At 38.2% G+C, this 72089-nt stretch overlaps 1 long non-coding RNA gene and 1 other non-coding gene across 2 annotated transcripts; one reads left to right on the forward strand and one right to left on the reverse strand.

Moving 5' to 3' along the window:
• Nucleotides 1-3547: 3547 nt before the first annotated feature.
• LOC122015848 lies at nucleotides 3548-5466 on the forward strand. The gene is made up of 3 exons (XR_006120980.1): nucleotides 3548-4273; nucleotides 4353-4647; nucleotides 5401-5466. It is a non-coding gene; the product is annotated as an uncharacterized LOC122015848 (long non-coding RNA).
• A 20629-nt stretch (nucleotides 5467-26095) lies between these two features.
• Nucleotides 26096-26201, reverse strand: LOC122018293. Its single transcript, XR_006121712.1, has one exon. It is a non-coding gene; the product is annotated as a small nucleolar RNA R71 (small nucleolar RNA).
• Between the last annotated feature and the right edge of the window lie 45888 nt (nucleotides 26202-72089).

Here is a 72089-nt window from a genome sequence, read left to right on the forward strand (position 1 = left end):
ACCACCCCCTAGGACCTAGGGTTACCACCCCTAGGGTTTTCCACCTACCTAACCATAGTTAGGACTTTTACCTAAGTACAATTAGGACTTTCCTACAAACTCATTCAAACACGTTAGACCGTAAAAGTACTTAACTTTGGACCCTTTGACATAATCAAAACTCAAGTTCGATCGTCTGGTGCTCTATGCACTAGTGATTTCCCCTTTTTGATTAGCAACCTGGTTCAAAGTTAAGTAAAACATAACTGAAATAAAAGTAGTTTAAGCAAAAGCATAAGTAAAACAAATTTTATAACATTTCATATGACAAAAACTCCCCCTTATACTTTCTTAACTTAACTTTAACTATCTCTCCCTTTGACATAAATCAAAAAAAAAAAATAAGTAGAGAGAACTATGAAAAAAAAACTAGCTTTTAATCTGTTTAACTTGAAACTCCCCCTGAAGGGTAGCACGCCTTTTAAAAAGGACAGTTAAGTACTTTAGCTTTTAAAAAGAAAAAAACATAGTTAAATACTCATCTTTTAAAAAAATTTTGATAAAATTTTGTTAAGTCCTTACCTTTAAAAGGATGTTGATAAAAGCATAGTTTTGGTAAAGGGCTTACCTTTGTAAAGGTTTTAATAAAAAGCTTAGTTAAAAATACTTAGTTTAACTTTTTTTTTATAAAAGCTTAGTTTAAAAACTTAGTTAAGTACTTAGCTTTTCAAAAGATTTTGATAAAACACTTAACTTTAAAAAGATTTTCTTCTAAACATACTTAGCTAAGAAAATGATTTCTTTGAAAATATTTTAAAAAATACTATTTCAAGTACTTAGTTTTTGAAAAGATTTTTAAGAAAAACTTAGTTAAGTATATTGAAACTTAGTGAAAAATACTTTTTCAAAAACTTATTTTTCTTGATACAAAAATATTTAAACTTGATGAAATATTTAATGTTTATTTCAAAACAAAATTGAATTCCCTTTTTTAAAAAAACTTTAACTTTTAAAAAAATTTAATTTTAAAATTTTTGAAAAATAATTAATGCTTTAACTTTCTTTCATACCACTTTAATTAATGCAAAAAATATTTTAGGGTGTCCTAGAGTCCAGGCATGAAAATTCAAAGTAAAAATACAAGTTTAAAATAGAAGTAATTATTTATTATCCTAATTTTTCATCTCACCCTTTCTAAGTTATCAAACATGTTCAGCTTATGAGTTTGTGTGAGATGAACTTAAGTTAATTTTCAACTTAATTTTAAGTTTATATATATTTAAAGATATTAAAAATATTTATGTTTGAACTTAAATTTAGAGAATTTTGAATTTTAATTTGACTTTAAATTTGGATTTCAAAAATATTAAATTGAGATTTAAAAACTTAAGTTTAACTTTTGAATGAGTTTAAATTTCAAATTTTAAAATATAAGTGTAAATTTAAAATTTAAGGATTAATTAACATTTGGAAATAATTAAGATTTTGAAGGTTAATTTTACTTTGAAAATCAATTAACATTAACACTTTGAAAATTAATTAAATTTGAAAGTTAATTGATATTTGAAACTTAATTAAATATGAAAGTTAATTACTTAAAGTTTTGAAATTAATTAAAGTTTTGAAATTAATTAAGCTTAGAAATTAATTATAATTAATATTTGAAAATAATTAGATTTTGAAAATCATTTGAGAAGATTTTGAAAATTAATTATGATTTTGAAATTAATTAAGCTTTTGAAATTAATTAAGAATTTTGAAATTAATTAAGAATGTTAAAATTAATTAAGAATTTAGAAATTAATTAAGAATTTTGAAATTAATTAAGAATGTTAAAATTAATTAAGAATTTAGAAATTAATTAAGAATTTTAAAATTACGTTAAGTTTATTAAGTTGAGTTAAATTTATTAAGTTGAATTAGTTTTAAGTAAGTTAAATTTATTAAGTTGACTAAATTTATCCTAAGTCCACCTCATCTTTTTCTAAATTATCAATCAGGGAACCTTATGTGTTATTGTGAGATGGTTAATTTTCTCTTAAATTTAGATTGTAATCTAAGGATTGGTTTACATTTCAGTTAGACTCTGGTTTTATAGTTAGTTAATTAAATATTTATTTCGATGATTGGCTTCCAGACTGTGGCGAGACATTAGACCTTCTTGGGTATGAGATTATCCACCACTTCTAGACAAATTCTTTCAAAGAAATTGAATATTTAATTTCCTTACAGTAACTTCTAGGTTTAACTAGTTAAGTGTAGATCAAGCCTAGGTCCTTATCTAGCCTAGTCTAAGCATGTATAGTAAAAGTAGTAAAAGAAATCATCAAACAAATCTATTTATCAATAAAAATAGTCTTTCTAGTTTCTATTGGCTCCCCCTGGATCATAGCCTTGATAAGATCTATCAAGGTAATGAATTTGATCCTTGGAGATCCAATATTGGCTAAGTCCAACTTGATTAATCAAGTTAGACTTGGAGATCTATGCTTGGACTACTTTTCTATTTGATCAATTTACTAATGATAAATATGATCTAAATCTTTGTTTGGCCTTGAATCCAAGTCCAGTTCGGTTGTATACGACCCTTTGTTTTCCAAGAATTAGGTCAAGATTCTTGGAGCTCAAAGTGAACCATTCTAATGAGTCCTTGAGTTCTTTGACTTGAGTTTTAAAATTAGAATTCTCTTGCTCAGTTAAAGAACTCGAGTTAGTCACTTCCTTAAGGGTTGTTACCTCTTTTTGGAGTGACTTAACCCGGACATTGGATTTGACCAACTCTTTTAATAAGTATGAAACTAGATTTTGTAATTCATCTATGTTAGTATCAGAAATTAGAGAGCTTACAATGTTATTTGGACCTTCTAAAATGAATATGGATCTGTGGCTTCTCTTAGACTCGGTTTCCGATTCGCTCTCGTTATCGAACTTGGACTCGGTTTCGGCAATGTACGCTTGTACTGGTAGAGCAACAAAGCTTGTCTGCTTGTGTTCTTCTTCGTTAGACTCTTCAGAGGACTCGGACCATATTTCTTTTAAGGACTTCCTTCTTCATTACTTCTGGTTCGGACAGTCCGGCTTGTAGTGTCCCTTCCGATTACAACCGTAGCAGGTAACTCCAGATTTGGCCTTTGGACTGCTTGCATTGTCTTGGACTGAATAGCCTTCTTCATGAATCCTTTCTTTTTTTTATAGAGTTTGCATACTAGGTTGATGATCTCGGCTGTGATTTCGTCGTCGTCATCTTCTGAGTCCGATTCATCTTCGGACTCGGGTTCGATTCTGCGCTTTGCTTTTGGTTCCCGGGTTCTACTCGTACCTACAATCAAAGTAATATTGTAAAATACAGTGCCCAAATAATAATTAAATAATAAGGTTATTGGAAAAATAATCTTATTGGATTTTTCAGGAATTTTTAGGAATTTTCTGGGATTTAATCAGAGCTCGTATGACGTATTTTAAGAGGATCAATTATTGGGTTTAGAGAAAGCCTGTTTAGAATACCTAATAAGTGGGAATTGATTGAGGAATGTACTTAGTATTTGATTAAGCAAACCTAAGTATATTAAATCCATTATTACCCATGCCCTAAACCTCTCCACGCCGAAGCCTCCTTCATCCCCGATCCTTCTCTTCCCCCGCCGAACCCTTCCTCCCTTCCCTCTCTCGCCGACTCCCAATTCTCCCTCTCTTTTGCTTGATCGACGCCGACGACCTTCTCATCACCGGCACCGACCACTTGAGTTCTGACCCGGCCATTGCCCTCTCCCCTCCTCCCCAAGCCGATGTTTATTTTGCTTGAGAATGGATCGGCAACGCAGTTGATTGTGGAGGAGTCGTAAGTTTTGCGGTCCTCTGATCTCCCATTGTCGTTGAGTTCTCCTCTCTCTCAGCATCGTCTCTGTCGACGCTCGACATTGCGCCACTTGCCACCCATCGCCGATGCCAGCTCTTGATCTATCGACGCTGACCATTGATTCATCATCTCCGTGACCTAGAATTGCTACCGCCGTTCACTTGATCGCTACCCGACGCCACCTTATTGTCGGGTGCCACTGCCACCGAAGGGAGGGTCGACACAAAGGAAGACGGGTTTGTTCTCTCCTTAGCTTGAGGATCGGGCAGAGTAAAGGAGGTTGCCACTGGAGGGATCCCTGCTGCGGAGCCATAGAACTCTTCCCCTATCACACGGATCCCTTCACTGGAGTGGTACCACAACCCCTGTCCCAGCAAGCTCGCCATCTTTGCACTTCCTTCCGATCACACACCTTGCCATCACGGATGAGTTGCTAAGGTTGGTTGTGTCTGGGATGTTCTTGTCAACATTTCTGTTGTGTTGATGTATTGCTTAATTAGCCATATTGGTTGTGCAGATCCTATGTATGATGAAATGCTTAGTTCCTTTTGTGGTCTCGGTTCGTGTCGTCAATGCCGTCATCGGTTACCATCTTCCATGGGTAGTTCTTGGATCAGTGGTAATTGTGAGAAACCAAGCTCAGTAGGCTCTCCTCTGCTACCAAGTCGTCGGCCCAAGGTCGCACGGATCATGGTTATGCCACCCTTTCACACGATGGTGCCTATACTGATCATGCCATTGTGATAGTCTCCACCAGCCATTGGTTGCATTTGGCTCCTTCACCGAGAAGCTGTTGCAGATCTGGAATTGAGGTAACAAAACTAAATCTGAACAGATAATGAATTGTGCTTAATTGTTAAGTTTGGATTTGATTAGGGTGATGACTAGTTGTTCAACTAATGAGGATTAGTGTTGATGAATTGGAAGGGAATAATTAAGTTTTAAATGACGACTTGTGGTTGATTGAGGATTATTGAATCAATTGACTGATATGATCAATTAAGCTTGCATTTGGATTATGGTTTGAGGTTGTTGATCTACACTTAGTTAGTTGAGATTGATCTTGGGTCAGATCTGAAATTGTTGGAGGAAGCTAAGGTATGTTATCTTTAGGTAATGAAATGTGTTGATCCTGTGTTAGAAATTGGAATTTAGGAATTTATTCATGAGTTATATTAGTTGCCAGATTTCTAGTTAGCAATTGATCTCATGGATAAACTATGTATGTTGGATTCATAATGGTTATTTGGTGAATGAGTTATATAGGTGGATACAAGATTATTATTAGCATATTATAGAATTGGTTGTTTATTGATGATTGATGCCAGGATTGGATTGTAAATGAATTAATGGATTCATGTTAAGTTGAGAAACTCAAGGATTAAATGATTGGATTAATTGGTGATTTAGGTGTAAACCTAACTTAATTAGGTTGTAGTATAATAAAGGTTGATTGGGGGATTACTCAAGGATCATGTTTGATTAGCGTTACCCTAATTAGAATAGGGATTTTGTTTGGTTATTTACTTCCTATGTAATTAGCTAAATAGACTATGTGATCGCAGGACTTTGTTTCGGGACGAGCATCTTGATATCGGATTTCGGGATACGATTGACAGATAAAGGCGGGTACTTCTTGCTTTATCTTTCTAGCACATTGATCTTAGTGCATGAGCTATATGTTTAGATGACTACTATGTTTATCTTGACTCCACTCTTATTTTTCCTGCGTTTGATACCTCCACTCAATCTTTGAGCTACTCATTTTCTGTATCTATACAGTCTCTCGTTGCTATCGATGATATTTAGCAGATACTATATTACTAAGTATCAGATACCAGATACCAGATACCAGATGCCAGACATTAGATATTAGGTATTGGATATATAGACACCTGATACCATGCTTTGGTTGTTTTTTATTTACACACCTTATCGAGCACGCCGTTTCACGTAGCATACCGCTTCGTGTTTATTTACACACCCATCGAGTACGCCGGCTTCACGTAGCATACATGTTTCGCTTATATATATATGATATTGCATTGTTCGTGATCACGTCATCGACGATTCCGTCGATCCTGTCTCCTCGTGGTTGAGGCGGTCGTTGGCCTGGGCGCACTCGACCACTCGTGGGTAGTGGTAGCTTGCGGCCGCACGTCCTGTCGTGCCCCCACTCGCACACTCATGGGTAGTGATTCGGAGTCGAATAGGACCCACGCCGCAGACGTGGCTATTCAAACTACTACGCACTGCCCATCCGGCCACCGAGAGTAGGCCTTTGGGTAATGTTATTGATCCGACCTCTCACCATACAGGTCGTGTGCGAGAGAGCGGGCGACCATCCGTATACTGTTGTTATTATATCTACCGGTTGCTTACTTATCTTTGTTGCTTATTATCTACGCCGTTATTAGCTTATGCTGTTGTTGTTTATTTATGCTGATATGCTTACATAGGTTAAGATATATACTTGTGGTATGTGACCAGACACTAGCTTACTTACTATTGACATGTATTACCTCACATGATACCCTGTAATTATGAGCAGTACTGTAGCAGGATTTTACTACACCTACCTTCCATTACTAGCCTAGGATATGGTTTCAGGTGTGGACACTTATTATGATATCACTGTAGTATCTGCTATTTCTTTACGAGACTGTATACCTTTGTATCTCTAGTTCTTTACTATACTCATGCACTATCTGTCTATTACCCGCTGAGTCTTTATACTCACCACCCCGTATATTGGTAATTTCCCCAGGTAGCAGGTAAAGGATTTATGGAGTCGCCTGGAGAGCCTGTCCGCCAGTCCCACGTCACATGCGAGGACGACCTTACGATTTTAGTATTTCTTACGCTATTTGTATTTTGGGTTTTGTACTTGTTTATGTATTTGTGTTCTCTTGTATTTGGATTGATATTATTGTGTCAAGCCGAGCCAGCTCGCAGTTAGTTGTTTTATGTTTTGTGATCATTATTTGTGATTTCCGCTGTGTTGATTTTAGTACAGCCGAGTGGACTGATTATATAACTGCGTGGTTGTGTATATATATTCCAGCCGTATGTGGCTGATGTATTTTGTATGTATGTATGCCTCAGATTGTCACCCGTACAGGGGAGATGCTGCCGAAATTTTTCGGTACGGTCTCCTCTGGGGGCGTGACAAATACCTTTCTCGGCTGGACGTGCATTAGTCTGTTCGTGCAATTCAAATTATGAAAATAACTCATCTAACTTAATTGATGAAAGATCCTTGGATACTTTATAAGCATCTACCATGGATGCCCACAAAGTATTCCTTGGAAAGGCGTTAAGTGCATACCTTATTATGTCTCGATTCTCAATCTCTTGTCTGATCTTGTGAAGTCCATTCAGTAGATCTTGTTTCTGCGCGTGAAGTTGGCTAGCCGTCCACCTTCCTGCATTTTTATGTTATATAACTTATTTAAAATTAGATCGCGCTTACTTACTTTCATATCGGAGGTGCCTTCGTGCAGCTTGATCAGCTTCTCCCATAGTTCTTTCGCGCTTGAGAATGGACTAACTCGGTTCAGCTCTTCCTTTGTTAGACCACATTGAAGAGTACACGTTGCTTTGGCATTGGCCTTGCCCTTCTTTATTATACTTGCGTCTTAGTTCTCGCATGATACTGGTTTTTTCGTGCCGTCGAGTGGGAGTGAGCTGTCGGTTTTGATGATCATCCACATCTCAAACTGGGTTTAGAGGTAGGACTCCATTCGACCCTTCCAATAGATGAAGTCCTCGCTGGAGAATAGAGGCGGGCGGGCTGTGTTGTAGCCTTCTTGATGGGCCATTTAAGAAATAAAATCTCGCACAAACAAAAACAGAAAACTTTGTTCCAAGACTTGGTCTTGGATTAGTAGTACGAGATTAAAAATAAATGCGTGAACTCGAGTGGTGTTGCACCAGCTTTGAGTGAAAATTTTGATTGCGATAAAAACAGATCGGAAGGTGGTAATTTTACTGATTTTGATCGACTTCGAAAAATTAAAAATTACCACAAAAAAAATGCTTGAATGGTGGTTTCACCAATTCGAAACAACCCTGCTCTCATACCAATTATAGGATCGAAAGTGCTAGAGGAAGGAGGGGGTGAATAGCGCTCGTGGCTTTCACTTATGTTTCAGAAATATGCAGTGAAATAGAAGTAAACGAAAAAAAAATTGCTAACACCAGGAGTTTTACTTGATTCAGAGCCTATGACGACTCCTACTCCAAGGCCCGCACATAAGAGTGCTTTCGACGGGCAATCACTAATCAATCCGGAATAAGTACAAGTACAGTGATTGATTACAAGTAATTAAAAACTTTAAAGAATACCAACAACTTAGAAATATGGATCTTCAGTGCGATGGTTGTCAGAGTAGCTTTTGAGCGTCGAGGAGGCATTTTTTGAGTAGCTCGATGAAGCGAAAGTCGTTCGTTGTGTTGTTTTAAAGCTTCTAGTCAAGGCTACTTTTATAGGTTGTTCTGGGCGCCCGGAATCCCTCCGAGCACCTGAACCATGTGGCTCGGCCACTCCACGCGTGGCACATTAGCTTGCCGATAACATTTGGGTTTCAGGCACCTGGACCGAGTCCGGGCTCCCGGACTAGCTCGGGGCGCCCGGAAAATAGGGTTAGTCTAGGTAAAAATAATATACATATAATATGAAATTATGACAGCCTTTGACTGCCTGATTTTGACTTTGAGTTTCATTGAAACTCTAGGTCGAACCAACGCTTACTGTTCCCTCGCAGGGGAACGTGTCCTCACCTACTCCTCTCAGGAGAGTTTATTTGTTGCTAGCTCGGTAGTTCAGACCGACTGGACATTTTGCTCAGCGCTTGAGGCTCCAGGACTTTCTTCTTGATGTTCGCTCCATGACCCATTCAGTCTTTTCACCTGGTCCACGACCACCAGAACTTTCCACCTAGAGTCCCTAACCCTAGGGTTTTTGCCCGAAGCCTTCAACCCGCCAAGACTTTTCCACCTAGGGTTACCACCCGCTAGGACCTAGGGTTTCCACCCCCTAGGGTTTTCCACCTGCCTAGCTACAGTTAGGACTTTTGCCTAAGTACACTTAGGGCTTTCCTGTAAATTCATTCAAACACGTTCGACCACAAAATAACTTAACTTTAAACCCTTTGACATAATCAAAACACAGGTTCTATTGACTGGTGCTCCCTGCACCAACAATATCTATGGACTCATTGATTAGTAGGATACAAGAATGCATTGTTGGATCGTGAAATGTCGATAGAGGGGGGGTGAATATCGATTCGAAAAGACAGCGTTAAAAAGAGTTAAGCGCAGCGGAATAAAAAAAACTTTAGACAAATGGACACGATGTTTTTTACTTCGTTCGGAGCCTGTGACGACTCCTACTCGAAGGCCCGTACTCCGTGAGTACTTTCGTTGGGCAATCACTAGCAGTTCGAAAACTATTACAATTTAAAGTACAGGAATGCTAATGAAAATAAAGCAAATACCGACAAGAATTAAAGAAAAGGAAAGGAGTGTATTGTCGGATCTTTGTTAGCGTCGCAGGAGCGCAAAGCAGTAGAGCAAGCAGTGGAAGACTTTCTTTTCGTTGTATTTTTGAAGCTCCCCTTTGACCCTCCTTTTATATGAGGCTCGGGGCGCCCCGGATCCCTTCCGGGAGCCCTAGTGGGACGTGGCAGGTCCAACCAGCAAGCTCCACGTGGCGACGCGCGAGTTTGGATAAAACTTACCTCCGGGCACCCATATCCCTTCCGGGCGCCTAGACCTCCGGGCGCCCGGATCCCTTCCGGGCGCCCGGACCTCCTATTTCCAGGAACTCCTTCTCTTGCAAAATAGAGTTAGTCCGAGACAAATATATATCCTGTAAAACAAATTGTTAGCACAATTAAAGTTCAACAAAGTAATAGAAAAGAGTATGACTTAGATTCCGTCTTTCCGAGACTGGAATCTAGTCACGATCTCGACTTAGATATCCAAAATGGATCTAAGTCGGATCGACGCCTAATGTTCCCTTCCTGGGAACGCGTCCTCGCAGTCACTCCCCTCTAGTGACTTACCTCACTTACCTACCAAACGTCCGGTCAGCCCGTCGACCCGTCTGGACTTCGTGCCAGCTATCCGGTCAGCCCGTCGACCTAGCTGGACTTCGTGCCTAAGCGTCCGGTCAGCCCGTCGACCCACTTGGACTTCGTGCCAACTATCCGGTCAGCCCGTCGACCTAGCTGGGCTTCGTGCCAGACATCCGGTCAGCCCGTCGACCTATCTGGACTTCTCCTGCACACTTGATCAAAGTGTCATACAACAACAAACTAACTTAATCTGATTTGTCATTCATCAAAACCTAGGTTAAATCGTTAGTGCTAACTGCACCAACAATCTCCCCTTTTTGATGGAATGACAACCTGGTTAAGTTAGTGAAAAACCTATGCAGGAAACAACATGCATTTATGTGGTTTTTAAGTTAGTTTGTATTTTCAGTTTTGGTTTAGCTAACTTAACTACCTAACCCTCCCCCTTTGTCATTCATCAAAAGAGCTAATGTTAAGTAATCATAGATACAGATAAAAAAATTGTCAAGATAACCTAGGGGAGTTTAAAAGATAGTTTTCCCTTTACTTCTTAAGAAAAACTAAGTCTTGAAAAATAGCTGATTTATAACTTAGTAACTTTGAAAAATAGCTAATTTTTCAAGTATAGTTTTAAAATTAAGGAAAATGATTTTTAGAAGCTTAGTTTGTAAACTTAAAAAAAATCTAATTTCCATAATTTTCAGTAACAAAACAATTTTTAAAACTAATTTTTGTAAAATTTTAATTTTCAAATCAAATTTGCAAATATAAGTGATTTTTTTTTTAAAAAAAATTTAATTTTCAAAAACTAAGTTAGATCTAATTTTCAAAATCAATTTTTAACAAAAAGTAAAACCCAAAACAACTTAGTTTTATAAGAGTTAGTTTTCAAAAATAGGTTTAAAATTTTTTTTTTTAAGAAAACATTTTTCAAACACAATTTTTTTTTAAAAAAGGAAAATTTTAATTAATACCTCCCCCTGAACATAAAATGTTGAAAGTATTTACTAAAAATATTCAAAGTAGAATAATTTTCAAAACAAAGGAGTTTTCAAAATAATTTTGTAAAATTCTTTTTCAGAATCAAATTTTCAAACTTCAAAAAAAAAATTTGCACACTTTTAACCAAATTTAGTTTAAACTTTGATTTTAAAGAATAAGTTTAAAACTCAATTTGAAAAACTGAAGTAGTTTTATTTCTCCCCCTGAATCTGACATTAAAACAAATGTCTAACTAGTTTGTTACTGACTGACTTATCAGAAGATAGCAGCTGTCACTTGATTAGTCAAATTAAGTTCAACCTTAACTTGATTAATGTATATTTTGTATTTAACGCCCAGACTTATATCGATGCACTGAAATAAGCATCTTAAGTCTTAGGCAAGTGGCCTATACATCTCACCCCTTTCTATGTTTGTTAAACACAAGCAAGGTAAGCCTAGGGTTTTGGTGAGATGCTCAAAACTAGTCCTATGAGTACATGCTTTCTAAGGATTTTGAACTAGTCTAAGGCTAAAAATATATTTAAAAATCTACAAATAGGAAAGTTTTGAAAATGAAATATGTTTTAACCTATAATTTGAGAATAACCATTTTTGAAATTTGAAACTCCTAGTCTATTAAGATCGAACATAATCAATCCATATCAGAAAAAACACTAGATAGATCAAAAGTATTCTTCAGGTGATGTAGATAACTGAAGTGTCATAACTAGAGCTACTGAGATGAGGAAGGGGGTGGTCCAGATCCCAAGGAGCGGAGTAGTGTCATCAGCTCAGTGTGTCGGGTCTGCCCGTCAGCTCGTAACTCGGAGACCTCTCGCCGCATGTCACGCTGAAAGTCAGAGTTCTCCTGCTGGAGACTCGCCATGGCTCTCTCTAGTTCGGTCATGCGGTCGGCTAGAGTGCGTGGTGCGTGACGTGGTGCTCGAGCTGGTGGTGGAGGTGGAGCGGCCTCCTCCGGAAAAAGTGCAAGCATGAACTCATCCTGCTCGGCCTCCCCCTGTGCGTCTGGATCGTGCTGGTGCTGTGCCCCCCTCCGCCAAGACATGGTACCGTCACCCTCATCTATGTGGATACTAGCTAGAGAGAAGTTCCTAGTTGCTATAACGTCAAACTCAGTCATATAGCGAATGTCTCCTCTAGTGACATTAATGTTCAACGAGGACATATATGCTATCAGAATGTGACAAAAAGGCATGTGGAATCGTCTATCAGTCACGTATCCAGCAGAGTAGATAATGGTGGAGAAGATATGTAGGCTGATGTCAATATCTAACCTATGACTCAGGGCATAGAGTAAAAATGAGTGGAATGGGCGCATCACGGCGATGTCCCGTGTGGTCAGTGGTAAAATGCAGAAGACTAAGACCCTATAAAGAGCGTAGTCCTGGACTCGAAGTTCTACCGACCTAAACTGGGTCACAGTGGGTACTCGCTCTCCCCCCAAAAAATATGAATAAATCGTATCAAGAGTGATATGTGAGTAGGGATCTCCGAATGGTAGATCCCCGGGAGGATAGCACAAAAAGGAACAAGTGGATGGACGTAATCCTAAAAACTCCCGGATCATCGTAGGGGATAGCGTGATATCAGTACCCGCTGCCCTAGTGGTATAGGTAAGGTCGTCTACTTTCACTAAGTTGTTGTAAAATTCAGCACACAAACTTATGTTTACCGAACTAGTACATTCAACAAGGTTTCGTAAGTTATAGTGGTTTATAACCTCCATAACGGGAGCACACGAAACTAGGAAGAACATTCTATCTATACATTTAGTCCTAATGGCCATATAAATAGTTGACTCAAACGTGATTCTAAGTTCATCTGTGGGAAACCTAGGGTCAGTACTAGCATTAGAGGGCCCAGCACCAGTATTCTTTCGTTTTCTACTGTATATAAACGAGATATTCTAAATGGAAATATCAAGACAAATTTAAAGAATTATAAGACAAAAAGAATTTACCGAGGAGCCATCGTAAAATATAGAACTGATGACCTCGGTTGAGTCGCAGCAGCGTCTTCACCGCAAGAAAATTTAATTTTAGAGCACTCTCACACTGAGGTTCGGATAGAACTTTGGTAAGAGTGAAAGATTGTGGGGCAATTGTTGGGGGCGCCTGCTGCCCCCTATTTATAGGGAGCTCCGGGCGCCCGGGGTTGATTTTGGGCGGGGCGCCCGGATCCCTTTCCGGGCACCCCGGAAGGGAGTATCAGGGGCGCTCGCCCCTAGTTTTTTTTTTTTAAAGTTAATTTAAAATAATTTTTAACGTTAATTTAATTTTATTTTTTTTTAAATTTAAAATAATTTTTAACGTTAATTTAATTTTACTTTTTTTTTTAAATTTTTTTTAAAGTTAATTTAATAGTTTTTAAAGTTAATTTAATTTTAAAATAATAATTTAAAATAGTTTTTAGAGTTAATTTAATTTTAAAATAATTTTTAAAGTTAATTTAATAATTTTTAAAATAGTTTTTAGAGTTAATTTAATTTTAAAATAAATTTTAAAGTTAATTTAATAATTTTTAAAATAGTTTTTAAAGTTAATTTAATTTTAAAATATTTAATTTTTTTAAAAATTAATTTAAAATAGTTTTTAGAGTTAATTTAAAGTTAATTTTTTTAAGGTTAATGAAATTTAATTAAATTAATTTAATTCAAAATTTAATTTAATTAATTTAATTTGAAATTTAATTTTGATCCTTAGTCATCTCACCCGATCTAAGTTTTCAATCAGGGAATCCTATAATTTTGTGAGATGAGTTGGATTTTAATTATGGAGTTTGGTTTAACTTGTGTTAGATTCAGGTTTAGCTTTGGTCTCTACAAATAGGCATTCTTCGGATAAACTTCTAAGCTTGGTGAGTCACTTGGACGTCATTAGAAGTAACCAACCTTTCGAGGTTTTCCGAATAGTCCTATCCACGGAGCTTAGTACTAAATCTTGGTCTAACTAGTTAGGATCCATTTAAGGGTAGCTTCGGTCAGTTCCACTTGGCCAAATGCACCAGATCGAAACCATATCTTTCTAGACATGCGATGCCCAAGCTTCCCTAACGTACTATCATCCAAAAACTTCACCAGTACCATGATTCAAGTTGAACTTGGTCTCTTTTTAACTAAGCCTAATTACCCTGCTGGGTTAGTTTGTTTAGGTTACCCTGTCGGGTTAGTTTGTTTAGGTTACCCTGTCGGGTAAGTTAGTTTTTGGAGGTGCCAGCTATTCTGGAGCCTCCCCCTGAATTATTGGCCTTTAATTTAAATTTTCGTTTTAGGTTTGTGTCGATTTCTTTTATAGTTAAAATTAACTTGGTGATAATTTATATTTTGTTGAGTTTTAATATGTTTAAATTTTGATTTCTTTGATTTGTATTTTGGTTTTTGATTTGGTTTATTCGAGTTTATATAATATATTTTTTCTTTAGGTATGTAATATTGATTAATTCCTACTTGCGTGGTCAAATACGCTTTCGGAACCCAAGCTTGATTAGTTGATTTGTATTGGGTTATTAATGATTTAAAGGTTTTATTTGAGTTCGACTTGTATCCAAGTTCGGTTTTATTATAACATGCTTTTTGATTGTTCAGGATTAAGTCTAGATTTTTTGATCTTGTAGTGAATTTTTCTAGTATTTCTTTTAAGTTATTAATTTCTGATTTTAATGATGAATTCTCTTCAAGTATTAGATCTTGAGTTAGATTTGAATTTTTTATTTGTTCCTTGAGGTCTTGATTTTCCTCAAGGAGTGATTTGTCTTCATTTTCTATTTTAATTAACTTACTATTTAAGTAGGAAATAATTTTAAAATTTTTTTTGTTTAAATTAAAATATACCTCATCCGGGCCTTCGGAAACGAGTACGGACTCGTGTCTTGATTCGGGTTCGGACCCGTCTTCATCTCCCGACTAGTCTTCCGTTTCAGCTTCGCGGGCCATCAGCGCGAGGTGGCTCTGGTGCTTCTGTTCTTCTACCTCCGATTTGTCCTAGGAGGAGTCGTCCCACGTTGCTTTGAGGGCCTTCTTTTTGGTTGGCTTCGGTTTGTCGAATTTCAGTCTTGGGCATTCATTCTTGTAGTGCCCCTTTTTGTTGCATCCGTAGCAAGTCACATTCTTTTGTTCCGCGGGAGGACTGATCTTTTGAAGGTCCTTTTTGCTGAAGCTCCTTTTTCTCCTGGTGAATATTTTTCTTACCAAGTTCACCAGGTATTCTTCGTTTTCTGAATCTTGACCGGAATCCTCTTCGGATTCAGACTTGCTCTTCTTTTCTTTGGATGAGCCTGCAAATAAAGCAATACCTTTCTCGGCTCCAACATTAGTTTGTTCATATAATTCTAACTCACAGAAAAGCTCGTCTAATTTTAACTTAGATAGATTTTTCAAAATTTTGTAGGCATCTACGATCGATGCCCACAAGCTATTACGAGGAAAGGCATTTAGTGCGTACCTTATTAAATCTCTATTTTCCATCTGGTGGCCTATCGCGTGGAGTCCGTTGAGGACGTCCTTGATTCTCGCATGCAGTTGACTTGCCGTTTCCCCTTCCTGCATTTTTATATTAAATATTTTATTTAAAAGTAGGTCTCTTTTTGTTACCTTTGCATCGCTCGTTCCTTCGTGTAGCTCGATCAGTTTGTCCCACAATTCTTTAGCGTTCTGATGCGGTCCGACCCGATTCAGCTCTTCTCGTGTTAGGCCGCAGTGTAGCGTGTTGATTGCCTTGTTTTCTGTTGATGCCTTTTTCCTCATGTCCGGAGTCCACTGTTCCGGGTCTAGTGGATTTCCGGAGTTGTCGACTGGAGTTCGGTACGCCTTTATGACGTTGAACCATTGATCGTAGTCTGTCTTTAGGTACACCTCCATTCTTTTCTTCCAGTACGAGAAGTCATCCCCGTTGAATAGGGGAGGACGTACTGTGCTAAAGCCTTCTAGTTGAGACATTCTGCACACAAGTAAACAACGAAAAAAGAATATCCCAAGACTTGGTCTTGGATTAGCAGTGCGGAAAAAAAATAATAGGAGTATCTAAATTAGTGTTGCACCAATATAGATTTAATTGCAACGAAGAAAAAAAATTCCTAAATTAATAATAATATCAGATTTGAATTCAGCGTAAAACAAAAATATTTTCACCCCCTGTCTGATTGGTGGTTGCACCAAATCAGAGCGGTACCGGCTCTGATACCACTTGTTGGATCGTGAAACGTCGATAGAGGGGGGGTGAATATCGATTCGAAAAGACAGCGTTAAAAAGAGTTAAGCGCAGCGGAATAAAAAAACTTTAGACAAATGGACATGATGTTTTTTACTTCGTTCGGAGCCTGTGATGACTCCTACTCGAAGGCCCGTACTCCGTGAGTACTTTCGTTGGGCAATCACTAGCAGTTCGAAAACTATTACAATTTAAAGTACAGGAATGCTAATGAAAATAAAGCAAATACCGACAAGAATTAAAGAAAAGGAAAGGAGCGTATTGTCAGACCTTTGTTAGCGTCGCAGGAGCGCAGAGCAGTAGAGCAAGCAGTGGAAGACTTTCTTTTCGTTGTGTTTTTGAAGCTCCCCTTTGACCCTCCTTTTATATGAGGCTCGGGGCGCCCCGGATCCCTTCTGGGCGCCCTGGTGGGACGTGGCAGGTCCAACCAGCAAGCTCCACGTGGCGACACGCGAGTTTGGATAAAACTTACCTCCGGGCGCCCGGATCCCTTCCGGGCGCTTGGACCTCCGGGCGCCCCGATCCCTTCCGGGCGCCTGGACCTCCGGGGGCCCGGATCCCTTCCGGGCGCCCGGACCTCCTATTTCCAGGAACTCCTTCTCCTGCAAAATAGAGTTAGTCCGAGGAAAATATATATCCTGTAAAATAAATTGTTAGCACAATTAAAGTTCAACAAAGTAATAGAAAAGTGTATGACTTAGATTTCGTCTTTCCGAGACTGGAATCTAGTCACGATCTCGACTTAGATATCCGAAATGGATCTAAGCCAGATCGACGCCTAATGTTCCCTTCCCAGGAACGCGTCCTCACAGTCACTCCCCTCCAGTGACTTACCTCACTTACCTACCAGACGTCCGGTCAGCCCGTCGACCCGTCTGGACTTCGTGCCAGCTATCCGGTCAACCCGTCGACCTAGCTGGACTTCGTGCCTAAGCGTCCGGTCAGCCCGTCGACCCGCTTGGACTTCGTGCCAGCTATCCGGTCAGCCCGTCGACCTAGCTGGGCTTCGTGCCATACATCCGGTCAGCCCGTCGACTTGTCTGGACTTCTCCTGCACACTTGATCAAAGTGTCAGACAACAACAAAATAACTTAACCTGATTTGTCATTCATCAAAACCTAGGTTAAATCGTTAGTGCTAACTGCAACAACATGCATGACCATGCTTAAATGAGTCAATATGTAATATTGAGCCTATTTAATTGAATGCATCTACTTAGAGATCAAGAAACACAAAGATTGATAAGAGAATGACACAGTCTATTCCTCATTGATCAATTTAGATATCAAGGATAGAAATATTTAGTTATGCAAGATGCTAGACATGATCTCAACATTCTCGTCACTTGGGTAATAATGATGTCTTGCTAGATGCCACTCATTGTTTATATATCTAAAATAGTTTTAGATACATTGCCAACGTTACGAGAACCTATTGGGCCACACACAAATAATAAGTTGATTTGGAGATAGGTTCATATAATGAATTATTGGATTAAGTCTAATTCAAATTCGACTCATTGAGCTAGACCCAATTAGATCCAACTATTGAATTGAGTCCAATTTGAATTAAACTCATTGAGTCAATTTGGATTGATGATTATGTAGGATTGAAAGAGTACGATAGAGGGGGGGTGAATATCGCGCTTTTAAAAACTTTTCTTTTACTCGTTTAAATCAAAGTCGTGCAGTAGAAATTAAATAACACACTTCAATTACATAGTTCGGAGCCTAGGTCGACTCCTACTCCAAGGTCCATGATCCTTAATCGTACCGTTGGACAATCTACTAATACTCTTTTCTCCAAAAATCTCGGAGAGAAGCAGATCCTACAATGAAATGAGTAAGATAGTAACAGTATGCTATCTTACTTTAGATTAAGTACAAAATAAGCTAAATAAATATATTGATTACTTAGATAGAAGATGCAGCTTGATCGGTACTTCTTGGATGGTACAACAACTTACTTGATGGATGCGTAGAAGAGTAGTAGCACGAACAGCAGCTTGCGCAGAGATGAACTTTGAACAGATTAGTTTTCGTTACTCAGCATCGGACCTCGAGCTCACTTTTATAAGAGTCATCGATGTTCGATCGACTGATCCTTGGGTTCGGTCGATCGAACCAGGTCCCTTCCATCTTTGCTAAGATCTAATGTTGATTCAATCTTCATCATTTAATGACATTAAAATGTTCGGTCGACTAATCCCATTTTTTGGTTGCCGAACAGAGAATTTCCCTATTCTCCGAGATTCGTACTTAATGTTGCATTGATGAGGTGTTCGTTTGGTCAACCGATATCCTGGTTCGATCGATCGATCAACTTAGTTTCCTTCTCTTCTTCTAACCGAACTGATATGTGCCACATCATTAGGGTTTGGTCGATCGATAAAAGTTTGATTGAATTTTCTTTGCTTTGGTCTGAACTTATGTTTGCTCTGAGTTATCCTTATTCGGTCGACCGATCCTCCTGTTCGGTCGACCGATCAGGCCGAACCTGTAAAATAGAGTAAAACAGTATATTCCTGCAAAACATTTATTAGCATAATAATATATATAAAATGTATGAGTAGTATTAGACAGTAGAACTGTCTTGATCTCAACTTGGGAACCTTTCTGGTTTCTTCAGTTGGAGCAACGACCTTATGTTGTTCCCTTCAGGAACACGACCTCACTATTTCTTCTCCAGTTGTTTACCCCAACCTACCTGCCAAACATTGCTCCTCCAGATCTGTTTGGACTTTTCACTTAGCCTTGATCAGCTCGCCAGGACTCTCTCAATCTTCGGTTCTCCAGACCTCTCGATCTCACCGTCAAGTGTCAGGTCCTCTCGAACCACTTAGTCTTTCCACTTGGATTTTACTATCTACTAAGACTTTTCCTTCCTAGTCTCCAACTAGGTCTTTCCCGATTGAGTAAACAGCCTGCACACTTAGTCAACTTGTTAGATCACAACAAGACTTAACTTGAACCTTTAACAATATCAAAACTTAGGTTTGATTCTGGTGCAACCTGCACCAACAATCTTCTCCTTTTTGATGGTTGACAATAAAGGTTCAAAGTTAAGTTAAAATATACAAAAATAAATAAGCAAGCATTTTTAATTTTAACTCTCCCCTTGAGTTAAACATCTCCCCCTGAATTCACTATCTTTTCCCTTTTGACACACATCAAAAATATGGGAAACAACCACACTTAAGTGAAGTTTAATTTTGAAAATTTATAAAGGAAAAAAGATCTGAGAATTTTATAAAGGCAAAATTTTCAAATTTGCGTAAAGTAATAATAAGAGAAAATTTTGAAAATTTAGGGAAGTAGAAAACATTTGAAAAGTTTTGTAAAGTTGAAAAAATTTCGTAAAGTAAAATTTTCAAAAAAAAATTTGAGAGTATTTGAAAAGATAAAATTTTGAAAATTTTCTAAAGGAAAGAATTGAGAATATTTGAACAGTTTTAGTAAAGTGTAAATTTTGAAAATTTTAGCAAAGTTAAAATTTTGAAAAATTTTCTAAATTTGTAAAGAAAATAATTTTGAAAATATTTGAAAATATAAGTAAAGGTAAAATTTGAAATATTATTAAGGAAAAAGTTTTAAAAATATTTGAAGGCGTTTGAAAATTATAGATAAAATTTTAAAAAAAATTCAAAAGAAAAAAATTCAAAAGTAAATAATTTTCAAAATATTTGGTTAAAGGTTTCAAAAAAATATAAAGGAAAGGATTTTAAAAATTTGTAAAAAAAAATTAGTTTGAAGCCCGCCCTAAAATTTATAATTTTCTAAAAGTTCAAGCATGGTTTAAAAAAAATGTCCTTATGATGAAATGTCCAACCTTTGTGCAAAGCTAACTACCACAAGATAATAGCTATTGACTTGACTTGGTCAATTTGAGTGTTTAAGTCTAACTAGTTTGTTACTAGCTAGTTAACTCAAATTGATCAATGTATGTTGTTTAAAGTCCAGATTTATAGCGATACACTGACATAAGCATCTGAAATTTTAGGCTAAGTCCTAAGCATCTCACACCAGTCTAAGTTTCATAATATACAAACAAGGAATTCTACTGTGCTTGTGAGATGCTGACTACTAAATCTATAGGATCATGCAAATCTACGATAAGATCTAGGAAACTCCAAAAAGAAAAAAGATTTGAAATAGTTTTTGAAAACAAAATTTTGAAGGGGGAATTTTTTACAAACATAAATTTTAAAAAACTAATAGTTATTATTTTTCAAAAATATGTGGAGAAATAAAGAAGACTATTCTATAAAACACATTCCTAATTGTTTTCTTAAGCTACTAAATTCAGCTTCAGGTAAAGGTTTAGTAAATATATCAGCTAGGTTAGATTTTGATTCTGTTGGACCCCATGGTTGTTTTGATGTAATCAACCAAGTTAGGTTGAGTCCTATTTTGTTTTAATCCTTGTGTTTAAGTGTGCAGGAGCTTAGGTACACAAGAAGTCGAGCGAAAGACGCAGCTGGCGAGAAGGACGACACGAGAAGGGAGTCGATGGGTTCGGTGCGTCCGAGGGATGAAAGAGCTGCGGAAGAGTACACCGGTAGACGAGAAGAATGTACACGATGTTCGAGGGATGAGAAACCAGAGCAGAAGCCTGCTCAAGGAGAAGGTCGAAAATTGGGTTCGGGTGAACCCTATTTCGATTAGTCGCAATCACCCAAATGATCGGAGCTTCAGAAGAAGAAAAGGAGTGAAAAGAAGTTGGAGTTATTCATACGCTGCAGCATTGAGGGCACCCTCCATGGCGTTGAGGGTGCCCTCAACCTAGTCAAGTGACCGTTTCGCATTTGGATAAAACTTTATCCAAATGCCACTCTGGAGACACCCTCTATGCTTATGGGAGGTGCCCTCAAGCTAAAGATAGAGTTTTCAGGCCCTATAAAAAGGGTTCTGGAGTTAGAAATTAATCATCAACTCTTGTATTCAATTCCTAGCAACTATTAAGCTTTCATTGTGTGTAAAAGGCTTCTCCACCTTCAGAGAAGGAGATTCTTTTTGAGCTTTGCAACCGCCTTGGATTAACAACCACCTGGGTTGTAACCAAGTCAATCCTTGAGTCTCTTCTTTAATTCTGCTCTTTTTTTTTAATTTATTGTTGCACTTTAAGAGTTGAAAGAACAAGGAGGGTATTTTTTTGTTTCAGGCAATTCACCCCTCCCCTCTTGCTGGCCGCTGCGCCAACAAGTGGTATCAGAGCCTAACAGTCTCAGAAGGACTAACCTCCATCTGAAGCAACAAAGATCAAGACGATGGCTGGTGCAAGTATTCACCCCCTAAAATTCGACGGAGACTTCGCTACATGGAAACGCCGAATGGAGGTATTTTTTAAAACATATTTCGATATTCTATTAACAATGAAATACAGTTTTGTAGCATCTACAGATTAGAAAGGAGCCGAGAAAGAAGAATATCAATGGACGAAGAAAGAGCAAGCCGATTTAGTGGTGAACGGGAAAGCAAAATTCCATCTACTCAGCGTCCTTCCGCCCCAAGAGGTCAACCGAATCGTTAGCTACGTCTCCGCCAAAGATCTTTGGGAGAAGTTCCTGGAGCTCCACGAAAGTACTTCAAAAGCGAAGTTAGCAAGGCGGGGCATCCTCCAAACTCATCTAACAAATCTCCGGATGAACAATGGAGAAAAGGTAGCGCAACTCCAAGCATGAATTAAGGAGCTAATAACTCAGCTAAACAATCTTAGAGAATCGGTAATAAACTGAGATTCGATCTGGTATGCGCTCAACACCTTCCCAAGAACTTCAGAATGAGCGTCCTTAGTAGATGCATACTACATCTCTAAGGACTTTGAGGTAAGTACGCTAGAAAATCTATTTTCTACCTTTGAACTCCACGAATCTCAAATTACATATTCAAAAGACATAGAAAAGAGAAACCTCAACGTTGCCTTAAAGGCAAGGATGGAAGATCAAGAGTCCGAGACATCCATCGATGAAGATGAAATGACTCTACTGGTAAAAAGGTTCAATAAATTTCTTAAGTCTAATAAGTTTAAATCGCAGTCAAGAAGGCATCATCAAAACAAAAGAACTATCTGATTCTACAACTATAATGAAGAAGGGTACATCAAGAATGATTGCCCAAAATTGAAGGAAAAGGACAAGCACAAAAAACCAACTTCCTTCAAGTACAAGACCATGAAGTCCACTTGGGATGATTCTTCATCCTCTGATTCTGAGGTAGCAACCTTCTTGGGACTAGCACTAATGGCTAACCATCAAGAAGAAGATGAGACCAGCTCAGAGATGAGCATAGATGAAGGGGGAGGATCAGAAGAAGAAAGCTGCGATGAAGGGGGAGCGTCAGAAACTGAGGTAAGTGAGGTATGTGCTCTAACCCCCAAACAGTCTTTTCGGTTTATAAAAGTTCTTACAAGAGACTTAGTGAAATTAGAAAAATAGATTGCTGAGTTAAACAGAATATTAGATAACTTGAAATCAGAGAATGAAAAATTAAAATTGCAAATTGAAAATTTGAAATCAGATACATGTTGTTAAAAACCAAACATTTTTCAAAAGTCTAACATTAAGATTTATGGAAAATTAAACTGGTACATTAAAAAACATCAAGGACAACTAAGAAGAATACCTAAAGGATATGTACCCCCTAGATATCTAATTAACCCAGTAGGAAGGAACCCTTATTGGGTTCCAAAATTCTATCTAGATTAAAACCTTCTGTTAATCAAGGCTTTTAGAAGAAATTAAATGTTCCAATTTTTTAAAAGACTTTGTCTAGAAGTGATTGATGATTCAATAACCAAGAAGGTCTAGTGCCTCGCCACAGCTTGGAAGTCGATTATTGAATTAAATGTTTAATTAACAAAATAACAAGCAATTAAGATAATGCTTTTTAAATTCTTGTCAATTATTTAAGCGTTTCATGTTTTTTTTTTTTGGAAATTTCTAACTTGGAAATTGTTTCAAATTTTGTTTAACTTGGAAATTTTGAAAATTTTGAAAATTTGCGACTTGAATTTTTTTTCTTTCTTGAAATTTTTTAATCTGTACCTTGTTTTTTTATGTGTACCGTATTTTTTAATGTGATAAAAGGGGGAGAGAGAGGTATAAGTTTAGGGGGAGTTAGAATATTTTGTCAAATTATTTTATTTTATTAGTATTGCAATTTCTTTTTTGCAAACTTTATGCTTGAAATGATGTTAGTTCTATAATTTCTTTAAATTACTTGTTTGTTTTACCCTAACTTGAACTTGGGTTGATGCACATCAAAAAGGGGGAGATCGTTGGACCTCGTGATTGTTTTGATGTGATCAACCAAGTTAGGTTGGGTCCTATTTTGTTTTAATCACTGTGTCTAAGTGTGCAGGAGCTTAGGTACGCAGGAAGTCGAGCAGAAGGCCCAGCTGGCGAGAAGGATGACACGGGAAGGGAGTCGACGGGCTCGGTGCGTCTGAGGGATGAAAGAGTTACGGAAGAGTACACCGGTAGATGATGTGCGTAGATTTTATATACTTTTATGCATGTTTTGACGCACATTTACATACTTTGAGCTTGCTTGATCCATGCATTTTTATACTTCCAGCTATTCTTTTAACATATTTACTCTTTTTGTTCGGAGATTTGCTTTTTGTGCATTTTTTGTACACAGGAGTCGAATTTGGTGAAGATTCTACATTCTTGGACAAACTTATGAGCTAAGCATTGGAGAAAGCCCTTGCCCTGCCTGGGTGGAGTGCTCTGGCCGTGTGGTCAACCAGGAGAAGCAGACAAGGAACTTGGCCTGGGCGTGTGAACCTCACACGGCCGTGCCAAGTTTTGAAGCAAATCAGAGTTCAATCCTTACATGGCCGTGTGGATCTACATGGCCGTGTAAGGTTTCCAGAGACCAAGAAGGCCCTGGCCGTGTGCATCACATGGCCATGCAGGGTTCCCAGCGCTTAAAAGTGTTCTGGCCGTGTGCACCACACGACCGTGCCAGGTTTCCAGAAGCTGGGGCAGTCCAGGCCGTGTGGATCTACACGGCCGTGCTTGGAGGTCTTGATGGGAATTGTCCACGGCCATGTACACCACACGACCGTGTATGGATGGTAGAGAGGGGAAAGGCTCTGTCCGTGTGAACCTCACACGGCCATGCCTCGGGGCCGTGTGGCGCCCAAAAGCCCTCCTCTATTTAAAGCCTCTTTGAAGATTTGAAAGGGGATCTTCTCCCCTTTGGGAGAAAGCAAGATTTGGTGGATTCCTCCCATTCTTGGGAGGATTTTTGGGTGATCTAAAGGGAGATCTTGGTGAATTCAACTCCGGGAGCAAGGATTGGATCCGAAGATGGAGCTACATTGTAGATAAGTTTTCTTTCTCTCCTCTTCTTGGATTGGGATTGAAGAAATGCTTGTAATCTTCTTATCTTTGGTTTTCTTTCCTCATTTTATGGAGTAGATCTTTGTGTTCTACGATGGAGGGAGTATTTGTGAGATAAATTGATGTAAACTCTTGTGGATTTGCCATTTCTTTGCTTCAATGATGTTGCCTAGTTTGTATCGATTGGATCTTGAATGATTAATTGTGATTAAGGCTTAATTCTCATTCTTGATTGATTGTTTGTATATCTTATAAACTTTGTAGAGATTAATTCTCACTCGATTTTTCGAGGGATCCACGTGACAGGTGCAAGCCCGTATAAGGACGTTTGAGGGATAACCTTGAAGGGGAAATGAGAATATTCAAGAGGGTAGGATAGATTTTATGATTCAATCCTTGTATCTTTATGGGTTAAGAAGCTATGAACTTCTATGTTGATATCCGAGGGAAGCATAGTAATAGGTGCAATCCTGTGTAAGGACAACGTAGGTTCATATCTAATTGATCACATTTAGGTACATGTTTCAGTCCTAAGCCGATTATCTATTGCAAGAATGAACCGGCAACCTTCTATAAATATTAGACAATTGAGAAATAAGAATTGGTAAATCATATACATTCAAGAGATCTTACAAAGAAACCAAAACTCCTAGAACCTCCCTTTATCATAACTCAAACCCCAAACTCTTGTTTGTTAATCTTTCATTTTAGATTTGTTTTTCATCCTAGCATTTAAAACCAATTGATTAGTTGTTTAGCTAATTCGCTTTGAGATATTTCTAGTGCTTATTCCAGTCTCTGTGGATACGATAATCTTTTATATTACTTGTGACATTTCCGTACACTTGCGGAACGTGACAAGTTTTTGGCGCTGTTGCCGAGGACTGCGCTATAACATTGGAGATTATCAATTGAGTTAGACTAAACATAACATTTCTACTTCTTTTCATTTGCATATTTGTAACTAATCTCTAGTTTTCTGTTTTCATTTTCCTATATACTTTCTAACTTCTTGGAAATTCTTTTGTACCAATTTTAATTCTGCATTTTTTTTGTTTTCTAACATTCCAATCTTACCTTTCTCTGTTTTTAATTAATTTCTTTGTTTGATTTAGTTTCTATTGCAATCTTGTTCTTGTGTATGCGAAGATCTAACTTTGCAGGAGAATTTTTTCCTCTTGACCCTGAAATTGATAGAACATTTCATAGAAGAATTCTGCAGAGACAAATTGAAGAACAAGAGCATTTGAACATGGCTAATAGACCACTAAAGGATTATGCAGCACCTTATGCTAGGGGTTTTCGATCTAGTATTTCAAGAACTTAGTGGAGGCAAATAATTTTGAGATCAAACCTGCAATTATTTTCATGGTGCAGCAAAATCAATTTGGTGGAGGACCACATGAAGACCCTAATCAACACTTAGAGGTCTTTTATGAAATATGTGGGACAATGAAAATGAATGGTGTTCCTTCAGAGGCAGTGCGGTTATTATTATTTGGGTTTTCTTTGAGAGATAGGGCCAAGCAATGGTTGAATTCTTTGGCTCCCAATAGTATCACCACTTGGGAACAATGTGAGCAACAATTCCTTGATAAATTCTATCCCCCAAGTAAAACTGCTCATATGAGGAATTTGATTGCAAGTTTCAAACAAGCTGACTCAGAATCTCTATTTGAAGCTTGGGATAGATACAATAGTATGCTCAGACAATGCCCTCACCATGGTTTGTAAAGATGGTTAGTGTTGCATACTTTCTATAATGGTATTAATTATCATACCAAAGTGTCCCTTGATTCAGCTGCTGGAGGGGCACTCATGAATAAAAATTTGGATGAAGCTAAGGAAATCATAGAGAGTGTAGCACAAAATCATCATCAATGGGCAAATGAAAGAAGTGGTGGTCATCCTTCAATAAACCCAATAACAAAAGCATCAGGAAAGTTTGATGTTGATGCAGTGACTTTATTGGATGCAAAACTTGATGCTCTTACAAAAATATTTGAGAATATGAGGACTAGTTCAAATATGGTAAATGCCATTGCTATATCTTGTGAAGTATGTGGGTGTTCAGAACATTCAAATGACTCATGTCCATTGGGAGCTATCACTGCACATATTAATCAATTGGAGCAATGTGATGCAATCATGGGTTTCAATCAAAGACAGAACAACCCATACTCAAATACTTACAACCCTGGATGGAAAAATCATCCAAATTTATCTTACAGAAATAATCAAGATCAAGGACCATCTATGGGGGCAAGACCAAATTTTCAATCTGGGCAACAAAATTTTCAGCAACAATCTTTTCAAGGCTTTCCTACATCAAAAATTGAAAAGATGCTTGAAGAAATTATCTCCAATCAAAATGAAATGAAGCAGGATCTATTGAAGCTTACTTAGAGAATGAATAATTCTGAAAAGCATCAAAAGATTCAGGATAGCCAAATTGCCCAGCTAGCTTCCTCATCTTCTAGAGCACCAGGACAACTTCTTGGAAAACCTGATGTAAATCCTATGGAGCATTGCAACATAATTGAGCTTAGGAGCGGACGTACCTTGGGAAATCCCCAAGTGACTGCTCAAAAAGGGATGCAAAATGAAGAAGAGCTCTCTCCTCCTACACCTAGTCAGATTTTTGATAATAAGGAGAATACCATTGAGGTTGAAGAGACTCTTCCACTGAACCATCAGAGCAAAGTTATCCCTTTTCCCCAAAGACTCAATATGCTTAAAAAGGATGAAGAATTCGATAAATTTTTGGAGAAGGTTAAAGAGATATGCGTTGAAGTTCCTCTTATAGATGCCTGGGTGGAGTGCTCTGGCCGTGTGGTCAACCAGGAGAAGCAGACAAGGAACTTGGCCTAGCTGTGTGAACCTCACACGACCGTGCCAAGTTTTGAAGCAAATCAGAGTTCAATCCTTACATGGACGTGTGGATCTACATGGCCGTGTAAGGTTTCCAGAGACCAAGAAGGCCCTGGCCGTGTGCATCACACGACCGTGCAGGGTTCCCAGCGCTTAAAAGTGTTCTGGCCGTGTGCACCACACGGCCGTGCCAGGTTTCCAGAAGCTGGGACAGTCCAGGCCGTGTGGATCTACACGGCCGTGCTTGGAGGTCTTGATGGGAATTGTCCACGGCCGTGTACACCACACGGCCGTGTATAGATGGTAGAGAGGGGAAAGGCTCTGACCGTGTGAATCTCACACGGCCATGCCTCAGGGCCGTGTGGCGCCCGAAAGCCCCCCTCTATTTAAACCTCTTTGAAGATTTGAAAGGGGATCTTCTCCCCTTTGGGAGAAAGCAAGATTTGGTGGATTCCTCCCATTCTTGGGAGGATTTTTGGGCGATCTAAAGGGAGATCTTGGCGAATTCGACTCTGGAAGCGAGGATTGGATCCGAAGATGGAGCTACATTGTAGATAAGTTTTCTTTCTCTCCTCTTCTTGGATTGGGATTGAAGAAATGCTTGTAATCTTCTTATCTTTGTTTTTCTTTCCTCGTTTTATGGAGTAGATCTTTGTGTTCTACGATGGAGGGAGTATTTGTGAGATAAATTGATGTAAACTCTTGTGGATTTGCCATTTCTTTGCTTCAATGATGTTGCCTAGTTTGTATCGATTGGATCTTGAATGATTAATTGTGATTAGGGCTTAATTCTCATTCTTGATTGATTGTTTGGATATCTTATAAACTTTGTAGAGATTAACTCTCACTCGATTTTCCGAGGGATCCACGTGACAGGTGCAAGCCCGTATAAGGACGTTTGAGGGATAACCTTGAAGGGGAAATGAGAATATTCAAGAGGGTAGGAGAGATTTTATGATTCAATCCTTGTATCTTTATGGGTTAAGAAGCTATGAACTTCTATGTTGATATCCGAGGGAAGCATAGTAATAGGTGCAATCCTGTGTAAGGATAACGTAGGTTCATATCTAATTGATCACATTTAGGTACATATTTCAGTCCTAAGCCGGTTATCTATTGCAAGAGAGAACCGGTAACCTTCTATAAATATTAGACAATTGAGAAATAAGAATTGGTAAACCATATACATTCAAGAGATCTTACAAAGAAACCAAAACTCCTAGAACCTCCCTTTTTCATAACTCAAACCCCAAACTCTTGTTTGTTAATCTTTCATTTTAGATTTGTTTTTCATCCTAGCATTTGAAACCAATTGATTAGTTGTTTAGCTAATTCACTTTGAGATATTTCTAGTGCTTATTCCAGTCCCTGTGGATACGATAATATTTTATATTACTTGCGACATTTCCGTACACTTACGGAACGTGACAGTAGACGAGAAGAATGTACGCGACGTTCAAGGGATGAGAAGCCGAAGCGGAAGCCTGCTCAAGGAGAAGGCCGAAAATTGGGTTCGGGTGAACCCTATTTCAATTGGCCGCAATCACCCAAGCGATCGGAGCTTTGGAAGAAGAAAAGGAGTGAAAAGAAGCTGAGCTATTTATACGCTACAGCATTGAGGGCACCCTCCATGGCATTGAGGGCGCCCTCCACATTGAGGGCACCCTCCATGGCGTTGAGGGTGCCCTAAACCCAGTCAAAGTGACCGTTTCACATTTAGATAAAACTTTATCCAAATGTCACGCTGGTGGCGCCCTCCATGCTTATGGGAGGCACCCTCAAGCCGAAGATAGAGTTCCAGGTCCTATAAAAAGGTCCTTGGAGCTACAAAATTAATCATCAACTGTTGTATTCAATTCCTAGCAACTGTTAAGCTTTCATTGTGCATAAAAGGCTTCTCCGCCTTTAGAGAAGGAGATTCTTTTTGAGCTTTGCAACTGTCTTGGATTAACAACCACCTGGGTTGTAACCAAGTTAATCCCTGAGTCTCTTCTTTAATTCTGCTCTTTTAATTTTTATTTATTGTTGCACTTTAAGAGTTGAAAGAACAAGGAAGGTATTTTTTTTGTTTCAGGCAATCCACTCCTCCCCTCTTGCCGACCCGCTACGCCAACAGATTCAATATAGGTAAGTTCAATATTTCCTTTAGAGATATGATCCCTAATAAAATGATGTTTAACTTTTATGTTTTTAGTTCTAGAGTGATGTACTGGATTCTTAGCTAGATTTATAGAACTTATATTATCAATATAAGTTTTTACATTTTTATAATCTAGATTAAAATCTTTTAAGGTATGGGACATCCATAGCAATTGAGCTACGCATTCACCCATTGCTAAGTATTCAACTTCAGTAATAGATAAGGTAACACAATGTTGCTTTCTACTAAACCAGCTACCTAAAGAAGATCCTAGTAATCGACATCCTCCACTTGTACTCTTTCTATCTAACTTACAATCGACATAATCAGAATCAGAATAGCCAATTAATTCAAAATGTGATATTCTGGGATACCACATTCCTACATTAATGGTTCCTTTTAGATATTTAATTACCCTTTTAACATAAGATAAATGGGACTCTTCTACACATGTTTGGTAGTGTGCACACATACTTACTACAAATAATATGCCAGGTCTGCTAGCAGTTAAGTATAGTAATCTACCTATCATGCTTCTATAATACTTTAAGTCAACTGATTTACCATTTTGGTCACAATCTAGATTAATATTACCTTCCATAGGTGTTTTTTGTTCTTTTTGAGTTCTCCATACCAAATTTTCTAAGTAGATCTTTTGTGTATTTAGTTTGATGTACATAGTTTCCTTCTTTAATTTGTTTAATTTGAATTCCTAAAAAATAATTTAATTCTCCAAATAAACTCATTTTAAATTCATTTTCCATTAAAGTTAAAAATTCTTTTAAGAATTTTGAGTTGGTTGACCCAAATACTATATCATCTGCATAAAACTAGGCTATGAAAATATCAGAATTAAGGATTTTTATTAAAAGTGTAGGGTCAATTTGACCTTCTTTAAACTCTTTTGAATTTAGAAAGCTAGACAGTCTTTCATACCAAGCCCTATGTGCTTGTTTTAACCCATATAGTACCTTTTTTAGTTTAAATACATGGTTTGGTTTTTATAGATCTTCAAAATTGGGTGGTTGACCTACGTAGACTTCTTATTTAATTTGCCCATTTAGGAATACAGATTTAACATCCATTTGATATAATTTGAATCTTTTATATGCTGCATAGGCTAGCAACATCCTAATTGATTCAAGTCTAGCTACTGGGGCATAAGTCTCATCGTAATCTAGACCTTCGACTTGACTAAATCCTTTGACAACTAGTAGGGCTTTATTCCTTATTATTTCTCCTTGATCATCTAATTTATTCCTAAATACCCATTTGGTGTCAATAACTGTCTTACCTATTGGTAGAGGTACTAAATCCCAAACCTGATTTCTTTCAAATTGACCTAATTCTTCTTGCATTGCAATTATCTAGTCTGGCTCAGATAATGCATCATTTATGGTTTTAGGTTAAATTTATATATTAGTGCTATTTGACTTAAGTTTCTAAAGGTTGATCTGGTCTGAACCCTTAATTCAGGATTACCTATGATTTATTTAATTAGATGATTAGGGTTTGATTTTATTGGTTGTGGGTTAGATTTTTCAGACTATTTGGTTTGTGTTAATTGTTCTTCTTCTTCTTGATTTATGGAGCTATGTTGATTAACATTTATAATATTATTAATATTTTCATCAAAAGTTACATTAGTGGTCTCTTCAATTTTTAAAGTGGATTTATTATAAACTCTATATGCTCTACTTTAGATGAATATCCAAGAAAAATTCCTTGTTGAGTTTTTGAGGTGAATTTTCCTAAGTAATCTTTAAGGTTTAAAATATGCACATTACATCCAAATACTTTAAAATATTTTATGTTTGGAATTTTATTAAAATAAATTTCATAGGATGTTTTATTCAGAAATTTGTTAATTATAATTCTATTTTGGACATAACAAGCTATATTAACAGCTTCAGCCCAAAAATATTTAGGTAAAAAATATTCATTTAACATTGTTCTTGCAGCTTCTTGTAAAGTTCTATTTTTTCGTTCTACTAGACCATTTTGTTGTGGAGTCTTTGGACATGAAAACTCATGATGATAACCATTTTCTAAGCAAAAGTTTATAAAATTTTGATTCTTGAATTCTCCTCCATTATCACTTCTAATTTTCTTGATTTTTAATTCTTTCTCATTTTCTATTTGTTTGCATAAATTACTAAATATTTCAAAAGTTTCATTTTTATGAGTTAAGAATTTAACCAAAGTATATTTAGAGTAGTCATCTATTATTACTCAACAGTAAAGACTTCCATTTAGTGATTTTATTCCATGAGAGTCGAATAGTCTAAATGTAATAATTCAAGTGTTTTATTAGTTCTATTTTGATTAGTTAATTTATGAATTCATTTAATTTGTTTACCTTGTTGACAAGGGTTACATATTTTATTTTTAGGATTTCCCAAATTTGGTAGACCTTTAACCAATCCATGTTTATTTAATTTTAATAAATTCCTAATATGGGTGTGAGCTAATCTCCTATGCCACAACCAAGTTTCTTCATGATGAGTTACAAAATATTTGAGTAATGTTTTTGGAAGATTAATTGAATAAATATTTTTATCTCTAAACCCTTTTAACAATATATTAGTTGAATTAGTGTAACTTATTAGATATTCAGAAGATAAAAATTTTACTTTAAATCCAGAATTGCATAATTGAATTATACTAAACAAGTTATAATTAAAATCCTCAACAAGCAAAACCTTTTTAATTGATATATTTGATTGTAATTGAATTTCACCTGTACCAATTACCTTTAGCTTGTCGTTGTTTCCAAAGACAACTAATCCTAGGTTTTTGAACTTGATATTTGTGAATTTGTGCTAATCCCCAATCATATGTCTGGAACAACCGCTATCCAAGATCCATTTATCTAGAGCTTTGGATTTCTACACATAACGTAGGAGTTAAATCAAAGTTTGGTTAAAAAATTTTCAAATTTGTGAGTTTAAATATTATGTAGTATTTTAAAATTTAAGATAATGTTGATTCAATTTTAAGTTTGAATATAAGTTTATTTAAATTAAGTTTGGATTAAGTTTTAAATTAAATGGTTATAAAATACTTTTTAAAATAATGTTAAGAATTAAGTTAATAATTTAAAACAACAAAGTTAAGTTTTTAAAATAAATTTAATTAAGTTTTTTAAAATAATTAAGTTTTAAAATAATTTTAAGTAAGTTTTTTTTTTCAATAATTTTAATTAAGTTTTAAAAATAATTAAGTTTTTAAAAATTTTTAAGTAAGTTTTAAAAATAATTTTAATTAAGTTAAGTTTTTAAAATCATTTTAATTAAGTTTTTTTAAAATAATTAAGTTTAAAAATAATTTTAAGTAAGTTTTTTTAAAAATAATTTTAATTAATTTTTTAAAATAATTTTAATTAAGTTTTTTTTAAAAAATAATTAAGTTTTAAAATAATTTTAGGTAAGTTTTTAAAATAATTTTAATTAAGTTTTAAAAATAATTTTGATTAAGTTTTTTTAAAAAATAATTTAGTTAAGTGTTTTTTTAAATTTGAATTAAATTAGATTTTAATTAAAGTTAAGTTTGAATTAAATTTGAATTTAAATTTTTAATTGAATTTGAATTAAATTTTGGAAAAGGTTATTGGACCCATGTTAGATTCAATCTTTTGGGTTAATTAAGCAGACTTCCTAAGGATAAGTTTTCAGTTCAGTGGCGAAACATATGACCTTATGTATCAACAGTGGGCCACTTGCTGAATACCTTCCAAAATAGTCCTATCTAAAACACTTAATACTAGATTTTGGTCTAACTAGCCCATGTTTGACTGGGTAGCTTCGGTCAGATCCACTAAGTCTAGTGCGCCAGGTAGAATACACAAGATTCAGCCTAGACATGCCTTCGACAAAGCTTCCTTGATGTACTATCTATTGGTTGCTACTCGGAATATCGTACTGGTTCCCCTGTACAAAAATTTTGTACAAGTCCTGAACCTTTCCTAACAACCTATTATGTTCTTTAGAAATTAAATTTGGAATCGCAAACAAAACTTAACATTATTGATTCCAAATTCAACTTATCTGTTCTTAGTGGTTTAGACTTGGATTGCAAACGATGCTTAACATTATTGATCCAAATCTACCCATGTTACAAATTTAATTAAATATTAATTTTAGAGATTGACTTCCAGGTTAAACATGGCGAGACATTAGGCCTTCTTGGGTATGGGAGCATCCACCACTTCCTAGACAAAGCCTTTCAACAAAATTTAATATTTAATTTCCTTATAGTAACCCTAGGTTTAACAAAAAAGAACAATCGAATCACAAGTTCGAAAAACAAAATTGAAAACATAAATTCAATTGCCTAGATTCATTAGCCTCTCGTATTTGGTATTTCAAGATCTAAATAAAAGGATGAACTAGTTATGATGCGGAAACTAATAACTAGTTATACCTTTTATAGCTTATAGACCTCACGATCTTCTGTCGTATTCCTCTTCTTATCTCAGACGTCGTGTGGGCAACGATCTACCAAGACGAGAATCCACCCAAGCCTCCTTCTCCTTGCAAGTTTCGACCACCAAGAATCTCCTAGAGATGAAGGTCTTCGGCCACCAACCAAGCTCCAAGGGATGCAAAGAAACAAAGCCTCCTTCCTCTACTTCTTCTCCAAGCAAAATCCGCCCACCAAGGGTCTCCTCGAGAGTTGATGCCGCCGGCCAAGGAAGAAGAAAAGGGGAAGAGGAAGAAGAGAGGGAGGGCCGACCACAACAAGGAAGAGAAGAGACGAATATTAGATGTATTGTTATGAGGTGAGACACCTTTACCCTCTCTTTTATATTTCTTGGTCTTGGCAAATAACGAAAGTTTTAATATAAACTTCCTTATTTTCTTTGCCATAGAAAGGAAAATTTTAATTGAAAAAATTCCTGTTCTCTATCAATGTGGCCGGCCACTTCAATTCCTCCAAACAAGGAAAGTTTTAAATACAAAATTAAAACTTCCTAATTTGTTTCCGAAAATTTTTAAAATAAAAATTTCTCTTAAAAAATTCCCTTCATGGTTGGTTATAAAAGGAAACTTTTATAAATTAAAATCTCTCTATTAAAACATGTGGATGACTTACAAAAAGGAAAGTTTTCTCTAAAATTAAAATCTTCCTTTTAACTACAAATAAGGAAAGATATCAAATCTTTCTTTTAATCTTTTGTAGAAAGATATAAAAGGAAAGATTTAATTTTAAAACTCTCTTTTTAAAATCATGAGGATGGTTACAAAAAAAGAAAGTTTTATCAAAAATTAAAATCTTCCTTTTAACTATAAATAAGGAAAGATATCAAACATTCCTCTTAATTTTTAGTAGAAAACTATAAAAGGAAAAATTTAAATTTTAAACTCTCTTTTAAAACCATGGCTTCCACATAAGAAAAGATTTTAAAATTAAAGTCCTTTTAATTTATTTTGGTTGGCCACCTAAGCTTGGGTTTAAGCTAGGGCCGGCGACCAACTCACCTTGGTTTGGCCGGCCCTATCTTGGGCTCCAAGCTAGGCTTGGCCGGTCACCTTAAGGTGGGTAAGAAGGTGGGTATGGGTGGATATAAGACTTTATAAATAAAAGGCTACGACAGGGACCGAGAGGAGGAATTGATTTTGGTCTCCCGATGAACTTGAGCTTCCCGTGTTCGCCCCAAACACCCAACTCGAGTTCATCAATAATATCTCATTCCACTAAAGAGTTATTATCGAACTACCGCACCAATCCCATATTACTATATGGGCTCCTTCTTATCATGAGTGTGTTAGTCTCGTTGTGTTTAAGATATAGAATGTCCACTAATTAAATGAGTTACTGACAACTCAATTAATATCTAGCTCCAAGAGTAGTACCACTCAACCTTATCGTCATGTCAGATTAAGTCCACCTGCAGGGTTTACATGACAATCCTTATGAGCTCCTCTTGGGGATATCATCAACTTAGATTACTAGGACACAGTTTCATTCTATAATCAACAACACACCATATAAATAATATCATTTCCCAACTTATCGGGCCTATTGATTTATCGAACTAAATCACACCCTTTGATAAATTAAAGAAATGAATTTTGAGTATATGTGCTTGTTATTATATCATGATTAAGAGCACTCACTTCCATAATAACAAAGGTCTTGTTCTTTTATGCAGTCAGTATAAAAAGAACTTATCTTAAATGGTCATGCTCAATACACTCAGCGTGTACTAGTGTAATTTTATCGTTAAGATAAACTAATACCAAATTACACTGCGACTATTCCAATGGTTTGTTCCTTTCCATCTTAGTCGTGAGCTAGTGTTTATAATTTATAAGGAATTGATAACATGATCTTCTGTATGTGACACCACACACCATGTTATCTACAATATAAATTAATTGAACAACTACACTTAGCATATAAATGTAGATATTTAACCAATGTGATTCTTTATTTCAAAATAAATGTTTACAAAAAGCTAGACTTTTAGTATGCACTCTAACAATCTCCCACTTATATTAAAAGACTATATTGTCATAAATGTTGTCATACATCTGATTCTCATTCCTTCAACATGCCGATCAAAAGTTTTCGCCAGAAGGGCCTTAGTGAAAGGATCTGCCAGGTTATCTGCTGATGCAATATTGGCGACAACAACTTCTCCTCGCTTTACGATGTCTCGTATCAGGTGGTACTTGCGCTCTATGTGTTTACTCGCCTTATGGGCTCATGGTTCCTTCGAGTTTGCTACTGCACCACTATTATCACAATAAATTGTGATGATTTTGGATAAACCAGGAATCACATCTAAGTCCATTAGGAAGTTTTTAAGCCATACAACTTCTTTTGTTGCCTCATAGGCTGCCACATACTCAGCTTCCATGGTTGAGTCTGAAAGACATTTCTGCTTAACACTCCTCTATGCAATGGCTCCACCTCCTAACGTAAACACATAGCCTGATGTAGACTTACTATTGTCCCTCTCTGATTGGAAGTCAGTATCTGTGTATCCCATAGGGAGCAAATCATCTGCTTGGTAAACTAGCATATAATCTCTAGTCATTCTCAGGGACTTTAATATAATGCTTTACAGCAGTTCAATGTCCTTGTCCAGGGTTACTTTGATATCTGCTAACCATGCCCACAGCAAAATAGATATCCGGTCTCGTGCACAACATAGCATACATTAGGCTTCCGACAGCCGAAGCATAAGGAACTGCCTTCATGTCCTCTATCTCCTTTGATATCTTCGGAGACATCTCTTTAGATAAAGCTACTTCATGCCTAAAAGGTAAAAAACCTTTCTTGGATTCTTGTATGTTAAACGAGCTAGGATAGTATCGATATATAAAGATCGAGATAAGCACAACATTCTTTTCTTGTAATCCCTTATTACTTTGTGTTGGATCGAAAAGAATTTAGATATCTCCACAATTGCATGATATTGTCCACTTTGGGCCTGAGCCCTCATGGTTTTGCTCTTGGGCTCTACCCAAAAGGCCTCATGCCAATGGAGATATCTTTTCCTTATAAACTCATGATCTTTCCCATATGTTTTCAATGTGGGACTATGTTTTCAACCTTGCAACCCCAACAATCCCCCCCTCAAACAAATGACCACAGGTTTCCCACGTCCGATCATCGACCCACCAAGTCTTCCTGCCCCTCAGTCCACCCGACCTACTATGACTTCCTTGTCTAGTCGCAACTAGGACTTTCTGCTTGGTGTCTAGTCCTCTTGATCCAAACATAGGAGCCCCCACTTCCTTTGTTTGAGGTCAATATTGTACCCACATGGCTCAATTAGACCATAGCTCGTGTGCACAGTCGGCGGTTAAACCTTCTGGCAGTCCTGGGCTCTGATACCAATTGTTGGATCGAAAAGAATTTAGATATCTCCACAATTGCATGATATTGTCCACTTTGGGCCTGAGCCCTCATGGTTTTTCTCTTGGGCTCTACCCAAAAGGCCTCATGCCAATGGAGATATCTTTTCCTTATAAATCCATGATCTTTCCCATGTGTTTTCAATGTGGGACTATGTTTGTAACCTTGCAACCCCAACACTTTGATCCCGAGAATATGTGTGCATTCACCCAAGTCCTTTATATCGAATTGCTTGGACAACCATACCCTTACTTCCGACAACACTTTGATATTGTTTCCAACTATCAAAAATGTCATCTACGTATAGAAATACCACCACATTTCCATCACACTTCTTGTATACACAAGACTCATTCGGACACTGAATAAATCCATACGACTGGATTACTTCATTAAATCGGATGTTCCAAGACCTTGAAGCTTGCTTCAGTCCATAAATAGACTGATTGAGCTTACATACTATATGCTCTTTGCCCTTTGCAATAAACCTTTCTGGTTGCTTCATATGGATATTTCTTCAAGACTTTCGTTAAGGAAAGCTGTCTTGTCATCCATTTGCCAAACCTCATAATCCATATGAGCAGCAATAGATAAGAGTATCCCGATAGACTTAAGCATAGCTACTGGCGAAAAAGTTTCCTCATAATCGATTCCCTCTTTCTGAGTATAGCCCTTTGCAACAAGTCTTGCTTTGAAGGTTTCCACCTTCCCATCTGTCCCTCTTTTCTTTTTGTAGATCCATTTACATCCAATAACTTTTATACTATTTGATGGTTCTACTAGTTCCCAGACTTTGTTAAAATACATAGATTCTATTTCTGAATTCATTGCACTTTGCCAAGATGCTGCATCTTTATCTTGGAGTGCTTCGTCATATGTTCAAGGGTTAGGTTCATGTTTGCCTGGGATCAAGTCCGACGACTCTCACAAAAATATGAATCATTCAGGTTGCCTAACAACCCTCCCACTACGACAAGGTACTGTCTGTTGTTGTGCATCATTTGTGATACGTGTTGTAGTTTCTTGTGATATTTCATCTTGCACTGTTGGTACTAGACTAGACGTGTCCTCTCTAATTTCTTCTAGAATAATTTCACTCATGGGCTTATGGTTTATTACATAATCTTCCTCTAAAAATTGAGCATTGGTGCTAACAATGATCTTCTAATTTTTAGGATTATAAAACAAACCACCTTTCGTTCCTTTAGGATATCCCACAAACAGACAAACTTCTGTACGTGATTCCAACTTGTCAACATCTCCCTTCAACACATGTGCTGGACTACCCCAAATCTGAATGTGTTTCAGACTAGGCTTACGCCCATTCCACAATTCTATGGGAGTAAAGGGTACTGATTTAGAAGGTACTATATTCAGAATGCATACTTTTATTTCCAGAGCATATCCCCAAAAACGAATTTGGTAATTCCGAATAACTCATCATCGATCTAACCATTTCCATAAGAGTCCTATTCCTTCATTCTGCCACACCATTCTGATGGGGTGTACAATTGAGATTGAATCCCAGCCTCTGATAAGTAAATTCTAAACTCTCCAAAGAGGTATTCGCCACCACGATTAGACCATAGTGTCTTGATAGTTTTACCATGGTGTTTCTCCATATCTGCCTTATAATCTTTGAACTTATCAAAACATTCAGACTTGCGGCGCATCAGGTAAATGTATCCATATCTCGAATAGTCATCTATAAAAGAGACAAAATATTTGAAACCACCTCTTATCTGGATAGACATAGGACCACACAAATCAGAATGAAGCAGTTCCAACACATCTTTGGCTCTTTACCCCTTGGCCTTAAAAGGTCTCTTGGTCATTTTACCTTCCAAGCAAGATTCGCAAGTTGGAAAATTTTCCAACACTAATGAACCCAAGAGTCCATTGACTATAAGCCTTTGAATCTTACTCAAGTTAATATGACCAAGCCTTAGATGCCAAAGATATGTTTGGTTCATTTCTGAAGGTTCCTTTCTCTTATAGAATTAGAAGATGTGCTATTAATTTTCATTTGTTGCTTTATGAGAGTTATTGGATTTAGAGTATACAAATTGCTAACCAACGTACTAGAATAGATAACTTCCCTATTTTTTTGATAACACCTTTGTTATCAAAATAGACAGAATATCCATTCTTGAATTGTTTAGAAACTGAAATTAAGTTCTTTCTAAAACTTGGTACGTAAAGACAATTTCTCAAAACCAATATTTTTTTCCTATAAACATCAATATGGTATATAAACAAACAACAGCCATCATACCAATATAAGTAAAAATTAGGTATGCTACATGAAGCCAGCATGCTCAATATAGTACATAAATAAACAACAGTCAAAGCATACAAATATGGTATCTAGTATCTACTACTTATCATGGACAACAACAAGAGACTGTATAGATATGGAAACGAATATCTCAAAGATCACGTGGAAGTATCAAGCACAGGAAAAATAAGAGTGGAGTCAAGGTAAAAATAATTTCTATCCAAAGGTAGCTCATGCACTAAGTTCAAAGAACTACAGAATCAAGATAAGAAGTACCCGCCTCTAAACGTAGTCTGAATCCAATATCCGTCTTGAATCAAAGTCCTGTGATCACATAATGTGTTTCGCTAATTACTTATGTAGCAAATAGTTAAATAAAATTTCTAATCTAATTAGGGAAAACCCTAATCGACATAATTAACCTAATTCATTATTCCAATTAGGTTTAACTCAATCCACAATTCATTCACTACAATCCTACTCATGAGTTAAATCAATTTAATCATAGTCAACTTCTAGGATCAATACACACTTAATTCATCCACAACAATTCAATGATCCTATCAACAATCATACTACCATCTATGTCAATTAAACCATATAACCACCAAGAATTCAACATTAAAACTTACCCATTTCCATTGTCCTCCACTATTAATTCACTGTTGGAGGTGGTTGAAGCCAATCAAATGCCCCAAAATCAGCACCTAACATAGACCCAATGCCCAACTCAGTTTTGGTTGTCCAATTCAGCAAACCAACACCCAAATTCCTAAATTCAGATCTAGGTTTAGTGCATACCTTAAATCCGTCCGCCAGAAACCCTAAATCAGCGATGTAAAGGAGGGTTCACGCAACTTGGATCAAGCGGAGAAAGGAATTTCGTAGGTGAACTCGAGTCCAAGCCGAATCTCCACTGCTCGGCGGCGATCCACTGGAGGAAAAGTAGGCCGGCGGTGAAGACCAAACTAGGGCAAAGGAGACGACAGTAGGGCATAGAAGAGAGAGATGTGGCGGCATGGGCTGGGGGAGAACAAGGCACCGCGAAGAGAAAAGGAGACAACATCACTGCGGTGAAGATGCAAGGGCGTCACCGGCTGAGGAGAATAGGAGGATGGAGGGGTGGAGAAGAGGAGGTGGCGATGTCGAGCAGAATTACGTGAAGTGCGTCAGGCATCGACGTGATCAGCGGTTGTGGCTGGTGGCTGGGGTGCTCGCGTGAGGACAAGGGAGATCGCCGGTTGCTGTGGTGCTCTCGGCGAGGAAAGAAGGAGATCAGCGGCTATGGCTCGGTGGAGGAGAGGAGAACCGATGGTGGATTTGGGGAGAAGAGGGTAGCGAGAGGGAGAGGGAAGTTCGGCGGAGCAGGGGAAAGCTATGGCACGACAATTAAATTTATAACTTAGGGACTTTCCAATTAAACCTTAGATTGGTTTCTCAATCAACTCCCACCTCCGGGTATTCCAAATCTGGCTTTATCTAACTTAACCTATCTACCCCCTTAAACTCGTTATATGGTCTCCAATTAATTCTAGAAAAATTTCTAAAAATTCCGTTAAGACTATTAGCCTATCAAACCTTATTATTTATTTACTATTTTGTTCAATATTTTACATTTTGATTTTATTCCAAAACAATGAAACAATGGAAGGTTGGAAACTTTCATTGTGATAAATGCTCAAGGTTGAGTGTTAGAAAATAATGGAAGATTGAATATCTTCATTATGGAATGTGAATGCTCTACAATGAGCATTGTATGATGAGTTAATGCTCAAGGGTTAGCAGTGGAGACAATAAAGAGTATGAGACCTTCATTGTGTTGTGAACAAGTGAGGTTATAAACAACATGTGGATAACTCTTTAGGAGAAGAGCTTTTGATGTGCGCCAAAGGGGGAGAATACAAGGTTTAAGTTAGGACTTCATTACCCAAAGGGGTAGTTTACCCTTTAAGAAAGGGGGAGATGAAAGAAACCCTCATTCATACTTTGTCATGAAGAAAAGCTGAGACTATGGGATTAGTCTAACTTAAATATATTATCAAACATCAAAAAGGAGAAGATTATTGTTATAAATTCCCTTGGGTCAAGGTTGACCAGGTTGACTAAGTTTGAGTTGACTCAAGCTTGAGTCTTGATGTTTGAGTTTTAATGTTTGACAATATATGGAGATTGCAAGTGCAATTGTTCATATGGGAGATTGATGAATGTTGACTAGAAGAGTCAAGTATGTCAAGGTTGACCGGATACATTAGAAAATTCTGGTGAGTGAAGCCAGGTAGATTAGAAAATCCTAGTGAGTGAAGGTAGGTGATGAAAAGTCATAGTGAGTGAAGCTAGGCAAATATGAAAAGTCCTAGTGAGTGAAGCTAGGTAGATAGGAAGTCCTGGTGAGTGAAGCCACGTAGTTAGAAATCCCTAGTGAGTGAAGCTAAGCATGTGGGAAAATCTTAATAAGTGAAGCTAGGCAATGAGGAAGTCCTGGTAAGTAAAATCATGCAGTTGAAATCCAGGTGCATCAAGGTTGACCGGACATCTGTTGAGTAGAAATCTAAGTGGATCATGGATGGTCAAACACTTAGTATGAGACAGAAAGTCCAAGTGGGTCAAGGTTGACCGGACACTTGGCATGAGGAGGGAAATCCAGATGGGTGAATGGTTGATCAGACATCTGGTGATTGGAAAGTCTAAGTGGGTCAAAGGATTGACCGGACACTTGGCACGAGGAGAAAAGTCCAAGTAGGTCAAAGGATTGACTGGACATTTGGTGAAGAAGTCCCAGTAGGTCAAGGTTGATCGGATGCTAGGTAAGGAGGAGTCTCAACAAGTCATGGTTGACCAGATGTTGGGTAAAGGAATCCTAGATTTAGGTTTGGAAGTTAGGGTTTGATAATCGATTAGGTTAATCGATTACCATAGCTTAAGTGATTACCCTAATCACTTTAGTTCATTGTCACAAGAAATAGAATAAAGTAGAATCGATTAGGGTAATCGATTCAGCAAGCTTTAATTGATTTGGCTAATCGATTAAGGCTATTTCTGTGGGAAACTGTAGCTACGGTAAGTGATTAAGAAGGGAAGTTTAATCGTTTATAGGGCATTCTCATGCAAACAGGAGCATGCCTAATTGATTAGGCTAGTCGATTTGGCATATATAATCGACTAGGTTAGTCAATTAAGCTTCAAAAATATAACCGTTTGAAGCAGGTTACTGACGCGATAATTGCAGTAATCGCTTAAGAGTAAGCTTATGTGATTAAGGCGCTCGAAGAGCCATAGAAAAGGGTTTGGGCATGCACTGTTTCAGGAGAACTCTCTCATCCACATTTCTCACCAACACACATATGCTCTCGAAGGCTTAGAGAGGAGTATTGCTGCACTTCCAAGCCAATCAAGAGGTGTTCCCAAGTAAGAAGAAGAGCAAACTAGGGTTTCATTATGTAATCTTGTAAGATTTTATTTGTATTAGCTTCTCATTTATTTCTTCTTGTATTACTTTGTGTGTGAGCTTATATAAGGCTCTCCTCCTTCGGATGAGTGTTTTGATAGTGAATGTGTGAGAGAAGACTGGATCCTTGGATTAGTCACCTTCTTTTAAGGTGGATTATAAGTAAATCCTTGTGTTAGCATTGGGGAGCTTTGCTTCGAATTCATCCGCTGCAACAACATCTACGAAGCGAGTGAGAGAGCAAGACGAGCTATTCACCCCTCCCCCCACTCCGAAGTGTCCTAACATCAAACACAACTGATGCTAACTTAACTCAGTTCATCACATTAAAACTTACGCAGGGTACTTAAATATTCGTTGTAGATTTACCAACGAAATTATTATTAGTCACCAAATTTGGCCATTTGTTTTCGTTGCCAAATTAGCGACAAAAATCTTTTTCATTGCCAAAATTGGGACGAAATGTAAATATCATCGCAGAGTTGCTTATTAGAATTTTGTGACTATTTTTTTTTGTTGCAAATTGGCAACAAAATTCACATTCGTTGCCAAATTTTTCATCGCAAAGGGTCATAACAAGAATTTTGGAACGGAAAAATTTCATCATAAAATTCGTCCTAAAAATTTTTACGGCAATTTTTTTTAAAATTCATTCTAGAATCACTGATTTTTTTTTAGCGTGTCAATTTTTTTTTAACCTTAGATTTAACTCTATACATTGGAGGTCTTTTCAGCAAAATGCTCAAATGATAATGTTTTTTTTTGCGGCAGAGAAAGGTGAAATGATAGGTTGGCATTGTGGTGTCGTTTATATTGATATCTCTTTTCATGGGATAAGATCAAATTATTATGTCTAGAACGATCCATCCCATGAGCAAACTCATGTCTCGTGGGTCTTCCTTATTCGTTGCATGTCACGATCTCGATCAGTCCACATAATTTAGACGTCGATGTCAGTATGTCACACTATGTACGTGTCGAATGTGATGGTCAATTAATTAGCAATCCGGACAATAATACGATGATAAATGATAGGATGATATACCTGAGCAATGAATGTCAATTTCTAAAACATTCTCAAATGATCTTTGAATCATTCGTACTATTTGATAGTTTGTTAAAATTTTGGTGAGATCGAACAAATCACTTTTAAAATTTATAGAGAAATCTGAAAAAAATTATCTGAGGATGACACCTCGCAAACATATTGTATTCCTATAAAAGCTGAAAGTATAAATAGAACACTTATTTATTCTCAATGAAAATTCAAAATTTAATTATGAAGAAAGATTTGATAAACAGAAAAAATATATACACTTTTATTCCCAAAGATCACAAACTATAATTCATGTTTATTCGAGCTAATACTTTAATCATTTTTTAAAAAAAAATGAAAATGTATTTTTTTTTTGCAAATCCTTACGACTAATTTAATAACATTTTTATAGAATAAAAAATTAATAAATTAACTCGATGAAAACATCTTTGAACTATAATTTTTTTAATTAAAACGTTACAAGAAAACAAAGAATATTGATAAAAGGTCTTGGGCCGAGGTTGTTGAGACGGAACCAAGAGTCCATATTTCAAAAAAAAAAAAAAAAAAAAATATATATATATATATATATATATATATATATATATATATATATATATATATATATTTTGGATCTTAAAAAAAAAAGTTGAAAGCTAAAATATTAGATCCAACTAATTATTTAATTAAATATTCTTGAATATTAATTAATATAAGTATTGTTTTTTTTCATACTTACATTTTCTGAGCTCTAATTACTCAATGATCAGAAAAAAAGAACATTGCATCTATATTCACAGGAGTGTATCATGCTTAAGCTTTCTCATGTTGAATCAGCTCCACCATTTGCACACAAATGCCTCTTAATTTAATTTCTTTTTCCTATGTAACGTAACTTGTGCTATGCTACAAGACAACTACCTGACCATTCATTATGGTGAAGAAGAAGTGGCTTTGTGCACAATGATGCAGGTTCCTATTTATGCACTCGTGGTGCTTCGAAGCGTAGTGTTTTTTTTATCTTCCACAGCTTAAGTGGAACTTCAACCATCTCACGTCTCATGACACAGGGTGAAAGATAGAAAGCATTAAATATTCTACTTATTGCCTTTTGGCCTCAGCCAGCTGACGAGTAAGTGCAAAATGATGGCAACAGATGATTATACTCATCCTCAGTGTGTTGGGTGTTACAGGAGACGAAAGGGTATCTTTTCTTCTTCGTCTTCCTCAGCCTTTCTTTAAAAGGAGTGTCCAAGCACAGATCAAAATGAGAGAGAAGACGGTTTTTGCGAAGGTAATCAGAAAGCTCTGTCAAGCTGTGAGTTGATCATGTGCGAGCAAAGGAAGAGCATCCAGAGGTTGGGATTTGGCTCATGAACCTTGAAGCGCTTTTCGGCAGCTCCGTGATCGTGCTTCCGATAGCGGTAACCCCTTCGTCGACCGACGGTTCTTCAGCGACGTCTCCGGCGATTCACTATGAGTGGTTACCGCTTTATTTAGTTTTTGTTTCATGCTCTCCGGCGATTCACTGTGAGTGGTTACTACTTTATGTCACTTCTTGCTATTAGCATATCATCAACATATAATGATAAAATGAAAAACTTTCCTTTTTTCCTTTCTTAAGTAAATACAATGATCCTCATTGACCATTTCGAAACCATAAGATAATATTACTTCATTAATTCTTATGTTTCATTGTCTTGACGCTTGGTTTAACCTATATATAGACTTCCGAAGTCTACATACTCTTTTCTCTTGGCCTTTAGCAACATAACCTTCTAGTTGTACCATATAGATTTCTTCATCAAAATTGATTAAAATGCATGCTCTTGAATCGATTCAAGTAAAAAAAAAAAAAAAAAAAAAAAAAGCATGAATCGATTCAAGAGTGAAAAAAATCATAAACAGTAGTTTTTTTTATGAAGCACAGTGAAAGGAAAAAAACGTGTAAAAGAGAAAAAAACAAAGTGCATGCATGCTTTTAATTTTTTTTTCTTGTTCACGTACATGAAAAGTGACATAAAATTTAATTAAATATATTTATTAATTAATTAAATATATAATAAAATGTATTTATTAATTAATAAATAAATATTTAATTAATTTATGGTTCAATTTATTGAATATGGAACCATACCAACTTGTCCGATCAAACCCAGGTCTGGTTTAAATTATTAGTTAATTTAAACAGACCAGTTTGATTCAATGATATCTAGATCTGGTTCAAATTATTTGTTGGTTTAACCAGTTCAGTTTATTATTGAATCAATTGAGGTGATCTTGATTATAGAAGTCGGGCTGATCAAATATGACCAGATTAGTTTTGTTGTGTTAGATTTGATCAAAAAAATTAGATTTGTTCTAATGGGTCAGACTTAATCTAATGGGCATTGGATGAATCAAACGGACTTATGTTTGATCAATAAGTCTGAGATTGACTCAAATTGGCTTAAACAATAACAGAACAAGGGTCAGAAATCCCTTTCCAATTAGATTAGTTCTAATGAGGACAATAGACTATGCTTAAGATCCGGACTCCTGATTGACCGGTCCAATGGGTCAGTCGACTTAAACTCCTAAAAATCAAGAAGATTTGTTTTTCTTGATTTATAATGATGGTATTATGCCTGTATGAATTGAATTAAACTGGTTTTGTACTGGTTAGTTAGTTGTGTACTGACTTATTTAAATTCAATTTTTCAGATGGCACGGACTATTACCACATCGACTCGTCGCGAAGTGAGGCGAAACCAGCTTCGAGAGAAGATTTAGGAGATAGAGTATAAGTCTGCTTATGGAGTCAACGGACATGTAAGAAGGCTTGATAGACTATTCTGAAAACTTGACCAAGAAGAGTTTCCAGTCCTGGACAGTTATAGGATCTGGGCATTGATGCAATCATTGCCAGAGTATCCTAGGGTAATAGCAGACTATGTATGGGGACGTCATGAAGGACGCGTCACATATTCAGAACTGTGTGAGGAGCTGCTTCACCATATGGGTGAAGAAGAGCCTGAAGAGGACCAGGAAACGTTCGAGGAAGATCCAGAAATGGATCTGATGGAGAATCCTGAAGCTGCCCCATCTGAGATTATCCCGAATGAGTCCAGGTTAATAGGGATAATATTGGCTGCTGCACTAGTGTTTGTCCTAGTGGGAGCAGTGCTGACCTATCTAGTTTATTAGTGATCTGTTTACTGTCGTTATGTACGAACAATGTTAGCTCATCCAATTTTTGAGTTATGTAATAATTTCTGTCATTATATACGAACAGAATTATATAATGAAAAGTTATGTTATATGTTAACAAACTTGGAAATGATTAGTTCATTTCATGACATGATTAGTTCATGAGAATATGATTCGTTCATATATCCATATGATTAGTTCATATGAAAAATGATTAATTCATTTTAATAATGATTCGTTCATTAGATGAGATATGTGTAAAATGATTGATCAATGTTGATTAGATTAGAACATACAAATGATGAGTGGAAACAATGTTATCACTTGATTTTGTAAACTAATTCTAATTTACACTGAGTCAATAAATAATTGCACATATATGAATTACACTGAAATAATAAATAATGTGTTTATTTATGTAGATAATGGAAACTAAAAACATCATAGCTGAACTCAATAAGGGTGAGAAATTATATGGGGTAACTACAAAATCTGGCACCTCAAGTTACAATACGTTCTTGAGGAATAAGAATTTCTAGAGGCTGTAATTAAAATCATGGAAGAACCGGTTGATGGTTCTACAGCACAACACAGACGTGACCTTGATGCCTATAAGGCATGGAAAAGGAAGGACTCCATTGCTAAGGGTATATTGATAAATTCAATGGTGGATGACCTGGTATTTGAGTATGAGTCATTGCCATCTGCTAATGCTATCTGGGTAGCCCTTAGAGAGAAGTACACTGGAGTCAGTCTGAGTAAGCTCCGTCAGTTAACTATCAAGTTTGATAGCTATAAAAAGCGCTCGAATGTTACCATGGCCCAACATCTCAGGGAGATGGGTAACATGATTCGAGAGGTTAAGACTGTTGGTCATGCGTTGACCGATGAAAAACAGGTTCAAGCAGTTATCTGTTCCCTTCCTGATTCTTGGAAAACGATGAAACAGAATCTGACCCACAGTGAGAGTATAAAGACTTTCACCGATGCCTCACGCCATGTTGAACTTGAGGCGGAGAGGATTGAATCCGCAAGGATTTCTGGTCAAGCTTTTGTAGCTGAAGGTTCTGGTTCCAAGAATAAGAAAAGATGGTTTAAGAAAGGAAAGGGAAAAGGAAAGCAGGCTAGTGTTGTTGCTGTTAAAAACCAAATCAAGAAGAAAGGAAAGAGATATGGACAAAGACCTATGAGCAAGTTGACTTACTTCAACTGTGGCAAGGAGGGTCATTTTGCTCAGGAGTGTGCTGAGCCTAAAAAGGTAGATCCAACTTTATCTTCTTTCCACGAGCAATATGTTGCAAGTACAGTGTTGTTAGCTGATTCGTATCCTTTGTGGATTGTAGATTCAGGAGAAATGAACCACGTAGTGTTGGTCCCTTTGGAGGCCGGCAAGAGGGGAGGGGTGAATTGCCTTGAAAAATAAAATACCCTTTTCGGATTTTTAACTAGATAATAAAACTTGTAATTAAAATAGAAGAGACTAACTAAATAGAATCTAAAACAGACGCAGAGGGTTTACTTGGTTTGCAATCAGGGGATTGCTAATCTAAGGAAAGTATAGCTCAATATCTGACAATCTCCTCTGGGTGGAGTAGCCTCTTTACAGCGTTGATAGCTCAAAAGAATAGAAGAGCACAGAGAAAATGGATTACAAGTTCATTGAAAAGACTGTGCAGATCAGTGCTATATTTATAGCAATGTTCGGGGTGCCCTGAAGGTTCTGGGCGCCCTAGGGGATAAAATTTTATCCCCTAACATTCAGATCGAGTCAAAACTCGATCTGGTCAAAATCTGCGGTCCGTGCACCCCGGTACGTTTCGAGCGCCCCGAAGGGGTCCGGGCATCCCGGTCAGCTCCGGGCACCCCAGACCCAAAAGTCAACTCTGGTTGACTTTTTCTCTCCGGTAGCTCTGCTTCGGTTCAGCTCGTCTCAATCCGGGTCTTCAACTCCGACTCCACTAGCTTGGGTGGTCTTGGCCATCCGGAATAGGGCTCACCCGAACCCAAGTTCCGGCCTTCTCCTTGAACAACCTTCCTTCCCGGTTTCTCGTCCCTCGAACGTCGCGTACGTTCTTCTCTTCCACCGGTGTACTCTTCCGCAGTCACCTCGTCTCTCGGACGCACCGAGCCCATCGACTCTCTCCCCGTGTCGTCCTTCTCGTTAGCCGCGTCTTCCGCTTGACTTCTTGTGTTCCTAAGTTCCTGCACACTTAGACACAAAGGTTAGACAAAACAGAACCTAACTTAACTTGCTTGATCACATCAAAACACCTTGGGGTTCCAACAATCTCCTCATTTTTTATGTGACCAACCCAAGTTAAGTTAGGGTAAACAAATGCAATAAAAACAATTGATTTTGCAAAATAAGTCCAAAACAGATTTTCAGTTTATTTTATACCACCCCCTAGACTTAACATACTTCTCCCCCTTTGATCACATAAAAAATTGGGATTTTTTTTAACAAGTCTAAGATAAATTCTAAAAAAAAGAAATTTTTAGTGTTAAAAATTTAAGTTAGAAAATTTCTAAGAAATAATTTTCAAAGTCTTTGAAAACATAATTTTTAAGTTTAAAAAACTCAATTTAAGTTAACAAATTTCAAAAAAATTTCTAAGCAAAAACTTAAAACTAATTTTTATGCAATGGAATAAGTAACTTTCAAAGTTTCTAAGTTAAAAACATAGAAATTTTTTTTCTAATTTCCAAAAATAATTTTCTAATTTTTTTTAATTTGCAACAGAAATATTTTTTAAGTTATATAAAATTTTCAAAACAAATGTTTACAAATTTTTAAGTATTATTTAATTCTTATTTGAATACTTTTTCCAGAAAGTTAATTAAACATTTGATTTCAATATTTTGACTTCCAGGTAGTGGCGAGACACTAGGCCTTCTTGGTTATTGGAGCAACAACCATTTCCTTATACAAAGCCTCATAAAGAAACTATCTGTTTAACTTTCTTGCTGAAAATGCTAAGTTTAATTTTTAAATTCAAGTTATACATATTTTCGAAACCCAATAGAGGTTTCTACCTACAGAGTTAATCAAGTATTTTCTAGGTACATAGACTTTTGATATTTTTCTAATTTGACTTTAGTGAAACCTATAGTACCAGTTTAGTCCTCTATAATTTTTAAAACCAGAAATATTTGAACCGTTAGACTTTCTCAATATTTCTATTTCTTTTTTTAATTTTTTATTTTCAAGTTTCAATTTATCAAAATCCTCTATTAGACATGATTTTGCCAAAATTCTTTTTGTTTCTAAAATTTCATTTTTTAATTTGGTATTTTTATTTTCTAATTTATACATGGATTTTGCCATAACCTTAATACCAAAGTAAAACTGATCAGGAGGTAAGAGGCATACCTCACTTACCATATCAGACTTGAAGCCTGATTCTCCCCTTGCTTCGCTGCATTCATCTGACGTCCCTCCCCCTTCATCGATGTTGGGTTCTGATATACTTTGCCCTTCATAGCTTGCTATCAGTGCTATCCCGACATATTCTTGAACCTCGGACTCAGATGATGAACTATCGTCCCAAGTTGCTTTTAAATTCTTGTGCTTCTTGGGTATCTTGACTTTGCCCTTCTTTAGTTCTGGGCAGTCTTCTTTTAAGTGTCCTTCCCTTTGACACTGGTAGCAACGCATCCTTCTTCTATTTCTTGGATTCTTTTTGTTCTGCTTTTCTTTAAATTTATTAGATCTAAAAAACTTTTTAAAATTTCTTGCCATATATGTTTCCTGATCCTCTTTTGAATCTGACTCGGGTTCATCCTTCTTGGTTGTGTTTAGTGCGATCATCTGGCTTGATTCCTTTGTTGTCCCTACACACCTGGTTTCATGTAATTCAAGAGTAGAGAACAATTCTTCTAAAGTACTTACCTCCAGGTCTTTTGAAATATAGTAGGCGTCGATGATTGATGTCCATTCTGGAGTTCTGGGAAACACATTGAGTGCGTAGCGTATGGTGTCCCGGCTACCTTCTCACCTTTTTTCAGACGGATGTTCGTCAGTCTGTTCCGAAGGATATCTCTTCTTGCTAGCTTGGCTTCGGATGTTCCTTCGTGGAGTTCCAGGAACTTCTCCCAGAGTTCTTTGGCCGATGAGTAGCTTCCGATGCGGTTGACTTCTTGAGGAGGTAACACGCTCAGCAAGTGTTATTCCGAACGATTGTTCGCTACGGAATCACTCTGCTCCTTCTTTGTCCACCGGCTCTCTTCTTTTTCTTCTCCATTCTGATTCGTCGGAGCTACAAATCCATACTTTATTATTAACTGAATTTCGAAATCAGTTTTCAGGAATACCTCCATACGATGCTTCCAGTGTACGAAGTCCCCCTCGAATTTTTGTGGAACAATGCTTGGTCCGGCCATCTCGTTGCTTCGATCGGCAGTTAGTCCTCCTAAAGCGCCTTGCTCTAATACCACTTGTTGGTCCCTTTGGAGGCCGACAAGAGGGGAGGGGTGAATTTCCTTGAAAAATAAAACACCCTTTCTCAGATTTTTAACTAGATAATAAAACTTGTAATTAAAATAGAAGAGACTAACTAAACAGAATCTAAAACAAACGCAGAGGGTTTACTTGGTTTGCAATCAGGGGATTGCTAATCCAAGGAAAGTATAGCTCAATATCTGACGATCTCCACTGGGCGGAGTAGCCTCTTTACAACGTTGACGGAACAAAAGAATAGAAGAGCACAGAGAAAATGGATTACATGTTCATTGAAAAGATTGTGCAGATCAGTGCTATATTTATAGCACTGTTCGGGGCGCCTTGAAGGGTTCGGGCGCCCTGGGGGAGATAAAATTTTATCCCCCAACATTCAGATTGAGTCAAAACTCGATCTGGTCAAAATCTTTGGTCCGGGCACCCCGGTACATTTCGGGTGCCCTGGACCCAAAAGTCAACTCTTGTTGACTTTTTACGTCTGGTAGCTCTGCTTCGGTTCAGCTCATCTCTGTCCAGGTCTTCAACTCCGGCTCCGCTAGCTTGGGTGATCTCGACCATCCGGAATAGGGTGTTAGGACCGATGATCGCGGCTGGAGAGGGGGGGGTGTGAATAGCCGACCCCAAATCTTCGCGTTTCTTCCTACGATTAGGGTTAGCGCAGCGGAAATAACTAAATAGAAACGCAAAAAGGAAAGATCAAACCTCAAACTCGAACTCGACGATGTAACGAGGTTCGGAGGTGATACTCCTACTCCTCTGCGTGTCCGTAAGGTGGACGAGCCCTATCAATCCGTCGCTGGATGAATCCCCGGAGAACCGGCTAATAAATACTCCTTGTGGGTGGAGAAACCTCGCCACAATAGCTTGCAACAACAATATGGAAATACAAAGAAGAGCAAGAACAAAATACACAATGAATGTACAAATACTCGCTTGCCTTCTCGTCGACTGAAGTCCCGGATGAAGCACCAACTTCACGGACGAATGCCAACAAGCAACTCAGTCAAAGAAGCTCACCCGAAGCTTCGAAGCTCAGCAAAGCTCGATCATAGTCAGGAGTAGGAAGAAGAAGAGAAGTAGTCAGCAGCCCTCGATCTCTTCTTATAACCTCTGATATCCTGAGCCAACCTGCGAACCTGCAAGCAAAAAGACCAGAACACAAAAGCCCGAAATAACCTAGCCGTTGAGTCACAACGGCTAGGGCCAGACCGATCAGGCATCACCCTGATCGGTCTGGGGCTGATCTGATCGGTCGTGGGGAACGATCAGGCTCTATGCTGATCGGTCCCTAGACCGATCAGAAGGCTTCAGAGAGTTGCCCAACTCTCTGTGCGTACCCTGATCGGTCCCGGGGACCGATCAGGCTTCATGCTGATCGGTACCCAGACCGATCAGTAAGCTCACAGAGGCACTGATCGCTTTCTGATCGGTCTCTAGACCGATCCAGGTCTTGGTTTTTGCCCAAACCAAGTCCAAACCAATATCCGGTCAACCTTGACCTCTTGGTATATCATGCTTAGCATCCGGTCACTCCCTTGACCTGCTAAGACTCCCCACCAAGTGTCCGGTCAATCCCTTTGACCCACTTGGACTTTTCTCTTCGTGTCAAGTATCTGGTCACTCCCTTGACCTACTTGACCTTTTCAACACCAGATGTCCGATCACCCTTGATCCATCTGGATTTTCCCTTGCCCGGCTTCACTCACCAGGACTTTCACCTAGCTTAACTCACTAGGGTTTTCACCTGGCTTCACTCACCAGGATTTCCAATCTGCCCGGTTTCACTCACCAGGACTTTCCAACTGCTTGGCTTCACTCACCAGGACTTTCCCACTGCCTGGCTTCACTCACCAGGACTTATCCGTCTGCCTGGCTTCACTCACCAGGACTTTCCACATCCGGTCCAGAGAACGAGCTACCGAGCCCTCTCTGACCACAGTTCGGAGAACGAGCTACCGAGCCCTCTCCGACTTCCATCCGGTCCAGAGAACGAGCTCCCGAGCCCTCTCTGACCACAGTCCGGAGAACGAGCTACCGAGCCCTCTCCGACTTCCCATGTGCCAAGCTTCCATACTTGGACTTCTCCGTGCCAAGTCTCCATACTTGGACTTTTCCCGTGCCAAGCTCCCTGCTTGGACTTTTCCGAGTCAGGTCAACTCACCTCGGGTCAACCAGGTCAACCTTGACCACGGGTTGCACCCACAATCTCCCAAGCTTGTATCCTTGTAAAACATTAAGGTACAAACATTGTCAAACATAACTCGTCAAACATCAAAATACAACTCGAGTCAAGTCAACTCGAGTCTGGTCAACCAGGTCAACCTTGACCTAAGGTTGCACCAACAATCTCCCCCTTTTTGATGTTTGACAAAATTCATAATCAAACCCATAATCAAGTTAGGTTAACCCAATAATCTAACTTAGGTTTTCCAATGTTCTTCCCTGAACATTCTCTAGACATTCTCCATTCTCCTTTCTACTCTCCCCCTTTTTGACACACATCAAAAAGAGTGAATCAAGGTCAAGAGTTTCTTCCTAATGAAAGTCCCATACCTTTCATTGAAACTCTTAATTTCCCCCTTGATACTAAGGTCCAACAATTAACTTAGTGATAATCCCATATTACTCAAGTTTTTAGGAGTAAAAACTCCCCCTAAAAGTCAACTCCCCCTTGACTAATAGTTAAAACTCCCCCTAAAGATCAACTCCCCCTTGACCATTGCACCAACAATGTCTTGGAGAGTTTCAAACCTTTAGAACTCTAAAACACCACTTCCATAGCTGTAATTTCAGACAAACAGTCGAAATTCAGCAACTTGGCACGACCAGGTCTTCCCTGGATCGGTCACGGTGACCGATCCAGGCACCCCTGGACCGATCAGAATCCCCTCTGATCGGTCCACAACTCTGATTTCTGATTTCTGATTTCTTCTCCCGAAATTCAGAAACCTCTAGAAAATCACAGAAAATTCTAAAAATTGTAAAATTTTGAGGATACACTCCTCATAACATATACTATCATGGGAAAATAGTTTTCTATGAAAATAAGTTCCATTTTCAAATCTTGATACAAAGTTCAAAAATCTTTGAAATAGCTCAAAGTTAACTCATCTTTGTATCAACTTTCTCAATGATGAATGCTATCACTAGAAAAGCTTCATCAAGGTTTTTCAAATCAATTTTGAAATGATTTTAAACCATTTAATTTAGGACCACAATCTTTGGGCTAAATGTACATGACTTGTACATAAGCTTTCCCTATGATCCCCAATTTTGAATTAGGCTCATCTAGGTACAAGAACTATGCACCTTGTTCCTAACTCATCATCCTAGTATCTCACACACATCTAAGGTGTATCAAACACACATCCAAGTCAATTTTGATGTGAGATATGGATTTAGGTTAGCTTATTCTAAGTTCTCATGCATTTTTCTAAACAACAATTTGATCTCCATATCAAATTGTGTTTCTTATCCTTAGATCAATTTCATTGATTATAAATGCAAGAAATGATGACATGGCATAAAATGATATCATAAATGAAAACATGTGCCAATGTCATGATGTCATGGCATAAAGTATGAAACTTAAATAAATCATGACATTTAACTAACCTAAGCATTATCATGACATTTCAAATGATCATAAATTAAATATGATGTCATGACATGGCATATGGCAAACAATATATGGCAAATAACATGTAAAGGTATAGAAAATACCTAATTCTAGCCTTAGTTGCCATTTTTGATAATTTTGATCATTTTACCATAAATTCTATATTCCTAAGTGTAATAGACCTAAAATCATATCCTCAAGACTTTTAGATCACTATGTGCCAACTAGATTGACTCTAGAAAATTCCTCAAATGTGGTTGGCACATCCTAATCACCTTAGGAATAAGTAAAGTTTTAAATTTCATTTTCAAGGCTTGATTACACCTTGAAAATTCCTAAAGTGCCACCTTTTGCCATGATTTGGTTAACTACCTATTCAAGTAAGGTTGGCACACCCTAAACCATCTAGCATGATGGAATCATGCTCTTAGGAACCCAATACCTATTTGAGCTCATTGGGTTCACTAAATATTCACTAGGGATGACTTCCCTAGCAACCCTCCTAATGACCCTCCTAGGCTTTAAAGCCTTGGTCATTTGGGACTCATCAAGATCAACTCTAGAGGTGACTCCCCTTGTGACCTTGGTGATGGTCTTCTTAGCCCTAGATTTTGTTCCATAATCGAATGGAACATTGTGATAAGTGGGCTTGACCACTTGGGACTTAGGTTTGTGACCCAAACCTTTCTTGTCCTTGGACATTGGTTTTTGACCCTTAAACCCTAGAGATGACTTCTCCAAGTTCTTAAGAGTCTTTTCCAAAGTATCAAGTCTTGACCTCAAGACTTGATTCTCCTTCTCTAATACCTCAATTTTTAATTTTTCATTTTTCTTTGAGGTATTCCTAGGCATGTGTCTAGTTGATTTGGGATTTCTACCTAGGTTCTCCCTAACCTTAGATGAGTTGATCCTAGGGTTGGCTTTCCTAGTGTTATCCTTATCTAGGCTCACATGTTTGGCACCTAAGCATGTGTATCGATTTCTATAATTATCATGCTTATCATTATTGTCAATTGCAATCAAACTACTAGCATGCATCTTACTAGTATTGCAATAATGTGCCTTAGAGATTACCTTAGGGTTTGCCTTAGCTCCCCTTATCGATGTGCTCGGTCTCTTGTCCTTGTGAGATTGCCTCCCCCTCGGACATTGGCTCCGATAATGTCCCCTTCGCTTGCATTGGAAGCACACCACGTGCTCCTTGCCCTTGCGTGTTGGGACTCCGGCTTCCTTGACCTTTGGCACCGGCGGAGTCTTTCTAACCCTCTTTGGACATTTACTCTTGTAATGTCCATACTCCCTACACTCAAAGCACATTATGTGTAATTTATTTGAAATTGAAATGCTTGAGTTACCTAGGGTTGAGGATGGATGAAGACTTTCTTCTTCATCCCTTCCGGAGGTAGAAGCTTCTTCCTCTTGCTCCATTCTTGAAGAAGAACTCTCCTCCTCTTCTTCCTTAGATGTTGAGTAGCCCTCAACTTCTAATTCCTCTCCTCCATGATGTGAGCTACTTGGCTCACTTGACTCCTCTTCATGGCTTGAAGTGGAGTTCCCCTCATGGAACTTAGCCAAGTTGTTCCACAACTCCTTGGCATTGTTGTATCCACCTATCTTACACAAAATGTCATTAGGTAAAGAAAATTCAAAAATTTTCAATACCTCATCGTTGACTAGGGATTGGTGGACTTGTTCCTTAGTCCACTCCTTCTTCTCTAGGGTTTCTCCTTTATTGTCCATCGGAGGCTTGAAACCTAATTGAACACAACTCCAATTTTCAAGGTTAGTCATAAGAAAATACCTCATTCTTACCTTCCAATACGCGAAGTCATCGCGGTCATAGAAAGGTGGAATGGTGATGTCTTCTCCGAGTTGATCCATCTCTAGCTCGTGCTCCCCCGGGTGTTGATCCAACGAAGAGTGACCTCGCTCTGATACCACTTGTTAGGACCGATGATCGCGGCTAGAGAGGGGGGTGTGAATAGCCGACCCCAAATCTTCGCGTTTCTTCCTACGATTAGGGTTAGCGCAGCGGAAATAACTAAATAGAAACGCAAAAAGGAAAGATCAAACCTCAAACTAGAACTCGACGATGTAACGAGGTTCGGAGGTGATACTCCTACTCCTCGGCGTGTCCGTAAGGTGGACGAGCCCTATCAATCCGTCGGTGGATGAGTCCCCGGAGAACCGGCTAATAAATACTCCTTGTGGGTGGAGAAACCTCACCACAATAGCTTGCAACAGCAATATGGAAATACAAAGAAGAGCAAGAACAAAATACACAATGAATGTACAAATACTCGCTTGCCTTCTCGTAGACTGAAGTCCTAGATGAAGCACCAACTTCACGGACGAATGCCAACAAGCAACTCAGTCAAAGAAGCTCACCCGAAGCTTCGGAGCTCAGCAAAGCTCAATCACAGTCAGGAGTAGGAAGAAGAAGAGAAGTAGTCAGCAGCCCTCGATCTCTTCTTATAACCTCTGATATCCTGAGCCAACCTGCGAACCTGCAAGCAAAAAGACCATAACACAGAAGCCCGAAATAACCTAGCCGTTGAGTCACAACAGCTAGGACCAGACCGATCAGGCATCACCCTGATCGGTCTGGGGCTGATCTGATCGGTCGTGGGGACCGATCAGGCTCTATGCTGATCGGTCCCTAGACCGATCAGAAGGCTTCAGAGAGTTGCCCAACTCTCTGTGCGTACCCTGATCGGTCCCGGGGACCGATCAGGCTTCATGCTGATCGGTCCCCAGACCAATCAGTAAGCTCACAGAGGCACTGATCGCTTTCTGATCGGTCTCTAGACCGATCCAGGTCTTGGTTTTTGCCCAAACCAAGTCCAAACCAATATCCGGTCAACCTTGACCTCTTGGTATATCATGCTTAGCATCCGGTCACTCCCTTGACCTGCTAAGACTCCCCACCAAGTGTCCAGTCAATCCCTTTGACCCACTTGGACTTTTCTCTTCGTGCCAAGTATCCGGTCACTCCCTTGACCTACTCGACCTTCTCAACACCAGATGTCCGATCACCCTTGATCCATCTGGATTTTCCCTTGCCCGGCTTCACTCACCAGGACTTTCACCTAGCTTCACTCACTAGGGTTTTCACTTGGCTTCACTCACCAGGATTTCCAATCTGCCCGGTTTCACTCACCAGGACTTTCCAACTGCCTGGCTTCACTCACCAGGACTTTCCCACTGCCTGACTTCACTCACCAGGACTTTCCCACTGCCTGGCTTCACTCACCAGGACTTATCCGTCTGCCTGGCTTCACTCACCAGGACTTTCCACATCTGGTCCAGAGAACGAGCTACCGAGCCCTCTCTGACCATAGTTCGGAGAACGAGCTACCGAGCCCTCTCCGACTTCCATCCGGTCCAGAGAACGAACTCCCGAGCCCTCTCTGACCACAATCCGGAGAACGAACTACCGAGCCCTCTCCGACTTCCCATGTGCCAAGCTTCCATACTTGGACTTCTCCGTGCCAAGTCTCCATACTTGGACTTTTCCCGTGCCAAGCTCCCTGCTTGGACTTTTCACCATGCCAAACTCCCTTCTTAGACTTTTCCCGTGCCAAGCTCCCTGCTTGGACTTTTCCGAGTCAGGTCAACTCACCTCGGGTCAACCAAGTCAACCTTGACCACGGGTTGCAACCACAATATCCCAAGCTTGTATCCTTGTAAAACATCAAGGTACAAACATTGTCAAACATAACTCGTCAAACATCAAAACACAACTCGAGTCAAGTCAACTCGAGTCTGGTCAACCAGGTCAACCTTGACCTAAGGTTGCACCAACATAGGGCTCACCCGAACCCAAGTTCCGGCCTTCTCCTCGAGCAGCCTTCCTTCCCGGTTTTCATCCCTCGAACATCGCGTACGTTCTTCTCGTCCACCGGTGTACTCTTCCGCGGTCACCTCGTCCCTCGGACGCTTCGAACCCGTCGGCTCTCTCCCCGTCCCGTCCTTCTCATTAGCCACGTCTTCCGCTTGACTTCCTGTGTTCCTAAGCTCCTGCACACTTAGACACAAGGGTTAGACAAAATATGACCTAACTTAACTTGTTTGATTACATCAAAACACCTTGGGGTTCCAATACGTAGCACGTGATCGAGCTATATATGTGTAGTACCGTCGGGTACCAGCTGTCAACAAATGGATATATGTAGGAAACAATGCAAGAATTGAAGTCAAAGGAATCGACACTTGCAAGCTCAACCTACTTGGTGGAGACACCTTGTTTCTACATTATGTCATGTATGCTCCTGAGATTCGACGGAATCTGGTTCGGTCATTTGTCTTCTTGATTTAGGTTACAATGTAAATTTTTATAGTCATTGTGTGGAACTTAAAAATTAACCCAGTGTTAATTGGATATGGTTATGTAACAAATGGTTTTATGGCTCTTGATGTAGAACAAAATAATAATGATGGTTGTTTTTCAAACATTGCTTTTACTAGTAATGCTGATGTTAATGATGAAATTTAGCATGCTAGATTAGGACATATAGGATAAGAACGAATGAATAGATTAGCTAAGGAGGGTCTTTTAGGCACTCATGCTAAGATTAACTTGTCTATATGTGAGCATTGTCTTGCTGGAAAGACGACTAGGAAACCATTTAGTAAGACTATTAGGGTTGAATCACCATTGCAATTAATTCATTCGGATATTTGTGGTCCAATGAATATGAAGGCTAGAAATGGGAGTTCTTATTTCATTACATTTATTGATGACTTCACACATTTTGGTCATGTGTATTGGATTTCTCACAAATCTGAAGCATTGGATTGCTTTATTCGTTACTTGAACGAAGTTGAGAATCAATTGGAATGTAAGGTTAAAACCTTGAGCATTGACTGTGGAGGTGAATATTTGTCTAATCAGTTCAAGACAATATGTAATGAGAAAGGGATTATTAGACAGCTAACTATCCCTGGAACTCCACAGTAAAATGGGGTTGCTGAAAGAAGAAATAGGACTCTTCTTGAAATTGTTAGGTCTATGATGGCGCAGGCTAATTTGCCAATCTCCTATTTGGGAGATGCATTATTAGTTGCGGCCTATATACTTAACAAAGTGTCTTCAAAGTCAGTTCCATCTACCCCACATGAACGTTGGACATGCAGAAAGCCAGATTTGAGTAATCTGAGACCTTGGGGGGTAGCTGCCTACATTCATAATAAGACTCACGAACATGGAAAATTAGGACCCAGAGGTAAGAAGTGTATCTTTATAAGGTACTCTGAGACTTCTAAGGGTTATATTTTTATTGGTGAGCGACAAGATGGAACCATCTCTGAAATAGAGTCAAGAGATGCTACTTTTCTTGAAACTGAGTTCCCAACACGAGGTGAAATTGATTAAATAATTCCTCTATATGAGATAGAGGAGGAGGATAATGCTCCTTTATCAACAGATCAGGAGATGCCTGAATCTAGTCAACCGAGTGGGAGTAATTTGCCACTGAATGAGTCAGTTGCTCAACAATCTAACCTTCAAGGAAGTAGTCGTCAGATTATTCCTCGGAGAAGGTTTGATATTGAGAATGAGGCATTGATGGTTCTCCCAGTTGATGATGAGGAACCTCGAACAGTTGAGGAAGCTTTGAGAAGCTCAGTTAGAAAAGAATGGAAAATTATAATGGATGAAGAAATAGAGTTAATGAGAAAGAATCAAGTTTGGGATTTAGTCGATCTTCCTCCGGGCCGAAGGGCTATTGGGAATAAGTGGATTCTCAAAGTAAAGAGGAAAACATATGGATTGATTAATCGATACAAAGCTCAATTAGTTGCAAAAGGATATACCCAAATGGAGGGTATTGACTTTGAAGAGACATTCTCCCCAGTTGTGAAGTTTGTGTCAATACGTGTCATCCTAGCTATAGTAGCACAATATGACATGGAATTACATCAGATGGATGTAAAAATAGCTTTCCTTAATGGTAATCTTGACGAAGAAATCTATATGGTACAACCAGAAAGTTATGTTGCTGAAGGCTAAGAGAAAATAGTATGTAGACTTCGGAAGTCTATATATGGGCTAAAGCAAGTGTCAAGACAATGGAACATAAGATTTAATGAAGTAATATTATCTTATGATTTTGAAATGGTCAATGAGGATCATTGCGTTTACCTAAGAAAGGAAAAAGGAAAGTTTGCCATTTTATCATTATGTTGATGATATGATAATAGCTGGAAGTGACATAAAGTGTGTGATAGAAGTCAAAAGTTGGCTTTCATCACAATTTGATATAATAGATATGGGAGAAGCAGAGTACATCTTAGGAGTGAAGATCGTTAGAGACCGATCAAAGAGGCTTTTGGGTTTGTCTTAAGAAGCTTATATCACTAAGATGCTGCAACACTTCAATATGTCAGATTGCAACGTTGAACAGATGCCTATAGAGAAAGATACTATCTTGAGCAAAAGTATGTATCCCAAGACTCCTGAGGAAATAGCAGAAATGAAGAAGAAACCATATGCCAGTGTCATTGGTAGTTTGATGTACACTATGTTGTGCCCGTTCCGATATAAGCTATGTTGTTGGCTTAGTTAGTCGTTTCCAGTCAAACCCAGGATCGAGACACTGGAAAGCAGTGAAGAGGATATTCAGATATCTCAAAGGAACAGCGGATTATTGCCTCTGCTTCCAAGGATCAGAAATGAGCCTAAGTGGCTACACAGATGCAGATTGGGTAGGGGACCTTGATGATAGAAAATCCACATCTGGCTATGTCTTCTTGCTGAATGGTGGCGCTATCTCATGGAATAGCAAGAAGTAGGCTTGTGTAGCCTTGTCGACAATGGAAGCTGAGTATGTGGCTTGTGCAGCGGCTGTGCAAGAGGCTGTCTAGCTAAGAAGGTTCTTGAAGCATCTGAAGATTGCTGAGGATAGTGGGAGCCCTGTTACTGTGTACTGTGACAGTCAAGCTGCAATAGCTTTTTCCAAGGATCCCAAATATCACAACAAAGGCAAGCATATAGAAATTAAGTATAATTTTGTAAGGGATATTGTTGACAAGAAAAAGATTATTCTTGAGTACATCCCTATACGGAATATGCTTGTTGATCATTTTACTAAGCCATTGACTAAAGAGTCATTTTATGGACATGTGAAGTCTTTGGGACTTCAAAGAATGTAACTAATTGTAAAAACATTTTGATAAATGAAAAATGCCATGATTTATTCAGTGTATATGTCTTCGTTACATTCGAATAAAAGTCTCAATAAGCATATTGGCAGATTGAGATTGGTCCACTCACATGGACAATCACCTCTATTTGTTAAGTACAAATAGAGGTAAGACCGTTGCTTATGGGACAACTTTTGTAGCTGTGAATAGAGACATACCCATAAGTTAAGGTCGCCTTGATATTTATATCAAGATGAGATCATTTGTCTAATGATTGGAGTAAATGCACCCACCATTTACTAAATCTGCTTGAGGCCAGATTAGAATTCATATGTTAAATTCAGGATTAGACATTGGGAATGTCTAGATCGAAATCTACACGATGTTAAATTTTGGGAAAAACATGCGCTCTTTTTGGAAAAGAGAATAACATCGTAGCATGTGATTCATACCACATGTGCTATGGCGACAAGAAGGGTAGTAGGAGAACGGATCCCTGCTTCTCTACTATGTGTGACCCTTGAGATTATAAGTTAATCTCGATTTTACCCTAAGTGACTATTTAGCTGTCTACTTGAAGTTCTGATCAGTGTCTGCTACTTTAGCATGTTTCCTATTGGCTATGGATGATTCGGTCTATGGAGCATAACTAGGAAAGTGACTGATTAGAATGAATAGATTCTAGCTAAAAAGGAAGATAAGATTGATTTGCATCTATGATATTTATTCACTAGTACCGGTTACATTTTTAGTTCAGTACATAAAATGTAATTGTGAATAATTTGTTTTATTGGAGATGTTGAACATGCTCTTGACATATGGTCAATATGAGGGATTAGAGATGTTCATAACGATGTAAATAATTTAATCTGGGGTAAAGGCAAGTCATTTATATCCTTGATTCATTCTATGGACATATGCCTCTGATTCATTCTGTGGAGCAGCTAATTAAGGTGTGACAATCTTCTTAGCAATTGAATGCTCACTGTGCTTGCTGTCGCACGAACCATTTTCCCTAATGTATGGAATGGATGTTTTGATCTGGTCTTCATGACTTGATCCTCATAAAGTCTATGTGACTTATTTGGTCTTTGTGACTAATTTTTCTCTGGTCTTTATGACTTAATCCTCATAAAGTCTACGTGACTTATTTGGTCTTTGTGACTAATTTTGCTCTGGTCTTCGTGACATGATCACCTTGACCGACATGGTCTATGTGACCATATAACCTTATGGATTGACTTGGATGAGTGGGAGATGTTGGGCGCTACAGGAGACAAAAGGGTTCGTCTCTTTCGTCGTTGCAAACTCCTGTTTGCTGTAAACGCCAAGGAGACGAAGGGGCGTCCTTTCCCCTTCGTCTTCCTCAGCATTCCTATAAAAGGAGCGTCCAAGCACAAATCAAAATGAGAGAGAAGAAGGTTTTTACGAAGGTGATAAGAGAGCTTTGCCAAGCTGTGAGGTGATCGTGTGCGAGCAAAGGGAGAGCATCCAGAGGCTGGGATTTGTCTCATAAACCTTGAAGCACTTTCCGGTAGCTCCATGATCGTGCTTCCGACAGCGGCAACCCCTTCATCGACCGGCGGTTCTTTAGCGACATCTCCGGCGATTCACTGTGAGTGGTTACCGCTTTATTTAGTTTTTGTTTCATGCTCTCAGATCCTACACAGCGTCATTGTCAATCTGTTTCAAGGCTAATATGAAGGAGGTAAATCATGACTGGCTACTAGTCTTTGAAATAATGACTGACGCATGATAAGATAATTGCCAGCACAAGCGAATTAACCAGGAGTCAGGGACAATATAAGTGGGAAGCCTCTCACCAAAAATATCATACCCTATTCTTTTAAAGGTGTGCAACAGAATCACACAAAATATATAACATACTGGAGTTATATTCACTTGCATTTAGGTCCCTGCCTGAGCCAACAACTTCCTTTTCCGATTTGCAAGATATTAAGTGGAGGCTATCTCATCGCCTTCCGTACATTCTACTCATGCTCGAATATTCTAGCCAACAGAGGTGCCACGTTCATGGCTGGGCAGTAGCCTGAGTAGCCAACAACTGTGAAGAAGAATATTACAATGGAAGAAAGGGAAAAAATGAGGAAAATAGGTGGCTAGACAGGAGAGGAAATGTCGACATCGGTGGCTAGCCTGGAGAATTAATGTTGGTGATGATGGCATCGATGCTTGTGTCCCACATCCTGAGATCAGCCCAGGTAGTTCAGTAACAACCCGGCCCCTCGGCCACTTGGGCGACCCAACTGGCGGCCCATTTGACGACCCCTTATGTCGTCGACCGACGACCCTCGGCCGTGCCGTTACTCACTAGGTCTTCCCACCCCTGGCCAGTGAATTTTTGTCTTCCCCAGGATTTGAACTCTAGACCTCCAGCCTAAGTACTAGAGTTTATGAATCCTGGTAGCCAAGTGAGTGACGCTCAGTTGGCTACCAGGATTCATAAACTGTAGTATTTAGCCTGGAGGTCTAGAGTTCGAATCTTGGGGAAGGCAAAAATTCACTGGCAAGTGGTGGGAAGACCTAGTGACTAATGACATGACCGAGGGTCATCGGTCGACGACATAAGGGGTTGCCAAATGGACCACCAGTTGGGTCGCCCAAGGGACCGCCAAGGGGCCACCAAATGGGCCGCCCAAGGGGCCGAGGGGCCGGGTCGTTACAATAAAAAGGTGCCTTTTATTGTAACGACCCGACGCGCCTTTTTATTGAAATGACCCGACCCCTCGGCCCCTTGGACGACCACACTGGCGGCCCATTTGGCGGCCCCTTGGCGGTCCCTTGGGCGGCCCCACTGGCGACCCAACTAGCGACCCCTTATGTTGTCGACCGACGACCCTCGGGCGTGTGCCGTTACTCACAAGGTATTCCCACCCCTGGCCAGTGGATTTTTGCCTTCCCCAGGATTCGAACTCTAGACCTCCAAAATAAGTACTAGAGTTTATGAATCCTGGTAGCCAAGTGAGCACGCCTTTTTATTGTAACGACCCGGCCCCTCGGCCCCTTGGGCGGCCCAACTGGCGGCCCATTTGGCGGCCCCTTGGCGGTCCATTGGGCGGGCCAACTGGCGATCCCTAATGTCATCGAACGACGACCCTCGGGTGTGTGTCGTTACTCACAAGGTCTTCCTACACCTGGCCAGTGGATTTTTGCCTTCTCCAAGATTCGAACTCTAGACCTCCAGGATAAGTACTAGAGTTTATGAATCTTGGTAGCCAACTGAGCGCCACTCACTTGGCTACCAGGATTCATATACTCTAGTACTTATCCTGGAGGTCTAGAGTTTGAATCCTGGAGAAGGCAAAAATCCACTGGCCAGAGGTGGGAAGACCTTGTGAGTAAAGGCACACGCCCGAGGGTCGTCGGTCGACGACATTAGGGGTCGCCAGTTGGGCCGCCCAAGGGGCCGCCAAATGGGCCGCCAGTTGGGCCACCCAAGGGGCCGAGGGGCCGGGTCATTACAAGTTCACCCGGGTGAGCTTCGCCATTAACTCCAGCCCAGCCAGTGACACGGTTATGGTTTCTAAAAGGTGTTCGGATAATGCTGTGAGAAGAAGAATAGAAAGAGGGCAAGAAAAAATATGAGAGCAATAATTAATATTATTGTTCATTGATATTTGTCATAAGAACAGTACAATATGTAATGTCTAAGAAGTATTTGGTCAAATGACCAATTAATAAATAATAGAATTATTTTAAAATTTATTCTGAGAATTATTCTAATAATTATAATAGAATTATTAGAATAATCATAATAATCATAATAATCCTAATACTAATTTGATTTGATTTGGTGATTTGATCTAGTCAATTCTGGTGATTCTCTTTTACCCCCGACAAACTTAACAAGAGATCTTTGACGTTCAGTTTATTTGTTAAATTGTTAAAATGTTGTCTAGATAATAGCTTAGTGAAGATATCAGTGATTTGATCTTCAGCAGAAATATAAGAGATGAATAATTGTTGAGTTATAACACGTTCACGAATAAAATAAAAATCAATTTCCACATATTTTGTACAAGCATGAAAGATTAGATTAGCTGTAAGATATATTGCTTCAATATTGTTGCACCAAATTTTTAGCACAATATTTGATACAAGATGAAGTTCAGAAAAAAGTGATTAAAGTCAAATAATTTCATATGTTGTATTGACTATAGTTTTATATTTAGCCTCAATACTTGAATGAGATACTGTAGGTTACTTTTTTGAATTTCATAAGATAAGATTGCATATCAACTTTTAGATTGTTTGTCTTCAGGAGAGTTTGCCCAATCCGCATCACTATATACATGCAAATTTTGAGACGATTGACGATATAAAAGAAGACCATGTAAAATAGTACCTTTGAGATAGCAAAGTATTTTTTTATATTATCTTAATTTTTCTCAATTGGAGCTTGCATAAATTGACAAGCACGTTTTACTACAAAAGTAATATCAGGTCATGTGATAGTGACATATTGTAAGACTCCAACAATATTTTAATAAATCTGTGGATTATACAGAGAAGGAGCAAATGAAGTTGTAGAGTTGTTTATAGAAATTGGAGTAGAAATTGGGTGTGCTCCATCCAGTTTGGCTCTTTGGAGAAGCCTAATAATATATTTACTCTGAGATAGAAGATAACATTCGTCATATGAAATAAGTTCAATACCAGAAAAAAAAATTAGCAATAACCAAATGTCGAGTAGGAAATTATTATTTGAGAAGACTTAATAAAGTTATAATACCCTTGTGATTATTGTTGATTATTAGGATGTCATCTATAAAAATAAGAAAAAATATCATAGATCCATTTTTTCGAATAGAGACGAGTCAGTCTTTGATCTGGAAAATCTTGAAGCTTATAACTAATTAGATAATCGATGAAACCATGCATGAGGAACTTGTCGAAGACCATATAAGGATTTCTTGAATTGACAAACATGAGATGAAAAATTTGGATGAATGAACCCAGGTGGTTGCTCCATAATATAATTTCCTCAAGATGACCATGGAGAAATGCATTTGAAATGTCTAATTGTCATATCAATTAGAACTAATAGCTATTGATAACAATAATATGACAAATGTAATTTTGATGATTGGGCTAAAAGTATCATTGAAGTCAATACCTAGTTGTTGACTAAATCCTTTGGTTATAAGTTGAGCTTTATGCCTTTTAAGAGAGTCATCATCTCGATTCTTAAGACAGAATACCCATTTAGAGCCACAACATTCATGGAGGGAGTACGAAGAACTATGTTCCATGTTTCATTGTGAAGAGGTGGATCAAATTTTGTAACCATTGCACTGTGCCAATTTGGATCCTTGTTTCTTTGTGTAAAATAAGTTGATTTAACAGAATTTGAAGAGACCACTAGAGCTCATGAAAGGGGATGTCGAGTAGTTATTAGTGGGCATCATGCATATATGTCACTTAAGGGAAGCATACGACGAGGAGGATCATCATTTAAATCACTTGTTGACGGTGATGAGAAAGTAGGCTGACATGGTGATTCAGATGACAAACTTGTATTAATTGATGATCCATAGTTAAAGCACATAATATCTATAGCTTGTGAGGATTCCAAGATTGGACATGAAATAGGCTCCAAAATATTGTTCCTTTTATCAGTATACCATGCTCTCAATAGAATAGCCACTTGAGTTGATTCTAATTATCTAGAAGAGTTTGCAGAGAGTTCTGGAGCAGTACCTAGGATGTCATCTCCTCTTGCATCTCCAGTGTGTCTAATTGGATGAGCAATCTGTCGTAATTTTTATGGGATATTAGGTGATGTCAAGAAGGTACCATGCACCTTTTAAAGATAGAGTTATTATTGTGGCTACAAAAGGAAATAGAGATTCATCAAAAATAATATATATATATATATATATCAGCATGTTATATATGTGCACCCTGTCGATATATGTAGACAATAGTAACCATGGTACAAATTACTATAACCAAGAAAACACATTGTTAAGAACGAGGATTTAGTTTATATTTAGAGTAGGGTCGTAGCCATCGATAACATGCGCAATAGAATATATGTAAGAAGGTAAATGATGCTTCCTTTCTGCGGAGTGATTTTTTTCGAGAGTGTGAGAACATGAGACTCGATGAAGAATGCCCAAAGAGTCAAGATGACAATGAAGCGCATGATATTTTCCACCCTAATCAGAGTGAAGAGAGAGTATTTTTACGGTCATAGAAACATTCTACTTGTCTTTAGAATTGACAAAAGATATCAAAAAGATCAGATTTCCATTTCATGAGATATACCCAAGTAAACTTACTAAAGTCATCAATAAAAATCATATAATAAAGAAAACCTTGATTTGACAAAACAAGAGCAGGGCTCCAAACATCAGAGTGAATTGTTTCTAAAGGAAAACTAGACGTATGAGAAGAAGAAACAAAGGGTAATATGTGACTTTTTTCTTTCAAACATGCTTCACAAGAATGAGATGAGGATGACAAAGATGTCAGCAAGTCAAATTGATTAATGATTCCTTGAACAAGACGTAGTGATGGATAACTAAGCCATGCATGCTAGGAGATTTTATTTGTGCATTCTCCAATTAGAGCTTTGGCAGATCTAGGTTGAAGATAATAATGTTAGAATTTGAGGGATGTGTTACGCTCCGCAAGTGTACGGAAATATCGCAAGTAATATAAAAGATTATCGTATCCACAGGGACTGGAATAAGCACTAGAAATGTCTCAATGCAAATTAGCTAAACAACTGTCCAATTGTTTCAAATGCAAAGTGAAGGTAAACAAATCTAATATTAAAGATCAACAAACAAGAGTTTAGTGTTTTGGGTTATGATAAAGGGAGATTCTAGGAGTTTCGGTTTCTTTGTAAGATTTCTTGAATGTAAATGGTTCACCAATTCTTATCCCTCAATTGCCAAACACTTGTAGAAAGTTGCCGGTTCTCTCTTGCAATAGATAACCGGCTAAGAACTGAGAAATGTATCTAAATATGATCAATTAGACGTGAACCTACGTTGTCCTTACACAGAAGCGCACCCATTACTATGCCTTCCTTGGATAGCAACATAGATGCCCACAACTTATTAATCTATCAAGATACAAGAAACTAATCACAAGATCCATCCTACTCTCTTGGATATTCCAATTTCCTCTTCAAGATTATCTCTCAAACGTCCTTACACGGGCTTGCACCTGTCACGTGGATCCCTCAGATGATCGAGTGAGAGTTTATCTTTACTAAGTCCACAAGAAATCCAAACAATCAATCAAGAATGAGAATTAAGCACAAATCACCATTAATCATTCAAGATCTAATTGATACAAGCAAGACAATGTCATTGAAACAAGAAATTGGCAAATCCATAAGAGATTACATCAATTCATCATACAAATACTCCCTTAATCCTAGAATACAAGATCTACTCCATGAATCGAGGAAGAATACCCGAAGAAATAAAGATTACAAGCATTTCTTAAATCCCCAATCCAAGAAACCAAGAAAAGGGGAAAAGAGAAAACTTATCTACGAAGAAGCCTCGTCTTCGGAGTCGAAATCGTCAAGAACTCCCCTCGAATCGCCCAGAAATCCTCCCAAGAATGGGAGGAAACCACCAAATCTTGCCTTCTCCCAAAGGGGGAGAGATCCCCTTTCAATTCATGAAGGAGGGTTTAAATAGAGGAGGAAATCGGGCGCCACACGACCCCATGACACGGATTCACACGGCCATGTCCAGTTCCTTCTCTGCCAAAGCTGCACGGCCGTGTGACTCACACGGCCAGGACCCTTCTGTTCTCTGGAAATGCTACACGGCCGTGTGGTGCACACGGCCACCACCTGCTTGGCCTCTGGAAAGCTCATACGGCCGTGTAGATCTACACGGCCATGTAAGGCATCTGCTCTAATTTCTTCAAATCAAGACACGGCCATGTGAGATTCACACGGCCATGTCCTCTTCCCTTCCTGTTAAAACTACACGGCCGTGTGTGGTACACGGCCTGATGCTCTCTCCCTTCAATTCCTTCCAAGCTTGTCCGAGGACACACAATCTTCACCAATTTCGACTCCTGTGTACAGAAAATGCACAAAAAGAAGATCTCCGAACCAAAAGAGTAAATATGCTAAAAGGAAAGCTGGAAGTATAAGAATGCATAGATCAAGCATGCTCAAAGTATGTAAATGTGCGTAAAAATATGCATAAAAGAGTATATAATCTACGCACATCACACCCCCAGACTTAAACCTTTGCTTGTCCTCAAGCAAAATGCTGCAGTCTAAATTCATATGTTCTACAACACATTTATAAAACCTAGTGCACTTTCCTAACTCTATCAAAAAGTTTCATCAACAAGCGTGATCATGGAAACAAGTAAAGTATGGTTCAAGCATAAGAATCTTGTGCACAGTGTAAAAGTAACTCAACACCCTTCAAGTTTCAATCCATGTCCTAGTCAAGTCGTCATCAAATTTGAATTCCTAGTGTTTCCAGTGAAAGATAAGTAACCAGTGATAGGCACTTACTCACCATTCACTTGGTTCATATTTCTCAACTAACCCAAGGTCTCAAAGGTGTGCTCAATCTCAAGGGAAGCTAAGCAGTCATTTCCCCAGTAACCTAACTCGGTCTCAAAGGGGTGACTTGCTAGATTCCACTCATGACAACTGTTTTTTATATCCCTTATTTTTTTTATTTTTTTTATTTATAAGTGTTTGCATTGTGCAAAACTTATTCACAAATGTACTTTTAGCACACATGTTGGGATATTTTGATTTTTCCAAATGAGCTTTAATGATTTGAGCCTCATCCAGTAACCAAAATGAAAGTTGAGAAATCACCATGGAAACCAAGTACTAAGCAAACAAGATGAATCATGACTATTTCAATGACATCAACTATTCAAGCATCAAGCACAAGTGTAGTGAAGATAAAATCCTTAAGGTTGAACCAAAACTAAAACTCATCACCATAAGATTCTTAGCTTATTAATGCTTCCCAAGATAGAAAAAAGAACTACACAAAGTTTACTACTAGCATCATTCGAACATCATGAATCAAGACAATAATCGTGCTAACATTTCACTTAAATCCAAGAAAGCATATAAGTGAAGATTTGATGTTCTCAAATTTTTTTTTTTGCCATGATTATTTCAAAAACAAGAAAAATAAAGCAACAAGCAATGAAAATATGAACCAACATGAAAAACTAACAAAAACTAAAAACTGAAAACCAAACTAAACAGTACATGACACCCCCCCAGACTTAAACTTTTCATCGTCCCGATGAAATCAATATGGTGGAGGACGTGGGGGTGGACGAGGGAAAGGAGGTCTACGACGTGGTTGGCCAATAGGAAAACTAGGAAAACCTGGAATCTCACCCAAGGATCTATGATACTCATATAAAGCATCTACTTGTTGGCTAGTAAGCATCATGCTCTACATAAAATCTCTCATCCTAGCCTGATCAGTATCATAATCCTACCCAAACTCAGCCACTTGACCTTGAAAATTCCTCGTAAACTGAAAATGATTTTGTACCTCCCTAAAATAATCATCAGATAAAGA

The sequence above is a fragment of the Zingiber officinale genome, chromosome 8B, assembly GCF_018446385.1.
Source record: "Zingiber officinale cultivar Zhangliang chromosome 8B, Zo_v1.1, whole genome shotgun sequence".
Lineage (NCBI taxonomy): Eukaryota > Viridiplantae > Streptophyta > Magnoliopsida > Zingiberales > Zingiberaceae > Zingiber > Zingiber officinale.